The sequence below is a fragment of the Miscanthus floridulus genome, chromosome 11, assembly GCF_019320115.1.
Source record: "Miscanthus floridulus cultivar M001 chromosome 11, ASM1932011v1, whole genome shotgun sequence".
NCBI classification, from domain to species: domain Eukaryota; kingdom Viridiplantae; phylum Streptophyta; class Magnoliopsida; order Poales; family Poaceae; genus Miscanthus; species Miscanthus floridulus.
The window spans coordinates 53158996-53231084 of NC_089590.1; the positions used below are offsets into that span (position 1 = coordinate 53158996).

General features: G+C 47.0%; 1 protein-coding gene and 2 pseudogenes across 1 annotated transcript; 2 read left to right on the plus strand and 1 right to left on the minus strand.

Moving 5' to 3' along the window:
* The first annotated feature begins 11349 nt into the window (after nt 1-11349).
* On the plus strand, nt 11350-19648 carry LOC136490744 (agmatine deiminase-like; annotated as a pseudogene).
* A 2124-nt stretch (nt 19649-21772) lies between these two features.
* LOC136490743 (uncharacterized) lies at nt 21773-31640 on the minus strand (annotated as a pseudogene).
* Nucleotides 31641-67996: 36356 nt separating this feature from the next.
* On the plus strand, nt 67997-68893 carry LOC136490747 (MLP-like protein 423). Its single transcript, XM_066486940.1, has 2 exons — nt 67997-68262; nt 68384-68893. The coding sequence occupies exons 1-2, from the start codon at nt 68082-68084 to the stop codon at nt 68674-68676; spliced, it is 474 nt and encodes a 157-aa protein (XP_066343037.1). The 5' UTR covers nt 67997-68081; the 3' UTR covers nt 68677-68893.
* Nucleotides 68894-72089: the final 3196 nt, after the last annotated feature.

Below are 72089 nucleotides of genomic sequence, written 5' to 3' on the forward strand. Positions count from 1 at the left end.
CCCTGGCGAAGGCACCATAGTCGCCGACATGGTGCTCAATGTTGTAGGTGATGGCGCCCTCGAGGATCCCATGGAGCGGTAGGACGTCGTTGATGGAGAGCGTGGCACAGCGACTGTAGTAGTGCCCATAGTAGAACTGGTCAGAAACTGTAATCGAATAAGTTGTGGGGGAACCCCCAAGTGAACAGTCTTTTATACTTATGAATACATTAGTCCTTTTCATGATGAAATCACTTTGTAAGCAATGAATTTGTGTGAAAAATGAATAAGTTTTTGACTTTCATTACGGCAAACAACTTTTTAGCTCTTCTCTCTCTTTTTGTAAAAGAGGTTTGGTGCCTTCCGACCCTTCCCTTAGTTAAGGTCGCAAAAAACTCGGTGTGCGGGTGAATCAATTCTAATCATGTTGGTGAGCAAGGAGGTTGTAGCTGCTGGGCCATGGGTTTCCCGTAGTCCTACCAGTTATACTCAGATTTTGTTCCTGAAATTCTAGCCTTTAGGACTTACCATGAGAAAAGAAGGAAAACACAAAGAATGTTTGCAAGATAATATAGAGAGTGTTTGTGAGATAAACATACTTATATCAGCCCCCGAGTGAGGTTCAACCCTTCGCACTTTGCAGGGGTCGGATGTCACTAAAGATCGGGGATTTATTGAAGATAAAAACTGATAAGCAAAAGGTATGCGTTTATTTAAGGGTAAAAATGACATAGCTGCTCAATGTTCCAAGCGTTGGTGAAGACCTCAGCGTCGATGGTTTTCAACTTATATGCGCCTAGCCAGAGTACTTCCACAACGACATATGGCCCCTCCCAGGGTAAGGAGAGCTTGTGACGGTCCTTGTTGCTCTGCACGAGGCAGAGAACTAGGTCCTCGACATTGAAGGCTCGGTCCTACACCCGTTGGTTGTGGTACCATCATGGCGCCTGCTGGTACTTGGCCGAACGGAGGAGGGCGATGTCGTGGGCTTCGTCTAGCTGGTCCATGGCGTCTTCGTGGGATGCCTCGGCTTCCTATTTGTCGTATGCTCTGATTCTTAGCGCTCCATAGTTGAGCTCGGTTGGGAGGATGGCCTCGGAACTGTAGACCATGAAGAAAGGCATATAGCCGGTGGCTCGGCTGGGAGTTGTCCTTAGGCTCCAGGGCACCGCAAGGAGCTCGGTGACCCAACATACGCCAAACTTGTTCACTCAGTTGAAGATCCTAGGCTTGAGGCCCTATAGGAGCATGACGTTTGCGCCCTCAACCTGCCCATTCATTTGGGGGTGCGTGATGGTAGCCCAATCGACTCGGATGTGTTGTTAATTGCAGAATTGAAAGAATTTCTTGTCGGTGAACTGTGTGCCATTGCCCATGATGATGGAGTTTGGTACTCCAAAATAATGGATGATGTCAAGGAAGAACAGCACGGCTTGCTCGGACTTGATCATAGAGATCAGTCGAGCTTCGATCCATTTTGTGAACTTATCTATGGTGACAAGCAAGTGGGTGTAACCCCCGAGCGCCTTCTTGAGAGGCCCAACTAGATCAAGCCCCTAGACCACGAAGGGCCATGTGATGGGGATCATCTGGAGTGCCTAGGTCGGGAGGTGAGTTTATCGAGCATAGTACTAGCACCCTTCACAGGTGCGTATGATCTACTTAGCGTCGGCTACTATAGTGGGCTAGTAGAAGCCCTAGCAGAATGCGTTTCCAACCAGGGTTCTAGGCGAAGCGTGGTGGCCATAGATCCCACCGTGGATATCGCTTAGCAGAAGCTTCCCTTGTTCAATGGGGATACAGAGCTATAGGATTCCGGTGTGGCTATGTTTGTAGAGTTCACCCTCTATAAAAACGAAGGACTTGGCATGACGTACGAGCCATCGAGCTTCCGTCTTGTCCATTAGTAGTGTGTCATGGAGGAAGTAGTCGAGGTAGAGTGTTCTCCAGTCAATCAGAGGGTTGAGTTCTATCGCTAGATCCTCATCAAGTTCCATGACCTCGGGGCCATACGGAGCCGTCGATTAGGTAAGCCCTCGAGGCTAGACCAGATGGGCCATCATCAGCCCGCTCTAACCCTTTGTAGTGCACCTGAGGGTTTGTGTTGGTCGCTGGCGAAGATGCCCATTGGCATCGGCTCTCGACCGGATGTCGCTTTTGCAAGTGCATCGGCCGCCTCGTTGAGGCGCCTTGGGATGTGATAGAGTTCAAGGCCATCGAATTTGTCCTCTAGCCATCGGACTTCTTGGTAGTATGTAGCTATCTTGGTGTCATGGTAGCTCGACTCCTTCATGACTTGGTTGACGACCAGCTGGGAGTCGCCTCGGATGTCGATGCGTCGGATGCGCAACTTGATGGCAATTCGTAGGCTATTGTTGAGCGCTTCATACTCAGCCACATTATTTGATGAGGGGAAATGGAGCCAAACCATGTACCTCATGCAGACCTTGAGGGGTGATACAAAGACCAACCCTGCGCCGACACCCTTCTTCATCAGCAATCCGTCGAAGTACATCGTCTAGTACTCTTGATCGACGACCACCGATGGTGTCTAGACCTCGGTCCATTCCGCGATGAAGTCAGCCAATACATGGGACTTGATCACCATTCGAGAGGCATATGTGATGCCTTGATCCATCAACTCAAGTGCCCACTTTGTGGTTCTTCCTGTGGCATCCTGGCTCTGGACGACCTCGCCAAGGGGGAATGACGTTACAACCATCACAATATGTGACTCGAAGTAGTGGAGTAGCTTCCTCTTAGTGATGAGGACTGACATATAGGAGCTTCTAGATTTAGGAGTAGCAGGTCTTGGAGTAGATAGTACTTCGCTGGTGAAGTACACGGGGCGCTACACCCTGAGGGCATGCCCCTCTTCCTCCCGCTCTACTACTAGGGCGACGCTAACCACTTGCATGGTGGCCGCTATGTATGGCAGGAGGGATTCTCCAGTCGCTTGGAGGAACTAGGATCGAGGGCCTTGTCAGAAGCAGTTTGAACCATGTCAAGTGCCTCCTAGACCTCAGACGTCTACTCAAAGCGGTCGGCTTTCTTCAAGAGTAGATAAAGGGGGGAGACCTCATTCGTTGAGGCGCTGAGATGAATCGGCTGAGGGCGGCAAGGCACCCTGTGATTTGCTGAACCCCCTTTATGTTCTGAATTGGGCCCATCCTTGTGATGGCTGAGATCTTCTTTGGGTTGCCTTCGATGCCATGCTCGGAGACGATGAAGCCGAGCAGCATGCCCCTCAGGACCTCAAAAAGACATTTCTCAGGATTGAGATTGATGCTATTCGCTCGAAGTTTTGCAAAGGTTTGCTCAAGATCGGTAACAAGATGGTCATCCCTGCTTGGACTTAACCACAATGTCATCAACGTAGGCCTCGATAGTCCACCCGATGAGGTCCCCGAAGCATTTGAGCATACAGCGCTAGTACATAGCCCCAGCATTCTTTAGACCAAACAATATTGAGATGTAGCAGAACGATCCAAAGGGGATAATGAAAGATGTCACGAGCTGGTCAAACTCTTTCATCACAATTTGATGGTAGTCGGAGTACGCATCAAGGAAGCAGAGGGTTTCACACCCCAAGGTAGACTCGACTATTTGGTCTATGCATGGCAAAGGGAACAGATCCTTTGGGCACGCCTTGTTGAGGCCCATATAGTCAACACACATCCTTCTATTTCCCGCTCTTCTTTCGTACAAGAACAGGGATTAGCTAACCACTCTAGGTGGTGTACTTCTCTGATGAATCTGGCCGCCGAAAGTTTGGCTACTTCTTTGTCGATGGCCCTATGTTTCTCTTCATCGAAGTGATGCAAGCATTGCTTCACTGGCCTAGAGCCTGGATGGATTTTCAAGGTATGCTTGGTGACCTCCCTCGGAATGCCTGATATATTCAAGGGTTTCCACGCAAAGATGTCTTTATTGTCGTAGAGGAAGTCGATGAGCACGCTTTCCTATTTGGAGGAAAGTGTGGTACCAATGCGTACCGTTTTACCCTCAGAGCTGTTGGGATTTATGAGGACTTCCTTAGAGCCCTCTATTGATTAGAACGACCCGATCAACTTCTTGGCGTCGGGCACTTCTTCGGCTACCTCCTCCTTGAGGGTGGCGAGTTCCTCGGAGGTAACGATTGCTGTGGCGTGGCCGCAACACTCGACCTCGCACTCGTAGGCGTGCTGGAAGGAGGTGTCGACAGTGATGACCCCATGGCGGCTTGACATCTTCAGCTTAAGGTATGTGTAGTTGGGGACGGCCATGAACTTTGCGTAGCATGGTCGTCCCAGGATGGCGTGGAAGGTTCTAGGGAACCCAACCACCTCGAAGGTGAGGGTCTCAGTCCTATAATTAAACTGATCCCCAAAGGTAATGGGCAGATTGATCTGCTCGAGTGGCATGGCTTGCTTCCCTAGGCATAATGCCATGGAAAGGTGCTCGGGTTGGGCGGAGGCACGTCCGGTCGATGCCTATCTCATCGAGCGTCTTAGCGTACATGATGTTGAGGCCACTGCCCCCGACCATTAGCACTTTGGTGAGTCGCTTTGGGCCGACCATTAGGTCAACCACAAGTGGATTTCTCCTCGGCTAGGGGACGATATTCAGATGGTCGGTCTAATCGAAGGTTCTGGCGGACTTCGACCACCGGAGGAAGGGAGGTGTGGCCGGTTGGCCCATGTAGACTTCATAGCGTGCGACCTTCTGACGGCGTTTGGAGTCATAAGCCGCTAATCCTCCAAAGATCATAAGGTAGCCGTCCAGCATTAGAAAGTTATCGTCCTTCTCCTTGAGGTCATCCGTAGTAGGGGGGAGGGTCTTTCCCTTGCTCCCCTTTGTTGGAGCCTCTAGACAAGAACCGCTACATGAGGCTACAGTCCTTGAGCAGATGCTTAACAGGAAAGGCGTGGTTCGGGCATGGCCCCTTGAGTAATTTTTCGAAGTGGTTTAGAGTGCCATCCGTAGGCTTCCAGCCACCTTTACGGTCAGCACCGGCCATGAGAGAGTCCTCGCGTCGTTGCTTCTTATTCTTCCTTTTGGTGGAACGATTTGAGGTGCCTTCGCCGGCACCCTCATCTTGCCTTGCCTTGCCCTCGAGGCGATCGAAGATAGCTCTGACTACCTCTTCTCCTAAGGCATGGCTGGTGGCGATGTCTAGAAGTTCCTTGGTGGTTTGTGGGCCCTTACATCCTAAGCTTATGAACTAAAGACTTATAGGTCGTCCCGAAAAGGAAGGCTCCTATCATGTTGGCAGTCGACGATGTTAGGAAGCTCATTGCACTATCAGGAGAAGCACCAGATGTACCCTCAAAGGGTCTCACTGGCCTTCTGATGGTAGTTCTTAAGGTCCCATGGGTTCCTAGGGCGCTTGTATGTGCCCTGGAAGTTTCTCATAAAGATCTTCTTCAAATCCGCCCAACTCTAGATTGCGTTGGATGGCAGGTGCTCCAACCACGCTCATACTGAATCAACCAAGAATAGTGGAAGGTTGCAGATAATGAAGTCGTCATTATCCACACCACTGGCTTGACAGGCAAGCCGATAGTCTTCGAGCCAAAGTCCAAGGTTTATCTCCCCTAGAGTATTTAGGGATATTGGTAGGTGGTCGATACCTTAGCAGGAAAGTAGTGTTGAGGATGTGCTGGCTGAAAGGCCTGAGAGCCTAGCAGGCTAGGGCTCGGGCTCTGATCCTCGCCGCTATCGTAGCATCCACCACGACTGAGGATGATAGCCGCGGTGGGCTCCTTCTCTTGGGTCGCTGTAGGTACATCTGTGGGCATCGAGGGTGCTGTGTGCATCGTGGTTACAGCCAAGACATTGATGTATCTGGGCCATAGCGCGCTGCCTGTCACCTTGTGGTGCCTAGTGGACTGATGCATCCCATGTAGGACGCATCGAGGGCATGCGCTGGCTGGTGTCGAGCTCGTGTCGCTGAGACAATGAGCTCTTCACCTGCTGCACCGCCGCACGCTCAAGTAGCGTGCGAATTTTGTGGTGGGCCCGACGATCCTCGGGCATTGTGGCCTTTGGAAGGAATGGAGCAAGGCCGTTGCGCCAGCGATGTTCTGGCTTGCCCGAGCGAAGCGAGGAAGGGTTTCATCGTTGGTGATGATCCTTTGATTCACATCACGGGGCACGACTCATGTGCGCCCACCGTCTCCGTAGCGTTCGATCTCCCGATCGACCTCCGTGTATTCCCGCATAAGCACGAGTCCGGCTTCATCGATCTCCTGCTTTTGGGCTCTTAGCTGCTCCACCCCTACATGAGGTGGGGTCACTGTCCCCCCTTCGGTTCCATTGTTGGGGTTGCCTGCTGGGGTAGCCTCCTCTACAGAGATACTCTCGGCGTGTCCCTCGGGGGTACCCGCCATGAAACAGTCTCGGGAGGGATGATGGCTCCCCCTGCTGGAGTCAGAGCCAGAGTCTGACCCTGGCTCCTCTGTAAGGAGGCCGTGGAGGGATTCCGTGACACTTTCGATCATCCCCATGAACTCGTTGTTCGTGGGGTACGGGGTCATGCGCTAAGCCACAAGGTGGCTAATGGTCGCCGCGGTGTTGCGAAGACCGATCAGAAGCGTCGTTAGGGTGCTCCATGCGGAGTGTTTTAGAGAGAGGGTGAGGCAGCGCGGGTCCTCCCTAGATGGCTGAGGTCTAAGGGAGACATCAGGCTGGTGCTCAAGCCTCCCATAGTTGAAGCCGATGGAGGGGAGAGATTGCATGGCGGCGTGGGCCAACGCCAACTCTCCACCCACCATGACGATGAAGTCTAGGTCACCGAAACGCATGTGTGCGCCCGAAACCTAGCTGATTGCATGGTTAGCCATCCAAGGCTTGATTTGGAATGAGCAAAGGCCCCTACCCGACACACCAACTATCGATGTTTCAAACAAACACCAAGTAGTAAATTTATAATTGTTGCGCGTTAGGCTCGAATGGTGTACTAAAAGACACAAGGTTTATACTAGTTTGGGCAGAATGTCCCTACATCCAGTTTGCTGCTGCTCATATTATTAGTACCGAAAAAGATTCATAGTAGGGGGTACAAACGGTCGAGAGAGGGATAGGTCCTAAGTCTCTGATAGAAAGGTCAAAAGGACGCCAAGAGCTTGATTGCTGCTTGACTATGTGTTGTGTGTGGAATCGATCCATCCCTCTAGTGGGGCGTCCTACCCTTCCTTTTATAGACTAAGGGGGGGAGCAAGGGCTACAGATGGGAGAAAGAGAAAAAAACCAAAGGTAGAGAAGGTCCTTCGAGGGTGCTGGGTCTTCCTTTTCCCTTGAGCCTGCCCTGCTGACATGGCAGACCATGCTAGGGATAGCATGTTTCATTGATCCTAATAGGGTCAGACTCTGGCTTCATCTCAGCGAGTGGTCATGTCCTATCCTTCCTCGGTGGATGGTGCGGTGTGTCAGGACATCGAGCCATGACTCTACAGGAAGTAGACGGGGAAATGACTATACACCTATTACTGTAGATGATGTGAGTTCCTCCTTAGATTGTAGTGGTTGTCATATGCCTATGTTAGTATCCACGTCCGAGGGCTGATGGCGGCGCCTACAACACTGTAGGACAAAAGTCAACGCCTACAACACTGTTCGGGCTCTAGTTAGGTCGGAAAAGGCTTAAAGCGCCCGTTCCATCGTATCCTGATAGTACCTTCCTGCAGGCGTGCAGGGCATGGACCTCGGTACTAGTGGTTGACTTGAATATCCTATCGTACCCTATGCTCATCATCATGAAGGAGCAGGGTAAAGTCATCGGGCGAGGCGGAGCCTACCCTCAGCCGTCGGGGCGAGGCGGAGCTAGCCCTTGGACGTTGGGTGAGGTGGAGCCTACCCTCAGTCATCGGGCGAGGCAAAGCCCGCCCTCGGACATTCGAGCGAGGTGGAGCCAAGCCCTCAGCCATCGGGCGAGGCGGAGTCTAGCCCTCGGGGGTCGGGCGAGGCAGGAACCAAGCTTCTATCGTTCGGGCTAAGAAGCGTAGTAGCGTTCTTGTCTGACCTGAAAGCGTCAACGTTCGATGGTTATTAGTTTCATCCTCATTGGATACCTCGGTATTAGGTCCCCGACACCATGTATCTTTGAAGCAGTGCTCTCTGTAGTTGTGTGTCGTTCCTAGTGGCAACGTCGTACACATCTTCGATCACATTTTCCTCGTCGTCCTCGTCAATCGCCTCCTTAGTGTACGGGGGCTTGATATATGTCCTAGTAGACCTGTGAAGCCACCGTAGGTACTTCTCGAAGGTGTGCTAGTCGTGGGGGGAACTCGCATCGACCAGCTATCGGTCCTTGGTCTGCCACAACTGGATGTGCGCGTTGTGCCACGCGTCAATCCTTGGTCTTATACCTCTTCCTATGGTCATAACTGCAATACAACGATTGTTAGTTGTACCATACACGCCTCTGAATTGTAGCTTTGTTATTAATCGATAACATACCCATGTAATTCTTGGTTGGTGGAGTAAAACGGTGGTGGATAGCCTATCATTCTTCCAAACTACCTATAAACCCTGATGGGCAAGTGAATCTCGACCACGTGGAAGAAAATAAGAGGGACGTTGCAGCGATACTCATCTGACTCATCCCTAGTGACAGGACTCAGATAGTCCTAGAGCTCCGGAGCATCCCAAGGACACCAATGCGCCTGAACATTTCGTAATTGAGTTAGATTTTGATATAGTGTACATCGAACAAGACACATGTATCATAGTAAAGAGACAAGCTCAAGGAAGACGACACGTCGTAAGTAGTGCTGGGTCAAGAGACGAAAGACCATAGTTGACAACATGAACAAGCTCGAGGAAGCCGGCACTGCCGTATGTACGGCGCGTAACGCTTGCCCCCACTAGTGCGCTCTAGGTGTGCGTGCGGGGCCTCAAAGGAGGCAATGGCACCTCTGCGTCGGTGTCAGTCAAGAAGTGTGCTCGGTGCGGGTCGTCGTACTCCACCTCAAGAAGGGGGTACAACTGGTGCTGCGTGGGAGGGGCCATCCTGTTATAAATTGATAAACAAAGGGTTAGAGTATTCAGATTAACAATATTCAAATTAACATTATGTAGCATTGCAAATTTTGAACTATTTGTTATGCAATACGAACACAATATGAAAGCACATTATATAATCAAAGTAACATTAACAGATATATTAAACAACTTCACTAGAAAAATAAACATTTGACGAAACTTCATCAAGTCATCCAAATCACCGTGCCACGCACTACTAAATACCGACACTTAAAAACTAGTATCTATACTGACAACCTTTACTACTACAAACTATCTAAATAATAAATACCTAACCAATCCCTAAACCCTAAAGTCCTAACTAACAGTAACCTAAACCCTAACTACCTAACCAAACCTTAACTATACTACAACACACAACCTAAACCCTAAAAACTACCTACCTAAATAAACAAATTCACTAACCTAACTATTCTAAATCACTAACCCTAACTAAAATAACATTCATAATAACAAGAAATCGAGAGATGGAGCTACTTTGATATGGACCGAGCCGAAAGAGATGGCCGCTGGCGGCCTCGCCGACTGGCGACGCTGGCGCCACAACACTGGCGAGGCGGCGGCGCTTGGCGGTCGGCTAGCCGGGGGCGACGACGGCGGCCCCTGGCGGCGGCGGCGGAGTGCGCTGGGCTCGAGGGCGAGGGCAGGCGCAGTGGAGGCGTCGTGGGCTTTTACTAGGCCTTACCGCGCCACCAGCGCTGGCACGTCACAGCCGCGTCAAGATGAGTGGCGCGGCAGACCCTGCCACGACGACGCCATGTCGTCCCCCCGCCGCGCCACCATGCATGGCGGCAATAGGCGCGGCCAAAAATGTTAGTCTTGGAGAAAAAAACAGTGTTAAATTTAAAATTAGTTTAGAAAAAGTGTTAAAAAAAATTCACTCTCGATTGGGTTCTGCAGCGTGTGCTCGTGTGATGTCCGAATTCTGAGATTGCTCTGCTTGGCGATTGATCGACGGATACGGGCATATGGCCGAGGAGATTTTTTTTTTTTTTTTTTTTGTCGGGAAGAAGAAATTGGTCGCCGTGGGCTCTTCTTGGTTCGGCTGATCCATGGGCTGTGTGGTTACGGGTGAAGGTCCAGCTTGGGCCAGGCGACCAGCCCGGTATGGATGAGACGTGTTTGAATTTGGTCCAACTCCCGATCAGCCCAAAGTTTTTTGCATTTCGCACCGGATAATCTTTGATACATACATATTTGTAGGTGTTTCTAAAAAAAAAATTGGTGGTTCAAATCAGCCCGAATCATTTTCTGTTGAGTTTCCTGTGAAGGTCAATGCAACAAAAATTGTGAAGGCAAATGCCAAAAAGAATATGAAGACCAAAGCGAACAGCAAAGATGTTGCTAGAGGAGGTGCAAAGATTGATATTGTGCCATTTGACAGCCCAAGAACAGCCACAAGATGCAGAACATAGCCCTCGCCAGCCCTGCAATGGCACAAGAAGTAAAAGTAGGCTTAGCCTGTGATCTCAATATGAATATCCTAACACTATTTATGAAGTTGTGACATGAGTTTTAGACGCTGTGTATGTGTGAACTTTAAAACTTGTGTCCAACTTATTTATGTATGGAAAACCCATTTGTAGCGAACCTATGTATGCACTTGTTCTAATTCTAAGCTCGTGTGAATTGTTGATCTTAATTGCTATCTTAAAGCTCCTGTATATATTTGTTATGGTTGTCCATTGTATTTTGTGTATCAAAAAATATTGTCTGGTCCGTGCATATATATCTACTCAAACTTCATATATCCGACCATACATTCAGAGGAGCAATATGGTCTTTTTACCTTATGTTTAACACCGTTAGCCCTCAACAGTAACGCTGATGTCATTTTAGAAGCCGATTCAGACTCTAATTCGGCGACAAAGGATCGGAGATCGATTCTGCAGGGTAGAGGCTAATTCAACGGTGACACAGGCCGATTCGGTGGCAGTGGAGGCTGATTTGGGTGGCTGAGGACTTCGATTCAATGGCGGCCTTGCCCAGGCGACGAGCCGATTTGGCTTGCCTTCGTTGGCAAGTATTTCCTTGCCCAGGTGAGCAAGCTTGCTGGGCAAACAGGTTGAGGACTTGAGGTGAACAACCAATCAGCTTTCCTTGCCCTCTGTGTCGGCTTGTGCCTTGCAGTTGGCAAGTGTCGCGCAGACAGGCGGCCTGACCGGTGGGCCCTGGTTGGATTCATCCTCCTCTGCAGGCAGCACTGCAGTAGTCACAGCTCTACTCACAGGCGTATCTTCGCGGCATCGGTCCCACGGGCCAGTGTGAGATTCACTTGCCCATCTCTATCGCTGCCTCTCTTGAGTCCGTCGGATTCCCTGCACCGTTGGGGCTCGCGGCCTGACCAAGCGCCCGTCTCTCAGCTGCGGCCCCACCGGCCAGTGAGGCTGCGGCGCGGCGCAGCAGAAAACGCCCAGGCGCATCGGCATCGCCGGGGGCAACGCCGTCACGCGCCTCCCGATCCTCTCCTCCACCAAATCCTCCTCCTCCGTCTTCCTGTCAGGCCGCGCTATATAAAAGCGGCCCGCGGGAGCACGGAGCAGGCGAGCACCCGCCCAGCGGCAGATCAGTCGAGGCGGCCGATTCCAGGGTTTAGAGAGGAGCGGAGATGTCGAAGGTCCTCGAGGGGGCCTGGCCAAGATGGGCTTCCGGATGCCGGCGGAGTGGGAGCCGCATGAACAGTGCTGGATGGGATGGCCCGTACGTACTCTCCCCCCTCCCTCCCTCCCTGCTTCTCCCTCTCCGATTCGCCTCTCATGTTCATGTTGCTCCTTCCATGTTCTTCGTGCTTTCATTTTGGGGCTCCGTGCTACGGGGTTGCAGTTGCAGCCATCCGTGTGCTTGTGACGCAGGAATCTGATTCTGATCTCGACAGTGCGTCAGATGTTTGGTTGGGAAATGGCTGATTTTTGATCTCGACAGTGCGTCAAATGTTTGGTTGGGAAATGGTTTGCTTGCTTGTGGGGTCGTGGTTCAGGGTCATGAGACTGAGTGCTGCGCGTGCGATTTCTCGCAGCTTTTTGCGAGGAATTTCTCTCGCATTTTTCGGAACATGAGACGTGCTTTTAGGAAAAGAAATCAAAAGTAGGATGATTCTTTCCAACTGCTTTTGCGCCACCAAGACTTAAGCTATTTTCTTGTCTTGCCGTCTATCAGTTCAGAGCAGAGGTTCAGTCTGGATGAACTGGATAGTCTGGATCGATCATGTGCGGCCGCAGTGCTCTGCGAATTGTATGGTCCTAGGCTTCTCTTCCTTGAACTGCGAAACGAATCAGTCGATTTTTTTCTGTTGTAAATAGAATTGGCACCCGTATATTCCAACTCGCATGTTGCTGGGAGCAGTTAGCGTCTCAGGAGACGGATCCACTGGTCAATTGCCATTGCTGTGTGAAGTTGGAATCTGAATATTTTGTTCTTGGAACCTTGAGCCGTAAACCGGAGTAGCCAGATTTTACTATCCTGAATTCGAAGGACGTGATTGGTTTCTTCTTTCTTAAGCGCACACCAACTCTGATGTGCAATCTACTATATCCTAATCTATCGATGTTGGCCTATGGGAATACATAAATAACCTGATCCTGCAACTTTGCCAATAGTATTATATACTAAACTGAACATGATGTTCATCGTACCAAAGAGAACGTGCGAGTATAGTATAAGATGGTCCTAATAATTCATGCTCCCTTTTGTCTTCCACTACTAACTATGTATATGAATGTGCTCATAAGACTCCCGTGAACATTTCCAAGTGCATTATCATAATAAACATTTTCAAATTTCTTTTGAATGCCAGGAGCGTCCAGATAACTGGAGGGAGAATGCTGGTTCAGCTCAAGAGGTATTTGCTAGAACTGCAATTGCCATTTCAAAGTTTGAACACGTCACGTTATGTGCAAGTGCCAAGCAGGTATCAGATAGTCTCATCTCTGCCTCATTTCAGTTTCAACTGTATTGTGGACTACTTCATTGCCATACATGGTACAGTAACAGCGGTATTCACACATTTTTGTCTCTGGTAGTACCCCAAAGTCCACGAGCTGATGGAACATCAGACCAACATCAGGGTGGTTGAGATGAGCATGAATGATTCCTGGTTCCGCGACATGGGACCCACTGTGCGCCACTTAAATCTTGGTCTTCTTTTCTCATTTTCAGTCCGTTGTTTTTACTTGCTGACAGTGTTCCTGGTTTTTAGTTTATCTAATTCAGGAATCGCAAAACAAACTATAGCAGGAATTGATTGGCAATTTAATGCCTGGGGAGGCGTGTTTAATTGAAGTATGCATATTGTTTCTGCACTGTTTCATGCTGTTTATTTCAGTTATGATGTCTTTCTGATGACGGTTTCTTTTTCTCACAAAATATCTACTACTATTGTTCATGCAAAGGTTCCAAATTTCCAATTGTTAATCCATCTTAACAAAATAGCTATTTTTAGTGGAAACCACCAAGTGTTTCCAAAGGTAATAGAAGGCCGTTGCTCTAGGATAGCATGCATAGAAGCACTTCTTTTTTTTTTTGAACAAGAATTTCTTAACATTATAAACGAGTTTTGCTACTTCTGCACTACAGGAATCTATGACGATTGGAGTCTTGACAGCGATGTTGCCAAGAAAGTAAACAACTGAGCCCTTTTCAAGAACATTTTTTTAATTTTAACCCTTTTTTTAATATAATTTTAAATCTAACATTGGCGGGTTTTTTTTAAACTAACACTTTTGGCCGCGCCTATTGCCCTGGCGCGGCCAAATGCCTGTGCCGCGCCATGCATGGTGGCGTTGCACAAGGCTGACGTGGCGTGGGCCGGTCTGGGGGACCGATGATGTGGCAGGTCCTGCCGCGCCATCGACCCTGGCGCGGCAGTGCCGCGCCCTGTTGCGTGGCGCGGCTGGACCAAATATACCGCACGAGCAGCCACACCACCTGGCCGCTGCGCCTGCCGCCGGCCTGGGCTACCTGGATGGTAGAATCAAAACGCGTCGCGTCCGTATTTTATTGAGTTTTTTTCACAGCCGAATAGAGAATTTGATAAGCCAATGATTAGTTTTTCGTCTTTCATAATACAGTTATACACCATTTTAACTAATCAATTACGAAAAATTGCCACCGGCGTCCAGATACGCCGGGACTATCGGTTCCCGAACGCAGGGTACTTAATCTCGCCGACAGTGCTGCCGCAACTCAAAGAAACGAATAAGAAGCAAGTTGACAAGCTGCCACATAACATATTCATTGTTTTGACATAAGTTTGATATAACATAACCAAATAACCCCGCAAGTTTCGGATGCCAATATTCGTTTGACTTCACAAACTAAGACTCAGGAGTGTAAGGATCTCTCGGACGCCTCTGTCTCTTCGGATTTGTTGGCAACACATTGGAAGTGTAGCCAACGTCGGTATGGTCGCGTCGACGGTGCATACGGCTCGTACCCTGTAGGTATATGATACGCACGATTACTTATAATTCTTTATGATCGTTAGTTCATGGAGCCTACATATTGAAACAAACTATCTTTGTTAGTACCTGTGAGGCTCCTTGGGTGCCAAATAGGGCACCACCTAGCTGAGACATGCCGATCTCGTCCTGCGGCCATTCGTCCCACTGATCGTGCTGTCCGCGGAAGCCCGGGGGTTCGTCATCGTCGTCATCGTCCTCCTCCTCGTCCTCGATTGCAGGGTCCTTCCCAGCGCTATGATATGGTGGTTTACGCACCGTGGAAGTGGCACCCTACGTCATCGGCTGAGAAGAGCCGGCTGGTGTCCTCAAGAGGCTGAAGACGTGCCACCCGACCGCGCGGGGAGTGGCGGTTCCTCATAAGGAGTGTCCATGTAGCTCAACTTCTGAGCTAGCTTCCTGCAGCTCTTCTTCACCTTCTGCATAAATAGACGTTAAAGTTAGTTCATTACCCAAACGCATATTTTCGAAAAGGACAAGTTTATGTTTACCACCACAAAAGCCGCGAGAACGCCTGTCCCCTGCCCTCTAGACTTGTGAAGCCGGAACGCTGCTTCGTTGGACAGCCTTGACAATTGTGTCGCCTGGGTACAGAAACGCAGTTGGACAGTTTTAATACACATACTTAATACCAAAAGGGTAACAAATTGTACCATTTAAGTATCTTACCACGTATCTTTGAAGCGAGGCTCTCTGTAGCTGTGTGTCCTCACTAGTGGTAACGTCGTACACATCTTTGATGACATCTTCCTCCGAGTTCTCGTCAATCGCCATGTCAGTGTACGGGGGCTTGATATGTGTCCTCGTAGACCTGTGAAGCCACCGCAGGTACTCGTCGAAGGTGTGTTGGTCGTGTGGAGGACCCGCAAAGACCGCATGTGGTACCCTGGTCTGCCACAAATGGATGTACGAGCTGTGTGTCACGCGTCAATCCTTGGTCTTGTACCTCTTCTTGCGGTTAAACCTGCAACAAAACGATGTTAGTTGTACCAAACACACCGCTGAACTGTAGCATTGTTATTAATCGATAACGCACCCGTGCAATGCTTGATTGGTGGAGTAAAGTGGTGGTGGACAGTTTGTCATTCTTCCAAACTGTCTGCAGACCCAGATGGGCAAGTGAATCTCGACCACATGGAAGAAAATAAGAGGGACGTCGCAGCGATACTCGTGTGACTCGTCCCTAGTGCCAGGACTCAGATAGCTCTGGAGCTCCGGAGAATCCCAAGGACACCAAAACATCTGAAATTTCGTAATTGTGTTAGGTTGTGATATAGTGTACATCGAAGAAGACACTGCTACGATAGTATAGAGAGCGTAACCTGGTGCTGTGTCAGGACGTCGAGACCGTGCGTATACTCCCTATACTTGCGCCACGCATTCCCTCTAACTAACTGTGCTTCCGTCCAGATATACAGAGCTGTAGGGAGTGTATCATGCCCGTTCCATTGCTGCATTGAACACGATAATGAATTAACAACAAATAATCTCATCATATCTAACTGTCGGGAAGAATATAATGAATCGAAGTACTTACCGGTAAACCATTATTAAGGGGCCTCCCAACGGGCAATCATTCCCAATACCAAACCTGGAGTAGGTAGGAGCAACCATCAAGGTTCGCATGTTCTGAGGTGCGACGGCAGGCAACGCATAGCTGTCGATACGTCTATGCCAGGACTGCGCTGCCCCAGCTGTACCCCGCTATGTTCTCCCACGGCTAGCGAAGTATGTCAAGGAAGATCCAGCTGATGGTGTTGCCCGAGGCGTCTGGGAAGAGGAAAGCACCAAGAAAGTGCCAGAGCCACACTCGAGCGAACCTGTCGATCTGTGCCTTCTCAGCTTGTGGTCCAAGTACTCAAAGCGCTCTGTGATCCAGGATGACGAAACACCGAAACTTTTCCTATAATTGATCAAAGAAAATGAGATCCGATGCCAGCTGTAAAGCAATGCAAATATTAAATGGGCTTGAATTACTCACTTATTTTTCTTGGAAGCATCGTCATCCGGTGGAAGAAAACCAGTAAACTGAGCCACCAGCTCCCTCCAGTGATCGTTGTCAACTATCCCTGTCACTGGAAGTCCCCCCAACTGAAGGCCTAAAATAGTCTTCACGTCCTGCAACGTCAAGGTCATCTCGCCACAAGGTAGGTGGAACGTGTGGGTCTCAGGCCTCCACCTGTTATAAAAATAGAACGACTGTTAGTTGCCTCCAATTTGTTACAAGAAAGTTTATGTACAAAGAATGCACTCGCACCTGTCTACAGCTGCAGTAAATAGTGCTGGGTCAAGGGGTGGAAGACCGTAGTTGACAACACGGACAAGCTTGAGGAAGCCAGCACGCCGTATGTACGGTGTATAACGCTCGTCCCACTGATGCGCCCTAGTGTGAGTGCGGGGCCTCAAAGGAGGCAAGGACACCTCTGCGTCGTTGTCACTCAAGATGTGTGCTTGGTGCTGGTCGTCGTACTCCACCTCAAGAATGGGGTACAACGGGTGCTACGTTGGAGGGGCCATCCTGTTACAAATTGATAAACAAAGCGTTAGAGTATTCAAATTAACAAAATTTAAGTTAACATTAATAAGTTCACAAACAAATCACAAAACAAATTCACTAACCTAACTAGCCTAAATCCCTAAACCTAAAATGCTAACTATACTAGATAATAAATACATAATCAATCCATATAAAACTTTGGTTCTAAAATTACAAGTAATCTCTCCGTCTCAAAATAAATACACATCTTGCTTCTCGAGTAGTCAAATATGTTTAAGTTTGATCAAAACTAAAAAAAATGGTATCAATATTTGTATCTCCAAATAAGTTTATTACGAAAGTATACTCCATGCTTAATGTAATAGTACCTATTATGTATCATAAATATTAGTACGCTATTATATAAATTTTTTAGGAAGCGAGATGTGCATTTATTTAGGACGGAAGGGGTACTTCCTCCGTCACATAACAATAGTCGTTCTAAGATATCGCAAAGACACTAATACTCAATGAAAATAGCCTCGATGCCCCTACATGCTCCTAGAAATGCTAGCACTAGCAGATCATCATCAACTCTTTTGCTTCTGCGTCGGCCGCTCGAGGATTGCGAGGGCACGTGGGGGTACCGTAGGGATACAAACAATACTAACTATACTAGATAATAATAAAAAAATATGAAATCGGGAGGGAGGTACCTTAGGAGCGGGCGGCCTTGACGCGCCGGCGTTCGTGGCGTGGCCGGCTAGGGCGCTGCGCGGCGGGCGTGGCCGGGCGCGGCGTGGGCGAGCGGCCGAGGCCGGGCTGTGCGGGCGCGGGCAGCCGCAGGCAGGGGCGCTGGCGGCGGGGCGCGTGCGGCTGGCGGCGGCGTTCGGGCGGGCGGGCAGGGCAGGGTGCGTGCGGACGATCGGGCTCGCACGCGGTATATATCTGGTCCAGCCGCGCCACGGATCAGGGCGTGGCACTGCCGCGCCAAGGTTGGTGGCGCGGCAGGACCCGCCACGTCATCGGGCCCCCCAGGCCGGCCCACGCCACGTCAGCCCTGTGCCGTGCCACCATGCATGGCGCGGCACAGGCATTTGGCCGCGCCAGGGAAATAGGCGCGGCCAAAAGTGTTAGTTTAAAAAAAAACCACCGGTGTTAGATTTAAAATTATATTCAAAAAAGGGTTAAAATTAAAAAAAATCTCAAGAACAAACTGATGTTTGTGCCAGACTATTTTCCGTACTGATTGCTCTCTTTACTGTTTCGGTCGTGAATTCCAGATAGTCGAGATTGAGAGGATCCCTAGGTTTCCGCAAAAAAATATCCTTGAGGGTGGAAGCATTCACGTAGATGGAGAAGGTCCGGCAATATGTCATATCTGTCAATGTATAGAGAGTTTCTGTCTTGTCTGCTATTTCCTTCATGATTAATGGTCATGTTTCATCAGGTACATGCATTACAACGGAAGAATGCTTGTTGAATCCTAACAGAAATCCCAACATGACGAAACTAGAGAGAGAGAATGAGCTGAAGGATTTTCTTGGAGTCTCAAAGGTCATCTGGATATCTCGTGGACTTTATGGTAAACACCAAATTGGCTCTTTAAAGATGTACTATACTGTAAAACATTTCTGTTATCCTCATCTGGGAATTCGCCTTCTTACTGATAAATAAGCCTTTGACCATTCCCCAGGTGATGAGGATACAAATGGCCACGTTGACAATATGTGCTGTTTCATTAAACCTGGTGTGATCCTACTGTCATGGACCGACGATGAGAAGGACCCTCAGTATGAACGGTCAGTCGAGGCACTGTCTGTTCTCTCTCAGTCCGTTGACGCGAAAGGACGGCAGCTCGAAGTGGTGAAGATCCACGTCCCTGGACCTCTGTACATGATAAAAGAAGAGGCAGAGGGTGTTGTTTCGACGGTCAGTATCACACAGCTACACTGGTTATTAGTGCTAGTATATATCTGCCCTTTGCATGAAAGTATCGATCCCAGGCGTTGCTGCTAACAGCGAAGAATGTCTGGACGGGGTTTCAGGGGCATGCTGTGCCGAGGGAACCGGGCACGAGATTGGCCGCCTCGTATGTCAACTTCTACATCGCCAATGGCGGAATTATAGCGCCTTCTTTCGGCGACAACAAGTGGGACAAGGAGGCACATGCGGTTCTCCAGAAGGCGTTTCCTGATCACGAGGTGGTATATCTTGACTGTGCATTCTACCTCCAAACGTTTAAGGGCTTGAGGCGGCTCGCATTGTGTGCGGTGGAACTTAATTGAGGTTAGAAGCATGGTGTGAATTGTGATGAAGGGCTGTGGTTGGCACGCAGATGGTGATGGTTGAAGGCGCACGAGAGATCGTGCTGGGAGGCGGGAACGTTCACTGCATCACGCAGCAGCAGCCCGTGCGCCCGTCCCTAGGTGAACCAACCTCGACGCGAAGGCGATAAAGAGCATGCTGGTAGCATCATTTTGTATACTATTATATTATTATATTATTTAGTCGGTGAATTGATCTCCGGTCGTTATCACGCTGGCCAACATGCGCGAGAAGATAAATAAGACCCGTCAGCAGTTCGTTGACAAATAGTCAAATACTATACGAAAACAATTTCCCGTTTCTTCCAGGCCCTGGCTTAGCTCCGTTCGATGCAAAAGCGTGAGTGGGGTAACCGAACACCGTCGTTATTTGCAGAGTCAAAACATCTCAAGTTTGATCAAATTTATATAATAAAACAATAACATTTATGAAATACTTGTTATATTCTTTCATTAATTATATTTTATAGTATACTTATTTGATATCATAAATTTTTGTAATTCTCTATAATTTTGATCAAATTTGAGATACTTTAATTTTCCAAGAAATTAGAGGCAGTGGTAATCAAACTTCTATTGCGTGTATCAAGCCTGAATAGCGGGAGCCTACCTCACTGATACGAGCCAGCCTACACTGGGCCAGGAAACAACCAATCATGCCTCCCTAGTAGGCTAGTACTTCATCCGCGTGTGTCATGACGGCATTACCGCTGGTCCTCTGCTCCCCGCCCCCCAGGTGCAGCGGTCCAGGCCGCGGCTGCCGTCGACAGCACAAGAAGCCTCCTCATCGGAGGCGTGCGGACGTGGGTTGGTAAGTGACTTGAGGCCATTCGGTCGCTTCAGGATGTCTAATGCCGAGCCTATGCTGGGTTGTTGTGTTGCGCTTGGACGATATACAGGACAGGTCAAAACCTAACTAAGCTCATAGTCATGGAGTTACAGTAATAAGTCAAAAAAGATGGAACAATGTCGTTATCCAACCCACTTCGAGTACCTCTATGTTCATAACTTACAGGCAGTAGAAAAGTTGCCAAATTCCTTTATCACGACTTTAGAGCAATCCTAATGTGACACCATGGTTTGGTTGTATGCCCTAGTTTTCACATTCACATGCAACGCCCACATTAGGCTATCTCCAACAACTAACACCCAAAATACAAGACTCATTCGTCCTTTGGATAGCGCTACAGGCAAAATATTCAATACATATTCGGCATCTTCTCCAACAACAAAACTCAAAAGAGAATATTTTCTTCAAATGGGTTTCCAGGAGAGAGGATATCCATATTTGGGTTGTGCCTCTCAGACGACCTAAAATTAGGTCTCTCATATAGGTACTTTGTTGAAGGCTGATTTGGATCTCTTGTTTTGAGTTTGGGTGTCTATATAGGTTTGTTGTTGGAGACTGTCTTCGTCCAAGTAGTGGTTTCACAATGCGCCAGTGCTATTTGCAGAAGGTGTTGGTTTCACAGTACGTCGGTGCTACTTGCAAAAGGTAGGGTTGCTTCGCTTGACAAAGAGGGAGGAGCTACTACCGAAGCACGTGTTAGGAGCCAAAAGCTAGGCGTCTGTTACACATTTTGTTAGATCCACGAGCAATTGCACAACTCCCGTAGAGAGATGATGAAAGCAACATTTTATTGAGAGAATGAATGGTGAGACCAACATTTAATAGGCAGCAACAGCCTGCATTATCCATGTACCTCTCATATCTATGTGGCATTACCATGTACCTCTTATTGCTCTGTCCGTTTGGCTGATAAGCCATGACTAGAAGTACTGGCTGATTTGTTGGAAGAGAAAAATACTGTTCGTTGGCTGAAAAAGTACGGTTTATAAGCCAAGCGAACAGAGCGTATATCTACGTGACATGGACCCCTCGTATCTACGTGGCACATAACTTTAGGCTAAACCCACTACTTATGTTGGTTTGGCCCTACCGTTACACCTTATTTGGTTGCGCTTGTATCCATCTTATTTTACATATATTTGGGTGGACTAAAATGAATATGAATGTAGCTAAACAAGCCTTGAGAAAGGAGGGAGCATGGGTGCTTTGGTTGCGAGTAAGAGGAAGGAGATTGCTCCTCACTCAAAATGCAAATCAAAAGTCACCTACCTAGCTGACCCTCGGGTAGTCGGGTGCCTCCTAACCACCCACAACCGATGCCCACGCAACCAGCCGTGCATCTGTGATTCGGACTATTTTGAACGCAGCCGTTGAGTTCACATGGAACGCCAGTAGTGTATCCATAATTAGCTCACAAAAGTCGTATCTGGCGGCATCATCAGATTAGCAAACGTTCAGTTGGTTGCACTCCTTCAGATTCTAGCCACTTGGCATCAAATTAGCTAGGGTAACTCCTCAGGTAGGATAAGATGCATTCAGTGTAACATGTACGGGATTGATGTTGTATATTAATGTTGTGGCAAGCAATCGGGTCAAATTGGCCGATAGGTCGACAAAACTTCCACAAGAAAAGAAAATAAACTCGGACAACCAATGAGACTGGAGTCTGGAAATAAATATCATATCAAAATTTCACACGACTAACATTGGATTAACAGGTAGTACAAGTAAGCAACCACTAGATCTACTGGAAGGTTCATGCTTGAGAATTCAGAGCTACTGGTTAACTTTGTTGGGCGTTACAAATATATACGGGAAAATTGAGAAAACTAGTATAGATAGGTACATCGATAAACAAGAACCATTTCTTCCCGTTATACTGGTTAGACTATTGAAGTCTGGGAGGTCGATGAAAACCATGTCTCCAATTCGACCCCTACCCCTCACGCGACCCTGAGTCTTCTATAAGGTTATCATGTGTATCCGAAATTCTAAATACTGACCTTTGTACCCTATCCGTAACAGCTGGAACCTGGGGTGCACAGATGTATCAGTTGGAAAATGGCATGCACCCTGACTGTGACCGGAGACCCTGATCCTCTCTCGTGAAACTCTATCCATCTCTGAAAATCATGCGGAAGAAACAATAATATGGTGTTGCCCATATCCTGGAATACAATTGAATTGCTCATTTGCATTCAACAAAACCAGTAGCATCATAGTGACAAAACAAAACAAAAAAACACAAAAAAACTCACTTTACATCATGTAGCACTTGAAAGCCCCTCAAGCTCACTTCTAGCCCAGCAATTCAACTGCAACGCTTTGGTCTTGAGTTGCTCAAAAGCAGATTTTAACTTTTGTTTTTCTGCATGTGTTACATCAGGCACACTAGAATCCTAAAGCAGGAACCGACATAAAGTGAAACAATTAGAAGAACAAGTCTGCATGAACTTTGAACAGTAGTATATATATCTCAAACTCCCACAGCTACATTTGAGCATGATAAAATATAAATCAAGCAACTGATTGAGCTTAGGACAAGTCAACTAGTTCTTTTTTAAGCTAGGTAATCAGTAATTAATTGGGGCATAAACCAGCAAAACGATTTCTGTTGGGAGTTCCATTCCTTTTCTTTTCTTTTTTTTTTGGGATACGCTCATCCACAAACTGACATTAGATAAAAAAAAAACAAATTTATGACTAGGAAATTTAAATTTATTAATCAATATGACAATAAAACAAAACCATTTCTGTTATTGCTAACCATCACTTACCAGCTGATGCCTTATATATTCCAGGATGCCTTTAATAACCGATTTGCCATGAGAAAGATTCCTATGGAGTTTCTGGTCATTGCATAAGAAAATGAGTATGGTTGTGACAACACAAACTCTACATGACAGCTCTCCTGGGTAGTTTAAGTTGGAGAGAGATGAAAGTAGATGATCATCTCCTGTTACAAAAGATTTGAGTATCTCCAATGTGCTGCAAAGAACCTTGTCATTCTTGTCAAACATGATGGTGCATGGCTTGATAAAGTACTGAAATAGTCTTGTCTTATCGGGTTGAAAACCAAATTCAATGGTTTTAGACAGATCCTGCAGATAAAACATATTCAGTGGGCGTGAGATATATTCCTATTCAGAACCAGACATGTACAGTAAGAAAACAATCGCAGGGAACTGGGAACATCTGCAGCCAGTTCAGCTAAATAAAAGAGTGGTGCTTCGTATCCAATGTGCCATATCCTTGGACTTGCTAGATAATGCAAGTATTGGCCATTATACGATTCAATGTGATTTTTTCAATCTTACTACAAAGTATGCACTATCATTGAAACTGTGATTTATATTTGGGAGGCACCAACCTAATCACCCTTTTGGAGTTTGAGTAAAATACTATTCCTCCCGTGGCAAGTTAACCACCCTTTTCTTTCGCAAAAAAAAGAAGAAGAAGAAGAAGAAGAATAAAATACTATACGTCCCTGTTCTCTTGAAGATTAGTTAGAGCAAAATAATGGGGAAAATGTATCAAATCCTTTCCGAATTTTGAGTAAAATAATATTGCTCCCATGCCAACTTAACCACCCTTTTGAATTTTCAATAAAATACTATGCCTCGCTGTTCTCCTGAAGATTAGTTAGAGCAAAATAATGGAAAAAATGTATCAAATCGCCCAAGTATGAGTGTCAGAGTTCTAAAATTGGAAAAAAGTACGCACCAAAGATGCATCAACCAAGTAACCAGCTATAAGCTTTACAACATCTCCATTCATGAGCTTACTAGTTCCGGCATCAAGTGTAACAATAATTCTAAACAAACCATTCATGTTATGCAACGATGGTTTTTGAGCCTGCAATAAAGCAAATGACAGGTGAGTTTAATGGTTGTTGCGATAAAACATGAAATGGAAGCAAAGTTTAGAAAACTCACAATTGCATTAGATAAGTTATTCCATATCAATTCAAGGACCAGAGAGCCATCGCCCATTTCAGATAGGGAAGTCAAAATTAGGTGATTCAACGACTTGAAAGTATCCCAATTTGAGACCTTGCTAGAACCCTCCAGAGTAACTAAGTCCCCTAGATTAATTTAACAAAGTAAAATATATTTGTCAGAGAAAAAACAAAAAGGCCCTGGTAATGAAACACCAGAATTATTGAAGACACATATTCAGATAAAATAATCAATCCATTAAGAGCAACATCTGAATTTTACTAGCAGACGGCAGTAAATGGAAAGAATGTTCAGTAATCACCAGGATGAACTCTGAATCTTGCCATTAGCAGCAACAAGAAACTGAGTTGCTCTGTTATATGTAAACTACCAGCCTTGTATGTTGACTGTAGGACCTCAATGACCCTGAACAGTATGGTGGGTTCCAGCACATCACCTGGATTTCATAGGTTATATGGAGTACCCAGAATTTATAACATGAAAATCAACTATAGTGCTACAAAATCAAGTGGCGACAACTTAAGCAAAATAGCTTACTTAAGCAAGCTGAGGCCAATGGCCCAACGATGTCAGGGAGCAGACTGGGGAAATAATAAAGGCATGAAATGGCAAATTCTTGGCAATCGCAAGGAAGTTTAACAAAAGGACCAAGATCCATAGTTCCTGGTAATGCTGTCAGTAAAAGACATCAGTTCAAAACAAAAAAGAATGATAAATATAAATAAAACGGATAATATGATCACTGAGTAGTAATTACATTCAACACCAAATAACTTTATGAAGGGGCGCAGGCTTCCACAGTCCACTGTGGGGAAGTATTGCCCAATTCTTAGAAGAAGCTCCAAAGCAACCTAAAATAATCCAGACAGCCATGAAGTAGACAAGCGACAAAGCTTTAGTATGCTCAAAGTATACAAACTCCAGATCACATATCAAGCATAACGATTCTTAGTGGATAAATAAAACCTATAGCAGACCTTTGTAACTAAGGGGGCTTTATCAATTGATTGTAGCAAAATTCCAGGTAGCTCCTGTATCCATGCGTCATGATAGCCCAACACACCTGAATCATTTTCAGCAAGCCATATGCCTGTTTTCTCCTAACCATAGACAAGGGGAAGATGTTATGCATCATATGTCAGGATCCACAAACATCTCTTTTTTGTGTAACTGTTACCAAGTTCTAGGTGTAATTATCTTTTAGCTAATTTTTTTTTTTTTTTTTTTTGCGTATCATCAATGATTTGGTGGTTTTCATTGGGCACGCCACATGCTCTCCATCAAACCCTACTTACAGTTGTATGTATAAAAATGTGAGGCATTTTAGACCTCCAATGGTTTCAAAGAGCCAACTTTGCTTTAATTGCAATGTGCTAGTGAAACCTACAAAAACATAGTGTGATGAATCATCACACTATGTTTTTGTAGGTTTCACTAGCACATTGCAATTAAAGCAAAGTTGGCTCTTCATCACTGATGAAGGCATATTTTACAAAAAACATATCTTTACTTCCAGTCAAGCAACAAGTCAATCTACAATCTGGATATATTTTCTCATAATTTTAGTAGTCAATTTTTAAAGGTTCGATTGAATCTTGTTCAAGATGCCATACATTTACATACAGAATAATTAATACTTAAGCATGTAAATGGTATGTTTAGCATAGTGTCAGATAAAGAACCTACAGGAAGCAGCATTTCTCCAACTGCATCCAAATATGGCAACATTAGCTTGCAATCCACCTTGCAATCTCTAAATGAGTCCGTAAATGCCTGCATTTGAACAAAGTGTTTTATTTTGGCAAATGCAATAATATAAAAATGTTACAGACTAGAAAGCAAATCAATCAATACCTCCAACAAATAGCCTTTTGAGTCATCTGGGGCATTGGATATAAGACCTGGAATGCAAGTTATAAGTGGGCTCAAATACATCTCGATGAGATCCTTATTGCGAAGTGTTTTTGCCTAATAAAAACAAAAGGATGTTAAATAGATAATGCAAATCCATAACATAATGACAAAACAGTATCCATGCAGTTAAAATTGACGAGCAAGGAACAACCTTTGCGAACAGAGAAGACACAAAAAGGCAGAATTCTTCAGCTGAAAACACAGTGTTATCTATCCATACATTCGAGCGCAGAAATATTTCAGCAATCCTTAAATTGAAAATGAAAAATTTGTCGTCTCCCTGCCATGAGAAAGAAGTTTGCAATAAGTAAGGTGCAAAAGATACAACCATAATTTTATTCTAAAGCATACACAGATATCTAAATCAGAAAATTAGCTCTAGATAGGAACACATCATCAGCGACAAAGTCCAGCGGAATGGTTGTTTAGTCATGATCCAAGTGTTGTCCCAGAACTATCATTTTTACAATTAACAAGTCTAGAAACAAAGCAAATGTCAGTGCATGAAGTCGGTTTATTCATAGGGCAGCAAAAAATGCTCAAACATGAAGTGAGCCCTCAAAACATGTGATGCATGTAGCGCTGCCAAAAATGCTCAAGCTCAACAAGCTATTTGAGCCCGTGCCTTGGACTCAGCTGCGCTGAGCTAACTCAAGCATAGCTTGATTAGGCTTAAGCATATGCAATTATACATAAATACAACACAACAGTAGCATGGTATATTGTAGTTCCTGAGTTCCATCAAAAGGTACTCAGTTCCTATAACTCTACCTAAGTCTAGCAAATCAAAACCATGCATGCATGTTTCTTCTTTTTCTTTGCAAGGAAAAGAATACTTATGTTACTCTCCTTTGGGTTGATCAAGAAGTTATTCTAAAACCAGTTAGTGGTGGTAACATCAAAGGAACAACTTCCGTACCTTTCGATGAAACAAACGCTTCACTCCCCATAAATTCTTTAGATGTACCAGTAAGGAACTTCTCAACCAGTCAGGCCCACACTGAGTTTTGGATATGGGGAATTTCAACTGAGGTTTCTTCACCTCATGAACAAATATCCTACATATTAGATCCAGACAATGAAGGGCTGATAGCAACGCTTCACTTGACTGAGCATCAAGAGCTGACTTTGCACAGAGATCTGAAGCTGAAACCTCTACAGAATTAATGAGGATTTGGACAAGGTTCTGAAGCTTCACTAATAAATTGGACATTGAAAATGCCCCTGTAGTACAGAAGAAGTATAAGATAACAATAACAAAGTTGAATGAACGGGACATAAACAAATAACATCAAATCAGGTAGTAAGTACGGTGATTCAAAAAGGAAAAAAGATCTGGAAGGGTTGAAACAGCTGTTTATATTATGATGAATTAATGATCCTTAAGAGATTCATTTCTTTAAAAATATTGTCTGCACTCTTGGTATATGAATTAAAAGGGCGTACCCAGTGCAGAGAGCTCCCGCTCTGTGCGGGGTCTGGGGAAGGGTGTTAGTGGCAAGCCTTACCCTCGCCTGTGCGATGCGAGGAGACCGCGACTCGAACCCAGGACCTTCCAGTCACAGGCGGTAAGACTCTACCACTTGCACCAGGCCCGCCCTTCTTGGTATATGAATTAAAAGTACCAAAATTTCCATAAACTCTCCATTAAGTAACCCGAATGCTGATTGAACAAATGAACACTTACCAATCCAATGATAAGAAAGAAAACATAAGTGCTACTCTGACTAGGCCTGTAAATGGTTTGGTTTAAGCGGTTTCTGATTAAAACCAACTCAGACCATAAAATATTTTGGTTCTACAGTTTGCAACCCACGGCTTAGACGGGTTCCATGGGTTAGCAAGTCACCCGAGAGACACGAGGGCGGCAGACCGGCAGTGGCAAGGATGCGTACGCGGCAACGAGTCTGGTTCGCCGGAGCGTAGGAACACGGCGACCGCGCGCCTGACACTCTGCTACTCCGCGCACGCCGTGAGCACCGTGGCCGGCCACCGGGCGCCGACAAGCCATTTTAGATGGAATCGCGTCCAAATCTAAAGAAGAGAATTTAATCCAGGAGATGCAACTGAAAATCCGTCGAATTTAATCCAAGCTACCATCTAAAGAAGAGAATTTTGCAGCTTCGTTTGATAATCGCTAAAGCACTGCTCGTATAGTCCGTACAATGAAGGAGATTCCAAACTGAGGCTGAAGATCGGAGTGAGACACGCAAGATCCCGCAATGTATAGGCTCATCTGAGAACACGGCGCCTGGATCTGCTGCCGCAACTCCTATCGAAGGCGACAGCAGGAAGAGCACGGAGAGAGCCACTGCGGCGCCGAGCAGCAGCGCATAGCAGACGCACGCAGCCATTGCCGTCCTCCACCAGCACCTTGGACGTGGACGATAGGGGCACACACACCAGTGCCGGGGCGGTGGCGCAGGTAGGCTCACGGAGGGGACGGCCGGAGTGGAGGCTCCTCGCCTTCTTCGTTGCCGCCGCCCGCAATGGAGACGGGCGAGTTGGAGGAGCGAATGAAGATGAGTTGAACGGGTGAGGTCTGGAACCCGCAGCAAACCAACCCGTATCTAATCCGTAGACGCGGTTTTCAGCAGGCTGGTTTGATGGTTTGGTCCGGTTATCTAATATTATGCAAGATTTACGACTTTTAACTTTCTGTCATTCATTTCGGGAAGGCCAGCAAACTAGAAGTACCAAGAGAACAAGAATGAATGTAGCAAACTGTGAGTGATTTGTGTAGTTCATCTTGAGCAATCTCTGAGGATATTGGCAGGCAACATTCAATTCACATTCAAGTGCTAATTTGTCCCATTAAAAGATGGCGCAACAACATAAATTGCATAGCAGATTCTATAAACTAAAAGACGAGGAGAGAGTTGGGAAGACTTAACTACCTCCTGCGCTGTCTTCATCAGTGGTAAATTTCCAAAGTTCCCTTGCAGAGAGGTTATGAGCCTGTAGGCGATGAGCAAAGGCTTTCATCAATGGAGTATAGCTATAATGTTTTTCACGCATACACATTTCAGAACACATAGATTTTCTATTTCATCAAGTTCCTCACTGTAGCTACAAACGTGCGAGGAATGTACATTTTATTTTATCAAAAATACAAAAGATTATTTACTGAGTTCAGGGTAGAAACCTGTCGATTTGATGTATCATCATTTTCTATCGCTTTAGCAACCAAGGAAATGCAGTGCCCAAGCCCACTAAGGACACTGTTAAGTTTATTCCTATCATGTAGGTTGATTCTGTCATTGCTCAGTACGGCAACAAAGTTGTTGAAGGTCTGTCAGAAAAAAGATAATACAAATGAAACTATAAGTTGGTAATGGATATGGTCAGCAAATATACAATTTCTAGGAGTGAGAAGCAATTCGAATAAAACATATATTCCTTAGTAGGTATAGTTACTTGATAAAACCTGGACTATGAAACAAGTTGTGGTAGTTAACAGATGCAAGTTTTAGAAAAAAGTACTCTCTCCATAAATTAACATTTGACACTGGTTAGTTTAAGAACTAACCAATGGCAGATATTAATGGATGGAGATAGTACAACTAATTAAGCAATAGAAGCAAGGAATATACATCTCCAAGCAAAATAATTTTCTCAGAACAATAGAAGTGTCTCATCATTCAATACAACAACTGTGAAACAGCTCACTTACCTGTTCAGCATAACTAGAAAAGGATGACGGGAAATTAAGAACCATAAGCTCCAAAAATCTGAAAGCCATTAACTGGATATCAACAGAGAGATGGGTCGTTCCATTCAGAATATTAGCCATCAGCAAAAACAGTGTACTCCGCATAGATATAGCATTATCCTGTAAGCAGAAATCTAGTCTCACATCTGAAGCCAAAAAGCTAGAAAATTTAACTCGGCAAGGCATAACAAAGCTACGCAAATAAAGAACGATGTGCTTGAAATAGCCAAAAATAAAAAGATAAACTTCTATGATATATTTGTGAATGCAACAAATAAGCAGGCGTCATACTGTGGTTAGTAGAGAGCATGATACCCGCCGAAAAAAAAAGATACCAAACGAAACAATATTAATTGTTAGTTTGTTACTGGTGTATTTACAGAAAACTGGAATGTCAAGATGCAATGCAACATGTAAGAACATCATGAGTAACCATTTCAATTAAAAGATCTATCTAATCAAGCAAAAGTAGAGAAAAGGGGGAGAAAGAGATATACCTCTTTCAAAGATGGGAAGATCAGAGACTGCAGTATATTGTATAGTGATTCACGGACCACCTTGTCGGTATCGCATATCCTTTCCTGAAGCTTCTCAATTATAGCAACCTTGTGCAGTTTAAGCTCTGTTGGGTGCTTGACAATAATGTCCTTTATTCCATTCAGTGCAGCTTCAACATAAAGACAAACATATACACAGTAAGATGCTAAGGACGCATTGAGCATCATGTTATTTTATCCAATGTGTCATCGTACAGACTAGAGAAAAAACTCACCTCGACGCACATTGGCACTTGTAGTGCCCCGTCTGCTGCAGGAGCTCCCGCAGCGTGAGCCCGCGCTTGTTCACTGCCATGCCCATCCTCTCCGAGGCCATGCTCTGCTCCGGCAGCACAATAGCTGGACGCACACACAACACGAGTTCACAACATAAAACCTAAAATTGCAGGGAAAAAAGAATAGAAAAAAGGTTTCCTTGGCTGGCGTACCTTTGGACTTGATCTCCGTGTTGGTGGCATTCTTCGGCGGCGGAAGCTTGCGCCCGACCTTGTGCTTGTACTTCTGCAACCGCCAGAAAAAGGCTTAACACGGCGACCTAGAGTCAGGTCTTGGAGAGAGTGCAGAATCGGTGGGCTGGTGGTACCTTGAAGTCGACACCGCCTCGCTGTTTCTGCTTCGGCTTCGACTTCTTCGAGGAGGAGGAAGCGGCGCCACCCTTTGGGCGGCCCATGGCGCTGGTATGGGAGAGCGGTGCTCGCGGCGCTGGCGCTTCGAGGGCAGTGGCAGGCCCAGGATTTTGGGGCTGGATATTTGAAATGTACAGCGATATAAAAAAATCACAACCAAAAACTAATATTTGACATGTATAAATGCCGCATAGCTGAAATTGCATAATATTTATAGAAAATATATAACACATAATTGAGCAAGAACTGAAAATTTTTAACACATATTTGACTAAGTAATTTGGGAACAAACTCTAACTCAGGCTATGATTCACAGATTGCTATTCCTAACAAACTGAATGTCTCAATTTGAACTTACAGAATGAGTGAAATTCAGACTCGCGCCTCCCTAGTCGTTGCCGCGCTGGTGCTGGTGCTGCCGCCCTCTGCCGTCCGCCCGACGCGCGGCCCTAAGTGCCCCTGCCGCTGCCGGTGAGCCCCCGTCGACGCCGACGCGCTCCCGACTGCAGTGTCGGCTCGCGGCTGCCCTGCCCGCCACCGGCCGCCGCAACCTGCTCGCTAGGGTTCAGCCGTTCGGGGAGAAAACGAGAAGCAGGACGAGTGCAGCTGGGCCTGTGCGGGAGGGGCTGAGAACAGGCGGAAGGCGGCGGCGGAGGCGGGGAGGCCTTTGCCGGGATGGGCAGGCAGACCAAGAGGGAGGGTTGAGATATGTAACGGCCCACAGGATGACAGGCCCATAGCATGCGGCCTGGAATAGAAAAGGAAACAATTCGAACCGGGACGAGATTGAGAAGAGTTCAGCAATTTTTTCAGCACGCCGCCCGAGTCGCCCAAAGATCCTGCCCGCACCGGCGCACCGCCTCCGTCTGCATATGGCTTGTAGCCTCTCGTACACTGGTTCCTAACCACAGCCACTATCTCCTTTCTTCGAAAAAAATCACCGCTGCAACTGCTACGACGTCCTCTTCTTCCCCCATGGATTCAGCGGCACCCCTCCTCCACGTGCGTCTTCCTTCGAGCCCAGCGGCCTCCATAGCGTCCCCTCCCCCAACTTCATGGTGGCTGCGACCCTCCCCCACGTCCCATCAAATCTAGCCGGTTGGCTCGAGCACGCCGCTGACCCTCCCCTGCCCCGAGCGGCGGTGCCCTTTTCAGATCCGGCAGCGTCTCCTCTCCCTCGGTCGACGACGGGCATGACGGGGGCGTGTGGGAGCGCACCATCCATCGCTGCAGCGATCCACCTCACCCGTCGCGGAAGGGGAAGCAGGGGAGGCCTTCGCCTGTGCCTCCATCCACCTCGCATCGTCACCAGGAAGGGGAGGCCTGCTCCACTGCAGTCCCCCACCAAGTAGGTTATGGCCGCGCGGGTGATGCTGTGTTTAAGTGTTTCTGGACGGTTTTCAGACATGTTGCAGGAGTATGTTTCAAGTGATTCAGATGTTTCATCTGGCTGTTGCAAGTGTCGTATGTTGCAAGTATCTATCCCTAATGTTTCATCTATTTTTTGTACATATATCTTTGCAAGCATTTCAAACGCATGTCTCAAGTGTTTCGCCTGTCTTCTTTCGCATGTTGCAAGTGTTGCATCTAGATGTTTGAAAAAATAGATCAGGATGTTGCACATGTTGCAATGGTGTTTCAACTATATGTCACAAATGTTTCATCTATTTTAGACATATATATTGTAAAGGTATCATCTGGATATTCCAAAAGTAGCTCTGGTGTTTGAATGTTGCAGTGAAACCCATAGCCACCTGCTTTGGAGCTACTGGGCCCGCGTGCATGCGTGTGAGAACGAAGGGGCGTGAGCGGTAGGCGTGGGAAACAAAAGCGAGCATAGATCGAGGCATGTGCGCGGTATGGAGCGACGTGGGCCCCCACATAAGGCACGCAAGCACGGGCGGGCGCGTGGGACAGGCCTAGCTGGCTTGAGCGCCCGGACGCTAGCGTCCGAATCGGACGTCTAGGCGCTAGCAATTTCAAAAAAATCACATATAATTTAGCAAAATTCATTTAGCAATTTAAAAAACTACCAATGTTTATGGCCAAAGTTTTGGTAAATTTCTAGAAACTTCTTAAGCTGCATAAAAAAGAAAATTAGCAAGCCTTTAATTTTGGCAATCAACCAAATACACACCTATGTTTTTTGCCATAACTTTGATAAGTCTTGATTTTGGCCAGCCTAAATTTTAGCTTGCCATAATTTTAGTTGAGCAAAAATTGGTAGCCAACTAATCAGGTCCAGAATCACCCGAGCTGTTGAGGCAGGAGACCGTGCCGAGAGATCAAAGGGGAACACCTGCCCACTTGGACTTGAATCTGACACCAAGAGTTCAGGGGAAACACCTGTCCCCTTTTTTTCAAACTACTAGATATATATTGCATGGGGTCTCGAATTTTTGTCCACGTCTACTACGAAGAATTTGATCATTTTAGAAAATAATAAAAAAACTATTACATAGATTTGCATCGGTAATCTAAACTATTTTCAAATGCATTTAGATTTTTTTATCGTATTCAAAATAATTCACGCGTATTTGATAGGAGCTTTTTGTTTTGGCACTCAAGACATCATGGTGGTAGAGGCCATGGTGATGGTCAAGTGCTCAAAGCTTAGAAAAGAAGAAAAACAAAAACAAAAAAGCTCAAGGCAAATGTATAATTGATAGGAGTTTTTTTGTTTTGGCACTCAAGACACCTAGTGGGTATGAGTGTGTTTAGGATAGATAGTCATACTATTAAGATGGGTGAAACTTGTCGCAAAATGCGGTTATCAAAGTGCCACTAGATGTTCTAATTCATTGCATATGCATTTAGATTCTAGTGAGTGCTAACACCCTTGAAAATGCTTTTGTAAAAATGCTAACACACATGTACAATGGTGATAAACTTTGTGGTTAACACTTGGGATCAAGGGTGCAGAAGTTGGAGAAGAGGAAGTGTTGTTTTAAGCGACCGGAGTCTAGCCTCGGTAGGACTGGACCATACCGGGCACGTCCGGTCAGTCGGCGCAGAGAAAGGCATAGCCTTGGGTCTTGACCGGACCCTGCTGGACGTGAGCGACCAAACACACAGGAGTTATTGTTCCTGTGTCCGGTCATGGCGACGTGGTGCGCAGGTTAAAGGCCAGAGAGGATCGGACGCTGAGCGAGTCCAGTCACCTTTGACCGGACGCGTTAGGTCGCGAAATTTCCTCTCTGGATGCTTACTGGACTCGACCAGACTCGAAGTGATGGTGCGTCTGGTTGTAGGGAGGCGAGTCTGGTCTTGGCATAGCTGGCGCGAGGGCGCGCGCGAGCGGACGTGGTGTTGGCGCGTCCGGTCACAAATTAAACGTTCGCGCGTTGGTTGGTGACCGTTAAGATCGTGCAGTGGATTTTAAAAAAAGGGGACGCGTGGCAGTCGATGCTTGACTAGACTCTGGCTCGAGTGCGTCCGGTCACCCCGACTAGCGAGTCCGGTCAGCGCGCAGCTAGCCCAATGGTGAGCCTAACGGCTTTATCTCTATGGGAGCTCTATTAATACGTGGTAGATGGCTTGGGCTCGCTCTCTTGGCCATTTCTATTGAGAATACACCCTAGTGAGCCAAGCCATTCCTCTCTAACTCATCTTGCTTGATTGATTCATCATTTGGTGAGATTGGAGAGCATCCAAGTGCATTGCTTTGAGTAATTGCATCTAGAGGCACTTGGTGATTGTGTTTCGCTGTGGGATTTGCTTGTTATTCTTGGTGGTTGCCGCCACCTAGATGGCTTGGTGCATCGAGGATCGTCGAGCGGAGGAAGGTGCTTGTCTCTAGCTCCGATCGTGATGATTGTGATGGGTTCTTGAGCCTTCCTCGTGGAAGATCATGACAGGCATCTTTAGTGGATTGCTCGTGGCTTGTGGATTCTCATCTTGTGTTGGTTGTGCGGCACCCGATTATGGGTTAGGCGTGTGATGTCTATTAGCGCTGTGAACCTCTAAGTGAGTGAATCGCCACAATAGGGACTAGCTTGCCGGCAAGCAAGTGAACCTCGGTGAAAATCATTGTGCCATCTTGTCTCTGAGGATTTCATTGTGTCAGATATCTATACCCGGGTATCCGAGCCAAAGGATTAATGAGCATCACGTCGGCTCATCTGATGGTTAAGGACGTAACTAGTGACCTCATCCGACTCTAAGGATGAGGTTTTCGCCTCGTCCAACCCCCAGGTGCCGGGCCACACCTTGTCCAACTCCAAGTACGAGGTTTCCACCTCGTCCGACCCCCTAGGGACCAGGCCATGCCTCGTTCGACCCTGAGGGGCCGGGCCACGCCTTGTCCAACTTCGAGTACGAGGTTTCCTGCCTCGTCCGACCCTAGGGGCCGGGTCACGCCTCGTCCTAGGACAAGGTTTCCACCTTGTTCGACCCCAAGGCGTGGGCTCCGACTCGTCCAATCCCACTGAGAAGGGCTCTGCCTCGTCCGACCCCTAGGGGTCGGGCCACTCCTCGTTCAACTCTAAGGATGAGGTTTTCGCCTTGTCCGACCCTAAGGCGTGGGCTCTGACTCGTCCGATCCCACGGGGAGGGCTCCGCCTCACCTGACCCCCGAGGGTCGGATTCTAGTCTCGCCTAGCCCCTAGGGCGAGATTTCTGCCTCGTCCATTCCCTAGGGGTCGGATTTGCTATCGGATAAAAGCAGTGGCCCTAAGGTGGGACTCGAACCGCTTCAATCACTACAGCATGGAGGCGCACGCTCGGGAGCATGCCTCGGATGCATCCTGATGCGACTAGCGGTCGCATCAAGCCATGCTAGGAGACTCACGTCACCCACCGTGTCAACAGGCCGGCACTATGCTACCAATTCCCTGCCTGACCACCGTTCAACGTTAGTCAATCGGCGTCAGTTGGCTAGCACTGTACCGCCAGCCCCTCGTATGGCCTCTGTTAGGGGACCCTTTGACCATTCCATTCGCTCGGATGGGACAGAAGACAAGAACGGCGCACAACTCCCTGCACGTATGCTACAGCGGCCAATAGGACCTTGGTGCGACGTCGCTGCCACCATGATCTACAGGGTCGGTGGGACCCATGCGAAGAGGAGGATGGCACACCCCCGAGAGCTTTATTTCTCTTTCTTTTTTCCTCTTCCCTTCGGCTGTAACCCCTGTTGTCCCTTGAGCTATAAAAGGGAAAGCAGGGCGTCCTACTAAGGGGGACCGATACATCGAACAAGTGCATCACATAACATTGGTTCACCGCTGTCTCATCACGAACAACACATCACCAGAGACTTGGGACCGATCCCTCTCTCGCCCGTTTGTAACCCCTACTACGAACTTTTCCGTGCTAGTAACACGAGCAGCAGCAATGAACTGGACGTAGGGAAATTCAGTCCGAACCAGTATAACCCTTGTGTCCTCTTAGCATACCATCCGAGCCAGACACGCAATATACAAATTTACTCGTTGGTGTTTACTCAAAACACCGACACATTGGTATTCTTGTGATTGATCTCTTGCCCGGCATTGGTATACATCCCCTTTACCTACTTTATATTTATATTTGTAGAGATATCTTGTGTAGAAGTAGCCTAGCTATTCAGAGTATCTCTCTAGTGTAGCATAGAAATAATTAGTTGAATTACTTGTTTAGGTTGCTCACTAGTGTAGATAAATAGTGACAGCCATTGAGTGTTACATAGAGATAATAGAATCCTAGAATTATGGTTAGGTGGCTTGCAACACAAGTAAAGCTAGCGCAACATTTGCTTCGCCATTTAGTTGTCTAACCACTTTACTTAAGTGTTGTTGTGTAAATTTTTATAGACTATTCACCTCTGTAGGATCTTTCAGCGGGGTGATACGATGATAAGGCCTCTCTTCCACCGTGACGCAAACTCTTAGATGCGGGGGTGACGTGGGAGGTTGCAAATTAAGCTGGGTAGAGCGATTAATTTGGCATCCGACGATAACATTAGGAATTTATTAGGTGTAGAAGATATAGGCTCTCGGGCCGAAACACCTGTCCACTTGGACAGTTTGGACTTGAGTCCGATGGTGATACCACAGTGCCCCATACTTAAGGAAATTTGGAAATCAAAATAAAATCTAGATTTGTTTTTGTCTTAGGTCTGATTTTTTTTCGGTTGCTTGTTTATATATATACTAGCAAACATGTCCGTGCGTTGCAACGGAACCCGATACGTCTTGGAATCGTACTTTGTACTATTGATGGACACGAGTTGTTCTAACTTTTATGAGTAGAGATCATGAGTCAGGATCACACATAGAACACATAGGACATAAGTGCAGGATAGTGTTGTCATATAGGATTTGGATTAGGACTGGATAGGTTGTCATATCGGATTTGGATTAGGTTTATTGACATGTGGAGGATGGACTCAAGCCTCGAGGTGAGTTTATAAAGCGGCGAAAAAAGAAATCTTTTCTTTTTAATACTAAATCCGTTTCAAATTATAGTTTGTTTGACTTTTTTGACCCCAAGTATGACCACTCGTCTTATTCAAAAATTTGTGCTAAATATCACTTCTTTTGTTGTGGCTTTGTTAACAAAAGTTCTTTAAGAATGACTTAAATTTGACTATATTTGCATAAATCTTTTTGAATAAGACGAGTGGTTAAATTTGAGGTCAAAAAAGTCAAATGAATTATAATTTGAAACGGACGGAGTATTAGGCAAGTATATGTATATAGCTATAGATTAGATTGGATGACAAACTTCTTAAGATTTCAATCACTGATTTGTTTATTCGTGAATAATAAAGTGTTCAAAGATCCATAATACTATATTTATTATTTATTATTTCTGTTTATAAGAAAAACACAGGAGACAAAAAAGGAGAAAACAAAAAATCACATGTATATATATATATATTAGATTGGTTGATAAACATTTTTTCTATTTACGAGAGGGAGAAAATAAAAAAAAGTCACGGAACCATAGGTATAGATAAGATTAGATTGAATGTGAATTATGTAAGATTTTAATCATGAATTATTTAAAAGGACAGTCCTAGTACCGGAGGACTCAGTGAGAGCTCTCACCACTGCACCAGGCCTGCCCTTCTACTCATGAATTATTTATATAGATTATATTAGAGAAGAATAAAGAGTTCAAACACCCATAGTATTCTATCTGTTATTTATTATTTTGTTTTCTCTACCTTAATACTAAAGAGGCAAAATTTCTGCCCTCAAATTTCGTCTAGACTAATTTCCGTCTACACCATCCCAATCCGAAATCAAATAGGTTTTCTCGGGATATTTAACTTTTTACCATTCTTACCAATGGCGATTTCTGAGATAGCATCTTTAGGTTTGGCGATACGTTTTTAGCATCAGAGAGAGAAAAACGATACACATTTGCCACTTTTGCTCGCGTGGCAGGCCAGGTCCACTGTCCAGCTCGGATCCGAGTCAGTAGACTGATATAAAATGACCGCCCTGCCCCAGGCGTCTGTATTACCCCGTGGCCCACTCCAGTCTCTCCCATCCGCTCCCCTTTCTCCTTTCTCTGGTCCACACGCGACGCCCGCCAGCCACTGTCGCCGCCACGCACAACGCCGCCCCCACCACGAGACATGTCCCTGTCCTATTATGCCAAGTCATCTGCAAGGGCGAGGAGTTGGGTCCAAGGTGCCCAGAGCTCCCGCATCGCCTCCGTCTATGTGGATCCAATAGGTGAGTTGAGTGGCTTCCCATTGATCCCTTGCCTGGACTACGAGCGTGCTCGGGTGGTGGAGGGGTGAACCAAGAAGGATGGTGATGACCACGGGCGTCTGTACTTCAAGTGTGCGAGGAACGGGGTGAGTTCTGTGTACTGCCCATCCCCCATTGTCATAGTTAGGGTTCTAACTTTGGCTTTTTTGAAGTTTCCCAAGTTGTGTGGGTACTATAGATTTGAGAAGCAGTACTTCAAGTAGCTAAAGGAGAAGGGCATCATCCAGGTTCGCCCCTCCAACTGGCCAGAGTTGGTGGATCATGAAGATATTTCAGTTGATAGTCCAAATGGTCCCGACAACAATAGGAAAGACCTAGAGCACAAGATGGAGACATTGATTTGGAAGATGAACATGTTCATTGTGTGTGTTATATCTAGTTGTTTTTGGATCTATTGTGATGTATGTTTCAATGAAGTGACAATGTATGGAAAATGAAAGTTGTGTTTCAATGTGACAATGTATGGAAATGAAAATTGTGTTTCAATGTGACAATGTGTAAATTGTATTTCAATATCCTAAGAGTAGTTTTGCCAGTATGAAATACATGAGAAAAGCATTAATTATACCCATGGAGATGTTAGACATAGATGAGTACATTTAATTATCAACTAAAGTCAAAGCATCTGTTGGAAGGAAGGATTATTCTCAGAAGATACAACTGACAACTATTTCTTGGGTAATAAGCAAACAAATCAAGGGCACAATGTTTGTGGGACTGATTGTCTATCATAAATTATCAACCAGCAAGTGATATGATTCATCAATGTAAAGATCAACTAAGAGTATAATTACATTGCAAAACAAGAGTTGAAGCCCACAACCTAGGTGACACATAGATGGTAAAATAAACCTAAAGCAACTGAAGTGGATCACAGGCCTAACTCGGTAACAAACACAAGATAGATCAACTAAAACATGACTAGATTCAACATAATAGATCACACATAACAGATGGAACACATTAACCATAAATCAACCAGCAGTGCTACATTCAGGCCACATCAAACAAAGTTGTTGTTTAGAGGAGTTGCCACAATTTTTGGCCACATACAATAGTTCAGGCCACTTACATAGTTCTAGGCCACTTACATAAGCATGTTTGGCCAAGGCAAGGCCTCAATTACACAAAAGAAGTCATTTTGAGGGCCTTTTACAACCAAAATGAATGCCCTCCCTACTGTTTTTTCCACTTCATTCACTCACTTCTTCCCCTTCTTGGCTAGACTCTTCTTGGTCTTGGTTGCTAGCTGCTTCTTCCTTGGAGTGAACTTCTTAGGAGGTGGGTCAACAGTTACTGCTACAGTTCATCTAGCTCAATCATAGCTTGGAGTTCACGACAGAGGTTCCTATTTGTGAAGAAATTACATCAAAATGGCCTCAATTACACAAGTTGTAATGTTTTTTAAGTATGGCATACCTCCTAGTGCTTGTAGAGGGTGGTGATGGCAGGTGGAGGTTCAACCTCAAGTGGTGGCACATCTAGGACATCCCTCTCAGCAGCAGCTGTAGCTTCTGCTACTGCAGATGCCTTGGCTGTAGCTTCTTGGGCCTCCTTTGGCTGCCCTAGCTACTGCTTCTCTAGCCACTATTGCCCTTGTCTTAGGTGTGTTTGCTCCACTTGGTGTATGGTCTATCTTATTCTTCTTCCTCCTAGGTCTAGGTGCTGACTTCTTGGTTCTTTTCCTATAATGCTATTGTTAGGTATCATGGTTTGAAGGCAACAATAATAGAAATCAGTTAGTGTGCAAATTACCTTTTCTTTGTGCCAGTCAGATGACACCTCCAGCTTCAACACCTATGGCCATACTCACCATAGTTAGGGCATTTCACTTGTCTTGTTGCTTTGCCACTTCTCTCACCTAGAGCAAGATGCATTTTCTTCTTCTGCCTTCCTAGTGGTCTAGTCTTCTTTGTAACTGGTGGGAACAACTTGAAGCCCTTGTCCACCTCTGGCCATTGTCCTCTATCTGTTATGCTAGGAATGATCCCACGATGTGCAGCCTGGAACTTCTCAACTGAGTAGTACTTGTCTACATACTGATCCATATTGGGTTGCCTCATGGTTGTGATGATAGCCAATGCATGTGAGCAAGGCTTTCTAGTCAGCTGTCACTCTCTACATGTGCAGACATGTTGTGGTAGGTAGACAACATGCCTTCTAACCTCTTCATCCTTGTAAATCTTAGGCACTTCTACTTTCTCTGGGTGCCCTTTAGTCACCTTGAGATGGCCTAAACCCCTAGAGCCTGCATTGAGCTGATGTATAACTAGCAGGCAGTATCCCAAGAGACAGTGCATTTGCTATCTTCCTCCTCTTACCAAAAAGAGTGAGGGTCTTCTCTCTAATAGCATCAGCCAAACAGTGAACAGGCAGGTTCCTTGTGCTCCTTGATCTAGGCATTCCAACTTTTAGCCAGATTATTATTGATGTAGTCACACTTGATCTATGTGGTAAACTTGCTCCTTGCCCACAGTAGGTTGTGATGTTCTTTGAGCCAATTAAGCATATCTAGACTAGCATCTACTACCTTGTCAAAGAAGTAATTAAAATTGTGGGGTGTATATGCCCTTGCTACAGGCCACATGCTCTTGGCATAAACATCTCCTGAGTAGTACTTCTTCATGTTGTCCATCAAATGCTTGAAGCACTCCCTCTGTTCACTGTTAGGAAAAACCTTGGCCACTATAGCTTCAAGGCCCTTGCAAGCATCAGTACAGACAGCTAGGTTCTCCATAGGGCCTATGGACTTGCTAAGTTGCTCCATGAACTAGGTCCAATTCTCCTTGGTCTCTGAAGTCAAAAAAAAACCAAATGCCTAAGGGGTACATCTAGTTATGGCCATCCAAAGCTTGAGCTACAGGCAAGTGGCCATTCCAAAGCCCATTCAAGGCTGTAGAGTCTATACTGATGTATGGCCTGCAACCATTCCTGAAACCATCAATAGCAGCTTTAAAACAGCAAAAAAATCTCTTGAAGTGAACCTTATCATCCACAGTCTCTAGTGTCTATCTCCAATATACTACCTGGTGATCTCATCTCTACCTCTACCTTGAATCTATACAACCAATCAAATGAATCATCCCATTTTCCAAACAACTTGTTGGCTGCCCTTTGTCTACCATAAACAATAGTCTGATATGGGATCTCTATTTTGTACTTGTCTTGAAGCTCTTCCTGCACTGCGTTTGGACCCATACTTGGCTTCTTCTTCAGTAAGGGTATGGCCCTCTCTGCCACCCAAGCCTGTGATGACATTTTCCTAATAACTCTAGCTCTAGAAGCACAATTGTGTATTCCTTTATTTATTTGAACCTACAAATTCACACCACATAGCATCATAAGTAATCCATTGATAAAATAGTGAACAATTAGAGAATCAAACAATGAATAACATAGCAAAAAAAATATACCCTGGCACTCCTATCATGTTGTGTCCTAGCTCTAATAATCCAGGGGCAGCCAAGAGACCCCACAGTGACCCCTAAACCTCTGAGTGTCTGAATGAGCAGTAGCAAGTTCAAATTCCTTTACTATGGCATGCTACCTCACTGCTAGCCTAAAATCATCCATACTAGGGTAACAAACACCAATAGACATGTCAAGATTGTCCATGTCCCACTGAAACATTGGCTCCTCAGGCACATTGTCATCAACTGGAACAACGGATTCACCCATATCCTTTTGCATCTTAGCTGACATGGTAGGGATAGGCACTGCTTCCTCTGCCCTCTCATCTGTAGCCTTAAATCCCATTGCCTCATACACTTTGTCCTCATCAGCAGCTGTATTGGCACAACCATCATCATTGTCATCTGGCAGTATGGTCAAATTGGCCCAATCAACTAGCTCAGCTACATCAGTAGCCATAGAGGGAGGAGGAGTACTGCAGGTATCACCAGTGCCCTCTACATTCTCAGGGGCAGCATTAGAAGCTCTGCCACATCCATTACCATGAATTCCACTGCCTTCACCAATTGTCACACCAGTGCCCTCTACATTCTCAGGGGCAGCATTAGAAGCTCTGCCACCTCCATTACCATGAATTCCACTGCATTCACTAGTTGTCACACCAGAAACACATCTTCTACCAGAACTAGCATTGACAGACTCTCCATGTTTGTTGACCACATCAACTACAAGAAAAGCAACCCTGTCAGCCCATCTGTCCTTTATCAGCTGCTGAAAATGCTCATCCATTCTGACTTTCCATTCAGAACCACTGTCAGTGTCAAGAACCTAGACTGCTAGAGTTTGTGATGGACCCCAAATGATCTTTGTGGCCATCTCCTCATGAAATTTCTCCAGACTATACTGCAAGTTTCTATCCAGCCACAGTTCATGCTCTTGATCAGCCATTTCTATTAGCCCATACTCCCCATCGGCGACAAACTTAGGAACCTTAACAACTAATCTAAACGCGTTGCTAGGATCAATCCTGACAAAATGCTGCCACAAAAAATAAATCAACGAGTTAGACAACATCCTACACGCCACGGTTCGTACACAACATCTACCATTTCGAATGCAATGAGATGGAGTGATTGATCTTACCAAACGGGATATCTGGTCCTATCCATCGTTTGAGGAACTGGGGAATAGATCACCGGCCTAAGCAGAGAAGGACAAAAACCGAATCAAATCGACGAACCCTAACTCTAATCTCCAAATCAAGGCAACAATGTAGACCACGGATAGGGTTCCAAGCAGGCACATACCTTTACACCATCACCAAAGTGCTCGGGGAGGACATGTCTCGCGGTGGGGGACGGCATTGTGCGCGGCGGCAGCGGCTAGCGGGCGTCGTGCGTGGACCAAAGAAAGGAGAAAGGGGAGCGATTGGATGCGATGGGAAGCGATGCCAACCATTGTAAAAGATCTCAACTTTTAACATAGAGACCATCTTAAATTTAAGTTATTATCAACTACAAAGTTTTATATCTTTGTTACTTTTTGTATAAAGTTTGTCTTGAGTCGACTTTGTATGAAAAATGTTATAATCTTTTTGTGCAAACCGAGTGATACATACTCACTCTGTCCCTAAATATTTGTTGTTTTCGTTTCTCGAGAAACAACTTTGACTAAATATATATTAAAAATATTAATATTTATGGTACATGATTAGTATCATTGGAAAGACCTTGAATCTAGTTTTTTAACAAATTTATTTCGAGATTCAAATGTTGCACATATTTTCTACAAATCGAGTCAAACTTGTGGCGCTCACACCAACGACGACAATTATTTAGGGACGGAGGGAGTAGCTAAGAACCGGCAATGATAGGTAGGTTTTTACTACCGGTCATAGCTATGAACTGATAACGATATAGCACTGCCAGGTGTAACCCAAGTTCAAGGACTGGTCGTGAAGTTTACTCTATACCTAAGTACCTAACATGTGGGCATCACATGTCAGGTCAATGCTAATACACAGTCAGCGTGCCACTCAGTGTATGGAGTGGGTTAACCCCGTTTGAACCTAAGTAAGAACTGAAACCAAATTTAGGGATGCATAAATTGTATTATCAGAGTACAAGGACCATGACATTCCTTGCCAAGTTAAAAGGACCGGCCATGAACTTTTTTTTTGTTAATACTCTTAACTAGAAAGAAAAGAAGACAATAATAATCCACCTTTTTTTTACAAAGTTCTTTTCAAATAATATCATTCACTCGCATGCTAGATGTGCCAAAATATTAACCATGCTACCTCCCAATGGCATGAATGGCCATCCCACCAAAACCTTCATTCTCTATTTGGAGCTGAGTTTCAAGCCAAAAGAGTGTAACGGCTTCATGGTGGTAGGCCAGCTCTACTTTAGAGTGAATCTACTCTATGATAAACTTGGTGCTCTAGAGCTGTTTTTTACAGAGTTGGACCTTTCAGAAATAAGCCCTTAATGTTTATATGCTAGTTCAATATCGAGAGTTACTACAACATAATCATACATTACTGCTAATAGGGGGGGGGCACTGTTGTTTCAAGATTGTCTTTTGACATCTCCTTTGTAGCCTCCTTTTTCTTCTTCTTAATGTAATGAACTCTCTTGCGTCGTTCGAGAAAAAATTGGGTTGGCCCACTAGGCCCATGAGGTATCTCCACACCTTCCGCCCTGGCGCTCTCATGCCCTGCTCTCAACCCCTGACTCCCTGACTGTGTGAGTCACGAGTGCGAAGCAAGACCGACACATACAATTCCACATTCCCAAATCTCTAACTCTAGGGCCGACCTGACGTGGCGTGGTGGCGGCGTGCCGGTGTCTCGAGATCCCGGCGCGGCGACGCGAGTTGCATAGCCTGGGCACGCAGGCGTGGACTCGGGCCTCCATGCCTAGGCTGCGCAACTGACCAGGAGGCAGCGGCGGCCCACCAGGCACTAAGCAAGTGGTAGCGAATAGAGCATAGGGCATAGACTATCAAAGCAATTAGAGTTAGGCCTTGTTTAGATTGTAAATTTTTGCAATCTGGACACTGTAGCACAGTTTCGTTTGTATTTGACAAACTTTGTCCGATCATGGACTAACTAGGCTCAAAAGATTCAGTCTTGTGATTTACAACCAAACTGTGCAATTAGTTATTTTTTTTACCTACATTTAATGCTCTATGCATGCGTCCAAAAATTGATGTGATGGAGAGAGTGAAAAAACTTTGGAATTTTGAGGGAATCTAAACAAGGCCTTATTGCATTGTATGTACTAATATGCAGTTGCAATTTGCAACTAGAAAGCAAAGATTGGTTGAGGATTTACTGATTGAGTCATGTACATTCATAGATATTTCATTTACTACAAATCAAAGATTAGTCGAGTCATGTATTTTGAACCAGCCACGCTCCAGCATGTAGGTTCTGGTGCTCTGCTCCGACCTTTTAGGAAAGGGATGCAAAGTTTGATGCACAGGCCCAGGGTGACAGTGAGATAAAGGGGAGGAGGAGCTCCCACCGTTGAGCATGGCTGGCTGGTTGTTGGGCAGGCCCAGATCAAGGACCCGTTTGGCTGGCTGCGGGCAGGCTCCGGCTCCTGCGTCGAAATCACTGTTCATCTATATGTATTTCACTGTTCATCGAATCCCTTTTTCTCTCTCCTCTCCTCCCCACTCACAGACGTGGTCGCAGCAGCCGGAGCCAGAAATTCGAGCTCCGCTGGCTCCGGCTCCCGCAAGCCTCCTGTCGGCCGCCCAGTGGCCGACACCCTGCAACAGTGCCGGAGCCAGGAGCCGGCAGGAGCCCGGCCAAACGGTATTCCAAATTTACAGTGGAGCTCTCCCACATAGTTTTGTGAGAGTATAGCTTCACGGTGGAAGTGCTACGTAGTGAATTTAGACAGAGCTGATTTCTGGATCTGATTTTTCAGAGTTGGAGCTCTCTAAGGGCAGTCCTAATAAGATATTAATTATAGTTTCCATCTATCTTATAATTACATTGACAACTCATTTTTTTACTGATGTAGCAAAAGAATTAATAATGAAGAAAGAAAGCACCAAATAGAAAAACGGTTTCTACTTCACAAAGCGGAGTCGTCGCAGGGATCGAGGCTCTAGGAAACTGGCCCGACTGCGGTGGGGAGACGCTAGTAGTTTCCAGTGCGGCTTCCCTCCAGATCCATTGCTCCGTCGCCGCAAAGCCTCATCTTCGCGTGCGAAGCGCTGCAGCTGCCGCACAGCAGTCTCCTGATGGCTCTAGTCGCCGCCGTGCCGCATCTCGCGCGCTGAAGCGCAGCTCCCGCCTGCTCGCACCTGCCTCCACGAATCTTCTGTGCATGCTCGCCGCTCTCCCGCGCGCTCGATTCACTAGTGCTCCCGCCACCCTTGCACTAGAAAATGGTGTGCTAGTTACTGTACTAGTCTGGCAGTAATTGGTTCTAAAAATTTATCTGTAGGTTCATAAATCTGGGGTACCCAATAGACCCGCTTCCCTATAAAGCTCGGCCTAGCAGGTGGCGCAGCGACAGCACAGTGCCTGGGTCGGCTCATATACACAATGATAGGCCAAAACCACGATCCGGTCCTCGACCGGCGTCTCCAGCTAGGAGATCTGATCGGAGGTGCGACCAGAAGGCCTGGCCGTGGTGGGACCTGTAGTCCGACTCCGACCCTCTTTTTCTGATCGAGAATACGTCAGGACTTCTGCTCGCTGCTCTTTCCTGACCGACACGATCGAGGCCGACTGGGAACGATCGACCAGAGACGCCCGCTTGGTGTGCGCCCAGGGGAGCAGCGGAGCAGATAAGGTAAGACACTCAAGTCAACCGCAATACTGAGGACCGTAGCCTGCCATAGCCCTGTGCATATGCAGGACTGGTGTCCGTCGGGACATGTCAGGCGAACATGGTAGAACCTGCCAGACGCGTCAGAGCATAAACAATATTGTGGGCGCCGTCGTTTGCCGTACCAAATGAACACGGTAGAGCCTGCCAGACACGTATGAGCATAAACAATATTGTGAGCGCCGTCGTTTGTCGTACCAGACGAACACGGTGCAGCCTGCCAGATACAACAGAGCATGAATAGTAAGGTAGGCAATGGTGACCATCCCATACCCGATGGCGTGGCCAACAAGACTAGACAGCGCCCATATGCACTTTCTCTTTCTCTCTGACTTGTAAGGCCAGTCCCCTTCAACTATAAAACGGGATGCGCTCTCTCCTACCAGAAGGATCGAAGACCCGAAGACTCGAAGACTCGAGGACAATAGCACAACAGCTCTAGAGCGCGATAGCTACATAGTCTACATGCTCTCAACAGTTGATAAGCTTAGACACATAGAGCATACGCTCCAATACTTAGCACACGTTTAAGCATATGTCACTCTCTTTCACTCGGTTCAGAGTTCGATCGGGACTCTAACACCCCATTCTCATTCCTTACTCGATTGTAACCCTACAACAAACTTCGAGCACCTGAGCTCAGAATAAAGTCACCGACCAACCTCAACTAGGACGTAGGGCATGTTGCCTGAACCAGTATAAATCATGTGTAATTGAGTGTTAGGCCAGATCCAATCACAATGCACGACAAAACTACTAAATATTTACTTGTTGGCCACATTTTCGCACCGACAGTTGGCGTCGTCCATGGGGAGGACGTTGTGCGTTTTCACGCTTTTGGTCACCAGATGGCCCACCTTTCCACCATCTCTAGCATGGCGGGCTCGAGCGATACGATTCGTTTCAGCTCGTTGGGATGTGGGTACCTCCCATCTTCATGCCACTCTAGACCTTTCTCTTCGAGAGTCTGGACTTCGTCATCGACTAGCTCGGCGTACTCCGCCTCCGCGGGAAGGCGCTTGCCCCGATGCCCACTAGAGGAGGAGCGTCCTCTACCGGTCCTAGGACCACTCGACGACCTCAACTGCCGGGACACTCACGCTTTGCCTCGAGCCCATGTTGTGCTCAAACCCCATGGTGAGTGATGTACATATTGTTCTTTACTCACTATTTAACACCTTCCACCGACTCTTCGGAGGGACCCCGTTGTCCCCACCATGACCGCCGTGTGACCCCTGTGGACACGTGCGCGCGGGGTCTCCCAAGGATGCAGATGTTGCCCCTCTCACTGTCTGAGTTCATGGGGATGGCGGGCTATGCTCCCGCCTCCTTCCATGACCTTGTCGCTGATGAGGTCGAAAGCTGACGGCTCTAGCATCGGCGACGTCATGGCACCTAGCCACCCTCTGTCTAGGGAGTGCGCTATGGTGGATGCTCTGGGACATCCATCGGTGGTAGTGGAGTCTCTGCAGACTCACACCCCACCGGACCTCCGTGCATAGGAGCACGGTGAGGAGTTACGACAAAGGAGGCAGAGCTAACCGCCGCCTGTGCTGGTGCACCCGGCGCATCATGCTCATAAACCGGCGCATCAGATCTAGCGTAACATACTAGACGGAGGAGACAACCCCCTTTAGTTTGCTCGAGCTGGCCAGAACATCGCTGCTACAGCGATGCTTCTACGCGGCCTCCCTGAGGTTGTCGACCCCCAGGAGCAGGCAATCCACTAGAACCTCCAGGCGCTAGTGGAGACCACCGCCATTCAGTAGGCGGAGAGCTCCGCATCGCGACACCAGCTCACGGCTTCTTGCCCAACCGGGGGACTAGCGCCGCACCAGTCAAATCGCTCCGTCCACTCACTGTAGCAGTTGTCGGGCGTGGAGCAGGAAGCCATGGCTACACCACAGCCCAACCCGGTGTCCGCTCCACACCAACCTCTTATGCATGAATGGCTCGAGCCAAACCATGATGCTCGTAGCATCATCAACAATCGACAGTCATGCTCGGCACGATGATGACGTCCATCGAATGGCGGTGAGACCAGGTGGCGTGGGCCCTAGCCTAACCATCGAGGAGTGCGAGGACACGCACCCTAGGCATGGTCCTTTGGTCGCTGCATCCAGAAAGCATCATTCCCATAGCGCTAGCCTTGATAGCCTGAGGCCATGGGCCTTTGGTCGCTGCATCTAGAAAGCATCGTTCCCACAGCGCTTCCAACCACCCACCAACATCGCCTAGGTACACTGGGAAGACGAACCCTAGTATATGGCTTGAAGACTTTCTACTTGCCTGCTGAAAGATCTAGTTTGATTTTGGTTAATTGATGAAACCCTAAGTGCTAACCTAGTTTATCAAAGCGGTCATGAGATAGGTAGCACTATTCCAAGTGTTGAAGCAATGACGAAGATCATGACAATGGTGATGGCATGGCTATGATCAAAGGCTTGAACTTGGAAAAGAAGAAAGAGAAAAATAAAAGGCTCAAGGCAAAGGTATAAAATGTAGGAGTCATTTTATTTTAGTGATCAAGACACTTAGTGAGTGTGATCACATTTAGGATAGATAGCCGTACTATTAAGAGGAGTGAAACTCAGTATCGAAATGCGGTTATCAAAGTGCCACTAGATGCTCTAATTCAGTTGCATATGCATTTAGGATCTAGTGGAGTACTAACACCCTTGAAAATGTTTGTGAAAATATGCTAACATATGTGCACAAGGTGATACACTTGGTGGTTGGCACATTTGAGCAAGGGTAAAGAAGTTAGAGGTGAAATAGGAGTTGGTCGCAAAGATGCTGGCATCAGTCAATTGACCGGACACTGGGTCGCTAAGCGACTAGACGCTAAAGGGCCTGTGTCCGGTCATGTTGTCGATCAGCACAGTAAGTAGTCACAGTGTGACCCGACGCTAGCAGGGTCTGGTCGAGCATGACCGGACACTGTCCGGTCGGCAAAAGTTGGCATTGGAACCTTACTATAAACTACCGGACACTGGTGTTCAACGTCTAGTCAACTCAAGCACAAGTGTCTGGTCAAGACTGATGACCGTTGAAGTTAGGACACATGGTTGACTGCGAGCGACCTGGACGCTGGGGGCTCAACGTCCAGTCAACCCGCATTGTGCCCAGTGAAGGGGTACAACGGCTCTATTTCATGGGGGCGTCTATTTAAGCCACATGGCTGGTTGAAGCTCATACTCTTGCACATTTTCATTGACATAGCAATCTTGTGAGCTTAGCCAAAGCACTCCCACTCATCTCCTTTATTGATCCATCATCTTTGTGAGATTGGGAGAGAATCTAAGTGCATTGCTTGAGTGATTGCATCTAGATGCACTTGGTATTCAGTGTTGCGCTTAGCGGATTTCGCTTGTTACTCTTGGTGGTTGCCACCACCTAGATGGCTTGGTGCAGCGGTGGAGGATCGGCATGAGTTGGTGATTGTTCGTGGCCGCCTTCGGTGATTGTGAGGAGAGTTGTACCTTCTCCCGATGGAGTGCTTGAAAGGTAACTCTAGTAAATTGCTCGTGTTATTGAGTTACCTCACTTGTGGGGAGGTTCTTGCGATGTCCAATCGTGTGGACGAGGTTTGTGAAACACCTCTTAGCCGCCGAACCACCAAGTGTTGGTCGACACAACGGGGACGTAGCGTGTTGGCAAGCACAGTGAACCTTGGGAGAAAATTAGGTTGTCTCTTGTCATTTGCATTCTCCCGGTGATTGGCTTAATCTTCATCTTGTGATTAGTTCATTCCTCTACACGGCGGTATAATCATCCTACTCACTCATTTATATTTTTGCAAACTAGTTGTGGCAAGCTCTTTAGTGTAATTAGAATTGAGAGCATGCTTTGTTGTTTTAAGTTCATCTTGTGGAGCTCTTTAGAGTAGCAAGTTTGAGAGCTCTTAGTGAGTAGTAATATTGCAAGTTGTGTGCCTAGTAATCATTACAACTAGAATTGTTGGATAGGTGGCTTGTAACCCTTGTAGAGCTAGAGCAAGTTTGTATTTCGTCTCTTGTCATACTAATCAAATTGCTCTAGTTGATTTGTAGACTTTTAAATAGGCTATTCACCCCCCCCTCTAGCCATACTAGGACCTTTCAAGTGGTAATAGAGCCATGGTCACCGTTTGATTGAAGGCTTAACAACCTTGGTGTCAAATTATGGCTCAAGTTGTGTTCAACCATGTGGGGGGCAAACCACCATTCTTTGATGGCACATGCTATGATTATTGGAAGAGAAAGATGAGGATGTATCTTGGTTCAATCAATGATCAAGTATGGGAAGTGACCGAGAATGACTATGCTATCATTGATCCCGATGATCCCACCAACCAAGATAAGATCAACAAGCAATGCAATACAATGGCTCTCAACACCATATACAATGCCATTGATTCCAAGGTGTTTGAGCAAATCAAGGATTGTGAAAGAGCAAATGAGGTGTGGAAGAGATTGGAGAAAACATATGAGGGCACACCGGCGGTGAAGAGTGCCAAGTTGTATATCCTCAAGGACAAGTTGACAAGCTTTAAGATGAAGGATGATGAGAGTATTCTGGAGATGTTTCATCGATTGCAAGTCATTGTCAATGACTTGAAGGTATTGGAAGAGAAGATCAAGGATGATGATGTCTCTCATCAATTCTTGATGTGCTTACCTTCAAGATTTGAGATGTTGAGATTGCTCATCGTAAGAGGAGGATTGAAGGACATTACCCCCAACCAAGTACTAGGTGATATCATGACACAAGAGACATACCGTGTGGAAAGAGAGGGGGATGACAAGGATTACAAGAAGGAAGAAGAGGACAAGAAGAAGAAGAGTATAACATTCAAGGCTAGCTCATCATCATCCAAGAACAAGGGCAAGTCCAAGAAAGAATCAAGTGATGATGATGATCTTAGTGACATTGATGATGAAGCCATGGCTCTATTTGTGCGCAAGATGGGCAAATTCATGAAGAAGAAGGGCTATGGTGCAAGAAAGAGAAGAGATCACACCAAGAGCAAAGAGTATGTGAGAAGATGCTACAATTGCAAGAGCTCCGATCATGTTGTAGCAAATTGTCCCTATAATAGTGATAATGATAAATATGAGAAGAAGAAGCATAAGAAAGATAAGAATGAAAAGAAGGAGAAGGAGAAGATAATGACCTTCCAAAAGAAGAAGAAGGGTGGAGGCTATGTAGTCACTTGGGATAGTGATGGTTCCTCGGATGGTGATAGCTCTAGTGATGATGACAAGAAATCTATCAAGAGAGCACCAGCAAGCATCGCCATCAACAAGAAGCTCTCCATCTTCGACACTCCATCGACATGTCTCATGGCAAAGCCTACCAAGGTAAAATATGATGAGAGTGATGATGATGAATGTGAAAGTGACTCTTGTAGGAATGATAATGATGATGAGGATGAGGATGAGGAGTACACCAAGGAGGAGCTCTTGGACATGTGTGAGCAAGTGCATGCTTGCAATGAGATGAAGAGAAAGGAGTGCAAAGAATTGCACAAGAAAGTAAAATTTCTTGAGCAATCATTTGATGAGCTCAATGCTACTCATGAGAGGCTAATGGAAGCCCATGAGAAGCTTGGCAAAGCTCACTCTAAGCTTGAAAAGGCTCACTCCTCTCTCATTGAGCAAGTCAAAGTGGAGGAAGCCAAGAAGGAGCAAGTGATCATATCATGTGATGTGGGACTAACATGTGATCTTATTGATGAATCTATTTTTGTTGCTCCCACTAACACTTCTTGTAGCACTACCACTTCCACTTCACCCTTGAGTGATGGTCTCACTTGTGAAAACTCACTAAAAGTGGAAAATGAGACCCTCAAGAAGGAGGTGAGTGAGCTCACTCGTGCCTTAGGCAATGCCTATGGTGGAGATGCCCGCTTGCTAAAGTGCTTGGGTAGCCAAAGGTTTTCTCTCAACAAAGAGGGATTAGGCTATACCCCCAAGAAAGGCAAGGCGGCATTTGTCACTCCCAAAGCTAGTTTTGTGAAGGGCAATGGTCGGTTTTGCAATAGATGCAAGTAAGTTGGGCATATAGAGCAAAATTGCAAGAATAACAAGAATAAGCTACCTAATGTATTCTCAATCAAATTTGATTCTTGTTACATGCTTTATAAGGGTGTCAGTGGTGTGAAGGCTAAGTTCATTGGTATACCAATTGTGGGCCCAAAGAAGAAGGCCATTTGGGTACCAAAGACCTTGGTGACTAACCTACAAGGACCCAAGCAAGTTTGGGTACCTAAAAGAAATTGATCTTCTTTTGTAGGTGAATTATAAAGCTGGAGGAAGGCATTGGGTGCACACAACACATGACCAGTGATTTAAGAATGTTCAATTCAATCAATAAAAACAAGAGCAATGGGTTTGATAGTATCACATTTGGTGACAATGAAACAGGCAAGGTTAAAGGGCTTGGTAAGATTGCAATATCCAATGACTTGAGCATTTCAAATGTGCTACTAGTAGAGAGCTTAAACTTCAACCTTTTGTCGATAGCTCAATTATATGATCATTGGTTTCAAGTGCATATTTGGTGTGGATGATGTAGAGATCATAAGTGTAGATGGCTCTAACTTGATTTTCAAAGGATTTAGATATGAGAATCTATACTTGGTTGATTTCAATGCTAGAGAAGCTTAATTGCCAACATGTTTGATCACTAAGTCTGGCATAGGTTGGTTATGGCATAGAAGGCTTGGTCATGTTGGAATGAAAACAATTGAATAAGTTGATTAAGCATGACTTAGTTAGAGGCTTGAAAGATGTCACATTTGAGAAGGATAAGTTATGTAGTGCATGTCAAGCCGGAAAGCAAGTTGGTAACACACATCCTAAGAAGAGCATGATGAGCACATCCAAGGCATTTGAGTTGATGCATATGGACTTGTTTGGACCAACCACATACACTAGCATTGGAGGAAACAAATATGGATTTGTGATTGTGGATTATTTTACTAGATATACATGGGTCTTCTTTCTAGGTGACAAGAGTGATGTGTTTGCAACATTCAAATCTTTTGTCGAGGGTATTCATAATGAGTTTGAAACAACAATCAAGAAAGTTAGAAGTGACAATGGAAGTGAGTTCAAGAACACTAGAATTGATGAGTTATGTGATGAATTTGGAATTAGACATCAATTCTCGGCCAAATACACTCCTCAATCAAATGGCTTAGTTGAAAGAAAGAATAGAACTTTGATTGACATGGCAAGATCAATGTTGAGTGAGTACAATGTGGGTCATTCATTTTGGGCCAAAGCAATCAACACAGCTTGCTATTATAGCAACCAACTCTATTGTCACCCCATGATGGAGAAGACACCTTATGAGCTTTTGAATGGAAGAAAGCCCAACATAGCATACTTTTGGGTTTTTGGTTGTAAATGCTACATATTGAAGAAAGGCACTAGATTAAGCAAGTTTGAAAAGAAATGTGATGAATGTTTTTTGCTTGGTTACTCCACTACTAGCAAGGCTTATAGAGTTTGGAATTTGGCTAGTGGTACTCTTGAGGAGGTTCATGATGTGGAGTTTGATGAAACAAATGGTTCCCAAGAGGAGGATGAGAATCTAGATAATGTGAAAGGCAGTCAATTGATCAAGGCAATGAGAAACAAGGACATTGGTGAGTTAAGGCCTAGAGAGGTGATTGATATTGAAGATGACAAGAATCAAGTGCTCTCTAACTCAAATGTGCAAGCTAGTGGTTCTTATGATCAAATCCAAGCAAACACTAGTGATGGCAATGGGCAAGATCAACAAGTGGCTAGTTCATCATCTTAACCAAGTGATCAACCAAATGCTAGTAATCAAGTGCAAGTGCTTCAACCAATCAATGTTGCAAGAGATCATCCATTGGACACTATCATTGGTGATATTTTAAGAGGTGTACAAACTAGATCAAGATTGGCTTCATTTTGTGAACATTTCTCATTTGTGTCATCCATTGAACCTAAAAAGATAGATGAAGCTTTGAAGGATGTTGATTGGGTCAATGCTATACATGAAGAGCTAAACAACTTCACAAGAAACCAAGTATGGGATTTAGTAGAGAGGCCTAAGAATCATAATGTGATTGGAACCAAGTGGGTCTTTCGGAACAAGCAAGATCAAGATGGGATAGTAATAAGGAACAAAGCAAGATTGGTAGCTTAAGGTTACACTCAAGTTGAAGGTCTTGACTTTGAAGAAATATATGCCCCTGGTTGCAAGATTGGAAGCAATTAGAATCTTGCTAGCCTATGCTTATGCTCACAACATCAAGTTGTACCAAATGGATGTGAAGAGTGCATTTATAAATGGGTACATCAATGAGCTTGTGTATGTTGAGCAACCTCTCGGTTTTGAAGATGAAAAGAAACCCAACCATGTTTATAAGTTGATAAAGGCTTTGTATGGATTGAAACAAGCACCAAGAGCATGGTATGAGAGATTGAGGGATTTCCTACTCTCTAAGAGATTCAAGATGGGAAAGGTTGACACCACTCTCTTCACCAAGAAGCTTGGAAATGACTTGTTTGTAATGCAAATCTATGTTGATGATATCATTTTTGGGTCAACAAATCAAGATTTTTGTGAGGAGTTTAGCAAGATGATGGCAAGTGAGTTTGAGATGTCCATGATTGGAGAACTTAGTTACTTCCTTGGACTTCAAATCAAGCAAATGAAGAATGGCACATTTGTGAGTCAAGGCAAGTATATCAAGGACATGCTCAAGAAGTTTGGAATAGATGATAGTAAAGCTATTAGTACACCAATGGGGATAAGTGGAAGCTTGGATAGTTATGTAAGTGGCAACATGGTGGATCAAAAGATGTATCGGTCTATGATTGGAAGCCTACTCTATGTGACCGCATCAAGACTGGATGTGATGTTTAGTGTATGCATGTGTGCTAGATTTCAAGCCTCGCCAAGAGAAAGTCATTTGAAGACAACTAAAAGGATATTGAGGTACTTGAAGCATACACAAAATATTGAGTTGTGGTATCCCAAAGGAGTAAGGTTTGAGTTGATTGGATATTTGGACTCCGATTATATGGGATGCAAAGTTGAGAGAAAGAGCAATCAGGCACATGTCAACTATTGGGAAGATCACTTGTATCTTGGTCATCAAAGAAGCAAAATAGTGTAGCACTTTCAACCGCTGAAGCGGAGTACATTTTGGCCGGTAGTTGTTGTGCTCAATTACTTTGGATGAAGGCTACTTTGAGTGATTTTGGAATTAGGATCAAGCAAGTGCTATTGCTATGTGACAATGAGAGTGCCATCAAACTCACAAACAACCTGCACTCAAGAACAAAGCATATAGATGTCCGTCATCACTTCATAAGAGATCACCAACAAAAAGGGGACATTTGCATAGAGAGTGTTGGCACCGAAGATCAACTTGCCAACATATTCACCAAGCCACTTGATGAGAAGAGGTTTTGCAAGCTAAGGAATGAATTGAACATACTTGACTTCACCAATATGTGTTGATGCAACCCCATTATATGACATGCCTCTCCTTCGAGTAATACAAGGTATAAATTGATTGGCATGACATACATCCTTGCTAAGGATATGATTAGTGCATCTATACATATTTCACATTTGAATAGGATAATTCATAAAAATCAAATGAATTTGATGCTTGTATGTTACCACTATTGCTTATATGTTTGAAATGATCTAGTTGTAGCATATAACATGTTTGTGGGCTTGTAAACCTAGTGTTTGATCTATAAAATAAGCTATAAGTGTTTAACTCAACATGGTACAAGATAACCCTTATTTGGAGGTGTGAAGAAGCTTGTCCTTGGATCAAACCGAGTTAAATATCTTTTGCAAGTAAACTAGATTGAACCAAATTGAAAAATGATCCTCATTTCACATGGTTTCACCCCAATCAGCGGCGGATCCACAGGGGGGGCTAGGGGGCTCCAGCTCCCCCCTAATTTCTTGATTTCAAGCCTAATCACTGTAGCAAAAGTTTGATTTTATCATTAAATCTTCATGCAAATCAACATCTCCATTGTTTTAGCCCCCCCTTATCCCGCATCGTGCATCCACCACTGACCCCAATCTATCTATAATTTGAACCTATCTCTACTTTAAGCCTCTATGGTCATTGATGACAAAGGGGGAGAGAAACAAAGATAAGTGATAGGGGGAGAAATAGTGTAGAGAGATAAGATATGACAAAGGAAGGGGATAAATTAAAATTTTAAGCACATAAGTAGGGGGAGCAAGCTCATGAACTTGTATGGTGCATTTGAATGTGAATTTCATATATTTGCTTGCATGGCACAAGTTCTAAAATTCAACATCCATGCTTGTGTGGTGTATGCTAATTGTAAATTTGCACGATGAAATGAAAATCTAGTATGCATAGGATATCTAATGATTTCATTCCCATGTATTTACAAGTGGTATCTAGCTATCAAATGGTATTTAGCTAAAGTAATTAGACTTATGTTCATCATATGGAAACTAGACCCTTACTTGTAATATTGATCTCATGAGGTATTCTAGTTTTATGTATGTCTAGTTACTAATGGTGCTAAGGATGGTATAATGGTGCACTCCGATTGGTATCACGCTTCAAAGGTCCATCTCTTATACCTTAGCATCATTTGGTAGAAATTGTCTGCTACATATCCTATCTAAGCATATATGCAAAGCTACAATCCAAACTCTTAGCACATATGTAGGGGGAGCAATTGCTACCATAGGGAGTTCATGAAACTTGTCCATATCCTTTACACATGATAAATATGCTTGGGCAAGCAACATGAATTCAATTGAATCTTATTTCATATCTTTGTGAAAGGGTTGTCATCAATTACCAAAAAGGGAGAGATTGAAAGCTCTAGTTTGGTTTTGGTTAATTGATGAAACCCTAAGTGCTAACCTAGTTTATCAAAGCGGATCATGAGATAGGTAGCACTATTCCAAGTGTTGAAGCAATGATGAAGATCATGACAATGGTGATGGCATGGCTATGATCAAATGCTTGAACTTGGAAAAGAAGAAAGAGAAAAACAAAGGCTCAAGGCAAAGGTATAAAATGTAGGAGCCATTTTATTTTAGTGATCAAGACACTTAGTGAGTGTGATCACATTTAGGATAGATAGCTATACTATTAAGAGGAGTGAAACTCGTATCGAAATACGGTTATCAAAGTGCCACTAGATGCTCTAATTCATTGCATATGCATTTAGGATCTAGTGGAGTACTAACACCCTTGAAAATGTTTGTGAAAATATACTAACACATGTGCACAAGGTGATACATCTGGTGGTTGCCACATTTGAGCAAGGGTAAAGAAGTTAGAGGTGAAATGGAGTTGGTCGCAAAGATGCTGGCGCTGGTCAACTAACCAGGACAGTTGGGTCACTAAGCGACCGAACGCTAAAGGGCTACACCCAGTCGTGTTGTCGGTCAGCACAATAAGTAGTCACAGTGTGACCGGACGCTGGTAGGGTCCGGTCGAGCATGACCAGGATGTGTCCGGTCGGCAAAAGTCAGTTTTGGAACCTTACTGTAAACGACCGAACGCTGGTGTTTAGCGTCCGTTCAACTCAAGCACAGTGTCCGGTCAAGACTGATGACCGTTGAAGTTAGGACACGTGGCTATCTACGAGCGACCAGATGTTGGGGGCTCAGCGTCCGGTCAACTGATCGGAGCATCCAGTCAACTGACCGGAGCGTCCGGTCAACCCACGTTGTGCCCAGTGAAGGGGTACAATAGCTCTATTTCGTGGGGGTGTCTATTTAAGCCCCATGGCCGGTTGAAGCTCATACTCTTGCACATTTTCATTGGCATGGCAATCTTGTGAGCTTAGCCAAAGCACTCCCACTCATCTCCTTCATTGATCCATCATCTTTGTGAGATTGGGAGAGAATCCAAGTGCATTGCTTGAGTGATTGCATATAGAGGCACTTGGTATTCGTGTTGCGCTGTGGATTTTGCTTGTTACTCTTGGTGGTTGCCACCACCTAGATGGCTTGGTGCAGCGGTGGAGGATCAGCACGAGTTGGTGATTGTTCAGTGGCCGCCTTTGGTGATTGTGAGGGGAGTTGTACCTTCCTCGGCGGAGTGCCGAAAGGTAACTCTAGTAAATTGCTCGTGTCATTGAGTTATCTCACTTGTGGGGAGGTTCTTGCGGTGTCCAATCAGTGTGGACGAGGTTTGTGAAACACCTCTTAGCCGCCGAACCACCAAGTGTTGGTCGACACAATGGGGACATAGCGTGTTGGCAAGCACGTGAACCTCGGGAGAAAATCGGTTGTCTCTTGTCATTTGTATTCTCTCGGTGATTGGCTTAATCTTCATCTTGTGATTGATTCATTCCTCTACACGGCGGTATAATCATCCTACTCACTCATTTATATTTTTGCAAACTAGTTGTGACAAGCTCTTTAGTGTAATTAGAATTGAGAGCTTGCTTTGTTGTTTTAAGTTCATCTAGTGGAGCTCTTTAGAGTAGAAAGTTTGAGAGCTTCTTAGTGAGTAGTAATATTGCAAGTTGTGTGCCTAGTAATCATTACAACTAGAATTATTGGATAGGTGGCTTGCAACCCTTGTAGAGCTAGAGCAAGTTTGCATTTCGTCTCTTGTCATACTAATCAAATTGCTCTAGTTGATTTGTAGACTTTTAAATAGGCTATTCACCCCCCTCTAGCCATACTAGGACCTTTCACCTGCCGAGCCGGAGGAGTGGATGATGACTACTTCATCATTCAGTACCTCCCCATCTATGTGGGGGAGCATGTTCGAGCATGGCTCGAATTCCTTTTGCCCAACAGCATCCATGACTAGGAGGATCTCAAGAGGGTCTTCATTGGAAAATTTCAGGGGACATATGTTTGTCCTAAGAATTCCTGGGACCTTAAGAGTTGTCAGTAGGAGCCCAATGAGTCCCTATGGAATTACATCCATAGGTCCTCAAAACAGTGCAACTCCCTTCCTGATGTCGTAGACACGGACATTGTCAGTGTGTTCCTCTCTGGGACAACCTGCAAGCTTGGCTGTGTGAAGCCCCGTACCACCCATGGCCTGCTCGACATCGCCACGAACCATGCCTCTGGCGAGGAGGCGGTCTTCAGCGGTGGTCGGGATAGGGGCAAGGCCAAGCGTGAGGACCAAGGCAAGGGCCCCTCCACACAAAAGAGCAAGAAGAACAAGAGGGATCGGAGCCAACCAGCCAACCTAGCTTTGGTCGCCGTGGCCAACCGTGCGGGCAAGCAGCCCTAGCAGGGCCAGCCTGACCACTTTGATAAGCTCATCGAGAGTCCATGCACCAACCACACCATCCTATCAAACACCTCTACAAGGACTACGAGCTCCTCAAGTGCTTCCTACGGCAAGCTGCCAAGCCAGAGGAAGGGATAGGCAAGGAGGAGGTGGCCAAGAAAGGAGGCATGCCGGACAAGGATGAAGATGGCTTCCCTGACCCCCGAGGAATGCCTCATGATCTTTGGGGGATCCAATGCCATCCACTCTAAGCGCTAGCACAAGGTATGCTACAGAGAGGCACGCACCACCGAGTCGGCCATCCCCTCTTTTCTTAGTTGGTCGAACTCTCCGATCACTTTTGATTAGATATACCATCCTTCTCACGTCGCCTGACCGGGTCGCTACCCGCTCATCGTCGACCCCATCATCCGCAAGAAGTGCCTCACCAAGGTGCTGATGGACAGAGGCAGTGGCCTCAACATTCTCTTCGTCGACACCCTCGATGCCATGTGCATCCCTAGTCAGAGCTCTGCCCAGTGAGCTCTTCCTTCTACAGCATGATCCTGGGGACATAGGCGTACCCACTCGGGCAGATCGACCTGCCCGTCACATTTGGTGACCTTGCCAACTTTTGCTCGGAGGTCCTAACCTTTGAGGTAGTGGACTTTCCGATGTCCTACCATGCCATATTAGGGCAGCCATGCTATGCCAAGTTCATGGCGATCCCCAACTACACCTACCTCAAACTAAAGATGCCGAGGCCAAACGGCGTCATCGCCATAGGTAGCACCTTCTCGTAGGCCTACACAGTGCGACCATGAGCATTATGAGCTCGCCACTGCCATCATCAACTCCACCTAGCTCCCAGAGCTCGGGAATTCGGTGACTCTAGCAGTTCCCAACCACAATGGGTAGACCTCCTCAAGCACCTTCCATCCGACTGAGGAAACCAAGGCGGTGGGAATCGACCCCACCAACCCAACCAAGATGGTGCAAATCGGGATGAAGCTCCCGACCAAATAGGAAAGCAAGCTCGCCAACTTCCTACATGCAAATCGTGATGTCTTCACGTGGAAGCCTTCTAACATGTCGGGCATACCGAGGGAGGTCACCGAGCATGCACTATGCATCATCCTAGGCTCAAAGCCCACCAAGCAACACCTGCGTCACTTTGACGACAAGAGGCACAAGGCCATAGGCGAGGAGATCGCTAAACTTCTGACAGCCGAATTCATCAAAGAGGTATACCACTCTAACTGGCTAGCTAATCATGTTCTTATGAAAAAGAAGAATAGAAAATGGGGAATGTGTGTTGACTATACTGGCCTCAACAAGGCATGCCCAAAGGACCACTTCCCGTTGCCACGCATAGATTAGAAAGTCGACTCTACCTCAAAGTGCAAAATCATCTCCTTCCTGGATGCCTACTTAGGCTACCACCAGATCACGATTAAAGAGTCTGACCAGGTCTCGACTTCATTCATCACCCTGTATGGTTCATACTATTGCGTAACCATACATTTTGGTCTAAAGAACGCTAGCGCCACCTATCTATGGGGCATGCAATGATGCTTCACTGACCAAATCGACCCACCCGACCAACCTGATCAAGTCGAGCCGCCAAAACCAACAATCATCATCTATATATATGACATAGTGGTGAAAATGGCTCAAGCTAGCGACCTGATCGTAAACCTAGCCGCCACATTCACGAACCTCCGAAGGTTCAGCATCAAATTGAATCTCGAAAAATATGCTTTTGGGGTTCTAAAGGGGAAGCTGCTCAGATACATCGAGTCTAAGCGCGGCATCGAAGCCAACCACAAAAAAATCACGGCCATCTCCAACATGGGCCCTATACGCAACGTCAAGGGCATATAGAGGCTCACCAGCTGTTTGGCTACCCTGAGCCGGTTCATCTCTCGACTAAGCGAGTGGGGATGCCTCTCTATAAACTTCTCAAGAAGACAGACGCATTCGTCTAGATAAAGGAGGCACAACAGGCTTTGGAAAGCCTCAAAACATCACTGATGTTGGCCCCAATCCTCATAGCTCCCGAATGAGGAGAATCCCTCCTCCTCTATATCGTGGCAAGCAACCACATTGTGAGTGCCACCCTCGTCATCGAGAGGGAGGAGCCAAGACACCCCCTGAAGGTCCAGTGACTGGTGTACTTCATCGACGAGGTACTCACCGTTGCCAAAATTCACTACCCTAGGTTCAGAAGCTTCTGTACGCTGTGCTGATGGCAACCTGGATGCTCCTATACTACTTCACCAACCACGAGGTCATGGTCATCACCTCGTACCCACTTAGGGAGGTCATCCATAACTGCGTTGCCACCGGCCGAATCTCCAAGTGAGCTTTCAAGCTCATGGGCCATGACATCAGGTATGTCCCATGCACCGCTATTAAGTCTCAGGCTCTTGCCGACTTCATCGCCAAATGGACGGAAGTCCAGCTCCCGACCCCGAATATCACCCACGAGTACTGGATGATGTACTTCGATAGGTCGGTCATGGCGCTCGGCTTAGGGGCTGGAGTGGTTCTGATCTCCCTAGAAGGGAGCAGGCTCCGCTACGTGATCCGTCTCCATTTTCAGCTTCGAACAACACTGTGGAGTACGAGGCCCTCATCAATGGACTACGCATCACCATTGAGCTCAGCGCCACATGGCTGCATGTCTGCGGTGACTTAGAGTTGGTCATCGAGCAAGTCATGAAGGAGTCCTCCTACAAGAGCCCTCTCATGGTGGTGTACTGCCAGGAGGTGCGCGACAAGTTTTGTGGGATTGAACTGCACCATGTCCCTCAAAAGGACAATGATGCCGCTGATTTCCTCACAAAATTAGCAGCCAGATGGGAACCACCCGCCGACGTGGTCATTGTAAATGACCTCCACTGAGCCGCCTGCCTGCATACGAGAGGATCTAACCCAGACGAGCTCCAACACCAATCTAGCACTCGAGGGCTTCGACCCCCAAACGTGCCCTGACCCCAACCGAGCGCTCAGGGGCTCTGACCTTGGTGCCTCCATGGCAACATCGCCCAACGACATCGCCATGATGGCACTTGATTCCGGTCGACTAGAGAGCACCATAGCTCACCTACCTCCTCGAGGAGGTTCTCTCACCGTAAAGGACTAAAGGGTGACGAATTGCTCAACGCGCCGAAGACATTCGTCGCCATTAGTAACGAGCTTTACAAGCAAAGTCCGTCGAGAGTGCTTATGAAGTGCATCCCGACCAACCAGGGGAAACAACTTCTCCTCAAAATCCATGTTGGAATCTATGGGACATCACGTGGCCCTAAGGTCACTGGTCGGGAAAGCCTTTTCCCATGGTTTTTACTGGCCCATTGTGCTGTGAGATACAGAGGAGGTGGTCCGCAGGTGTGAAGGATGCCAGTTCTACGCTCGATAAACTCACCTGCTGGCGTAGGAGCTTCATACCATCCCCATCACCTAGGCATTCGTGGTCTGGGGCCTCGACATGGTCGGACCCCTCAAAAAGGCCTTGGGTGGCTTCACTCACCTACTTGTGGCGGCGAACAAGTTCACCAAGTGGATAGAGGCGAAGCCCATCACCAATATCCGCTCGGAAGAGGCGGTCAAGTTCTTCCTCAACATCATCTATCAGTTTGGTGTTCCTAACTGTATCATCACCGACCATGGAACAAACTTCACTAGGGAAGAAGTTCTTGAACTTTTGTGATGGCTACGTCATCAGTATCGATTGGGCCTCGGTCAGACACCCACGTACTAACGGTTGGGTCAAACGGGCCAATGGCATGGTCCTCCAAGGACTCAAGCCCCGCATCTTTGACCGACTCAAAAAGTATGCCGAAGCATTGGGTTGTAGAGGTCCCATCCATCCTCTAGAGCCTAAGAACGACCCAAACCGATCCATGGGGTTCACCCCTTTCTTCCTAGCATACGGAGCTAAAGCAGTGTTGCCATCCGACCTCGATCACGGTGCCCCAAGAGTAAAGGCCTTCGACTGAGACCGAGCCATGGAGGCTTAGTAGGACGCAGTCAACCTGCTTGATGAGGCTCATGAGATGACCATCATCTGCTCTGCTTGTTACCAGCAAACTCTCCGCAGGTACCATGAAAGAAAATTCAAGGGGAGGATCCTTGAGGTCGGTGATCTCGTACTCAGGAGGACCTAGTCAACCAAGGACAAACATAAGCTCTCTTCACTATGGGAAGGACCGTACGCGGTGGCCGAGGTGATCCAACCGGGCGCCTACCGGCTGAAGGACGACAATAGCAACGTTCTTACCAACATATGGAACATCAAATAGTTACGTCGTTTCTTTCCCTAAAACTCGGTCTTACCATTTATTTCCATTCAATGCTTGCTCCCATAGCACCCTAGCCTGAGCACTCTTGGCCTAGGTCGCTCGGGGGCTCCATAGGGGGTGCGATACCACCCTTCCTTTTTTTTACTATCATGTAGTAACACTTTTCGCCCAAACAAAAGGGCATCGCTTAAACAAAAGGTCATTCCATTCCTTTGATTACCCTACGTAACTTGCGCTTTAACCTCCCAACCGATCACACCCCACCACGACCTACGGTTGCGAGCAGCTGAACCTCACGAGCCACGCCTAGGTTCTTAAGGTTGTAGCCTATGGGTCAACGAGTAGGTGCAAAAAACAATGGACAAAAAACAAAGCTATGTAAGGATAAAAACAAGGGCGGACGGGACAAGCTTCCCCTCATGAGTGATTTCATCACAAAACGAACTTAAAATATTCACGAATGTAAAACTATTCACATGGGGTTCCCCCACGAATTCATATTTTACATAAACTGAACTATTTCTACTCTAACTCCATTATGCCCCCCGGCTGCGTCGGTTGTCGGTGCGATTGACGAGGATGAAGGTAGCTCGGTTGTGGTCAGGACGACGGCGCTTGGCTCGGCTACTGGTCAGGACAACGTTTGGCTCGGTTGGGGGTAGGATGATGCTCACCTCAGACCCAACCTCCACTGCCTTCGTAGGCTAGACGATGTCTTCTTGACACACATCTGTGGCCACGGTTGAATAGCGAGCCTCCATCACCCATTGCATGGTGACCTGCTCAGCGACCACCTACGTGTGAGGCACCAAACTTTCCCCCAGCGCATGGATCTCGTTTGCGCTCCACCCGTCGGCAAATCCTCTGTGGATGGCCATGAAGTCCAGATCATGGTAGTGGGTTACCACCGGGGTCAGCACCCTCGACATCCCAGTAGAACATGCCATCAGAGATGAGCACCCGAACTTCATTCGTGACCTCCGCTAGCTGGACGGTGGGATGTATTGGTGCTCGGTCCTAACCCGAACACCTCGGAGACCACCACCTGCACAATGTTTCGAAGCTGGTCGAGCTCTCCCTCGAGAGCGCATCACTCCTCAAGGGACTGGGCTAGCGCCGCTTTGATCGTCTCCAGCTCTTGCTCTAGAGAGCCAATCTTTCCACCCAGTTCTAGAAACAGACAACAAATTTAGGAGCAAGGAAAAGAAAAATTCAAGGACATCAACCGAGGGCAGAACATGTATGTATCGAGGCAGGTGCTTTCAAGAATGGAGAGCCCTTCCTCTTACTGGGTCACCCGCTCGAGCAGTCGAGTGTTCGACTCCTCTGCCCCTAAGCATCTGCCCTCGGAGCTGCGATGACCTCCCACTCAGCATCCGACCGGGCCTTTCGCTCCGCTTCCAGAGCCTCTAGGGACTTCCTGAGCGCTGCCTCAGTCTTCGCCAAGTGGGCCTTCGCCACATCGAGTTTCTGCTTGGCTACAGTCGCCCGTTCAACCACACATAGCTCCACCACCCATGCTCCCTGTCGCCTCGGCCGCCTAGTCTTGGGACTCACGATGGGCAGACTCTAGGTCAGTGCTTGACCTCGTCGATCCGCCGCAACACCACCGCTTCTTGCTCCATCCGACCATGCTCCTCTCAAAGAAACTAGGACTTATGGATCAACATCATCTCTAGGTCCTGCGAGACAAGAAGCAGGCAGTGCTGATGAAAGGTCCTAATGGCTAGAGGGCGGGTGAATAGCCTACTAAAAATTTCTACAACAACACTTAACAAACCAGTTAGACAATTATGAGGCAAAGCAAGTGTTGCGCTAGCCTACTAAAAATGCAAGCCACCTACCATAATTCTAGTTTATATAGTTTCTATCCACACAATAGCTATGACACTACACTAAGTTAGTGTGCTCTCAAAAGCTAACTAAAGAGTCACACTAACCAAACTAACAAGCTCTCACAACTAGCTACACTAAAGAGCTTGACAACTAGTTTGTGGTAATGTAAAGAGAGTGAGCAATTTGTTTATATCGCCGTGTCGAAGAAGGAGCCAATCAATCACAAGAATGAATACCGACGCTGCGCTTCTTCTACTGCTACTGACCGGACGCACCGGTCCTTCAGAGACCAACGTCTGGTCACTTACAGTGACCACATTCACCTGAGTTTAGGGCGCCGGTGAAGTTCCTAACCATTGCTCAAATGTGCCAACCACCAAGTGTATTACCCTTGTGTACATGCGTTAGCATATTTTCATAAATATTTTCAAGGGTGTTAGCACTCCACTAGATCCTAAATGCATATGCAATGAGTTAGAGCATCTAGCGGTACTTTGACAACCGCATTTCGATACGAGTTTCATCCCTCTTAATAGTACGGCTATCAAACCTATATGTGATCACACTCTCTAAGTGTCTTGATCACCAAAACAAAATAGCTCCTACAATTTATACCTTTGCCTTGAGCTTTTTGTTTTTCTCTTTCTTCTTTCTAAGTCGAAGCACTTGATCATCACCATGGCATCATCATCATGTTATGATCTTCATTTGCTTCACTACTTGGAGTGTGCTACCTATCTCATGATCACTTGATAAACTAGGTTAGCACTTAGGGTTTCATCAATTCACCAAAATCAAACTAGAGCTTTCATGGGTGCTGGATCCCGAGTCCCGCCCACGTGGAGAGAGAATGGGTTAGGGGAAGGAGCGGGGTGCAGCGCTGGGGCAGGGTGCGCGTGCGAGGCGGGCGGGGCGGGCTGCACGGGCGTCTGGATGCAAGGAGCGGCGGGCGCAACGTCAAGGGCAGGGTGCGCGTGCGACTCAGAGCGAGGCGTCGGGACGTGCACGTCCGTTCAGACGTCCAGTATGCTACCCACGTCCATTTTTAGAGATCGTTTGGTGTCTCGTTGTCCATCGATTTTTACCAGTCTTTATTTTTTTTCTTTTAGATATATCAGATGTGACGCTCCTCTTTATTAAAAAAAAAAAGATGATGAGTCCGCATCAACAACCTTTTGCGGCGGCACAAGCACGAGTAAACTCAGGCCCAGAACCGCTCGCTATTGCAGTTGGGTGGTGGCACCCACGGTCCCATACTCCCCATCCAAACGGACCAAACCTCTCTTCAACTCTCCATTCGGCATTCGGTTCAGACTTCAGAGTAGTATACACTAGTACTAGTAGACTTCTTGTAGTACATTTTGCCATTGTCGCCTGCACCTCGACGGACGCTCATTACTGTTTCGGCCGGAACCGGGCCTCCCTCCTGCTGCCAACTGCCAACCAGACCGCAGTAGTATTTCGGTCCGGCCTGGCCTCATCTAATTTCTCAGGTGTCAGATCAAAGAATCCCATCCCATTACTCTACCCTGTGCGGCGACCGGCGACGGCGGCGAGCCCTCAAATTCCACGGGCACACGGTGCAGGCACGCTGCCGTCATCAATCGGACGGATCTGCACCGACGGACGCAATTGAATTCGAGCCTGATCAAGGTGGTTGGATCGTGCAGGAGAACCTTGAATGGCCGGCATCAGTAGCAGCGCGGCTGCTCTCCTCTGAAGAAGAGCAGTCACGATCTGGAGCTGGTCCCTGGTTCTGTGTATATATGTGAGGTCTGGGCCTTTGTCTCACCATCGCCAGACCACCGGCACATCACCACCTACACTACACAGCTTGTGGCACGAAGGTTGGTAGAGGCAATGGCGTCCAAGGTTGAGCTGGTGGTGGAGGTCAAGTCCCCGGCGGACAAGCTGTGGGCGGCGCTGCGCGACTCCACGGAGCTGTTCCCCAAGATCTTCCCCGAGCAGTACAAGAGCATCGAGACCGTCGAGGGCGACGGCAAGTCCGCCGGCACCGTCCGCCTCCTCAAGTACACCGGGGGTACGTAACCATCGCCTTGTGTGCTGCAGCGGTGCCGATGCTGACGTTGGGGATGTGTGCCGCCGGACTGGGACCGCTAACGACGACCACGGATATATCGGATGTTTGCTGTGTCTTGCAGCGGTGCCGATGCTGACGTTCGCCAAGGAGAAGCTGGAGGTGGCGGACGACGAGAACAAGGTGGTGTCGTACAGCGTGGTGGACGGCGAGCTGGTGGACTTCTACAAGAACTTCAAGATCACGCTGAAGGTGGCCCCGGCCAAGGCGGCGGAGGGCGAGGCCGGCGCCGGCGCCGCCGTCAACTGGGCCATGGAGTTCGACAAGGCCAACGACCAGGTGCCCGACCCGGACGTCATCAAGGAGACCGCCACCAAGACGTTCCACGACCTCGACGACTACCTCCTCAAGAACTAGATGGAGATGGTGCAGTCCAGTTTACTCCTAATAGTGCTCTAGTGCACGTCGCTGGTGTGGAGTGGTGTGGTGTCCATGCTGGTCTATTTGGTACCTAGCTACCGCGGTCCGTGTCCTTGTCTCAGGTTAATGTTGCTGCGGCCGCGTCGTGCATCCGACGACGTGTCGTTGCACACTGGTCCTCCGAGTCAATAAAGCTCTCCGTGTTCATTGCGCACTCGATACTGCGCCGGCCACTTCAGAGTTCGGACCTACTGACATTAGAGAGTTGGGACGCGAGACCATATCTCTAGGTGCTCTGGATTGCTGTAAGAACTGATTGCTATACTCTATGGGAGGAAGAGGACACCGCCGAACGCAGAACGCAGAGCTCACCGGGGCAAGGCCACACCAGCTCGCGGGTGGCCTCCGACCCGTCGGAAGATCCAATCATCGTAGTATCAAGCGACGATCAGATCATCACCAACTCCCAGATGGTGGGATGGCTGGCAGCCCCACCCCAGTGTCCTCCTCGCCATCCAAGGGGATGTCCGCCACCAGGACTCCATGACTCGCCGACGGCTGCTCTACCTCTGGCTTGTCCATGGCTCCTCCGGACCCCTCCAGCACTGACGAGGCGGACGAACCATGCGCTCCTCCGCCAGGCGAGACAGGGAGCCCAATTTCCCTCGTCTCCTCCTCTACGACTGGCGGGGGAGGGACTGCAAGAGTCACCGCCAACCCGGCCTCCGCCGTCACCACGGGGATCGCCGCCATCACGACCGCCGCCGTGCTCACGACCGGTTGGGAAGACGCAGCCCCCATTAAGGACGATCGCGCCGCCACCAGCTTGCTTCCCCCTTCGCTCATCGCAACCCGCCGTAGGCTATGTATCCACTCTTCTCGCACGGGAGGTGGGGACATCCCCAGTCCTACCGGCTCTTGGCCGCTGCAAAAAAAAGGGCGCAAGCGCAGGTTGGTCACACTCAAAAACTCAACTATGAGAACAAAGGGAAGCATGAATACATACCCAGACAAAAGCGGCAGAACCCTGAAGCCCTGACTGGCTAACGACGAGACGACCATACGAGGATCGCTTGGGGGCACGACCCACGCCCCCTCGCATCAACTGAGGGAGGGGGTGACCCGGCCGGTCCCCGATTGGCCCGTGAACGGCCACGACCGCCAGCTCATGGTGAAACCACCGGAGCAACTATTGGGGTATCTCCTCGTTGGGGGTCGCACACGTGTGTCGACCCTGAAGACGTAGGGGAACGATCATGTCCCCCGACCGACCGGCGTGCTTTGCCACACTCAGAGCAGGGGGCCACAAAGTCAACGATGCCTCCGGAGGGCGCGGTGACCGTGCCTACTTTGCCTCTCGTTCGACTGGCGTCATCTTCACTCGCGGCGCGCTTCCTCGACTCAGGAACATCGCCGCGCACCTCTGTACCACGCTCGCCGCCAATGGGTGCAGCCACAGGCTTACGGCGCTCCACCAAGGTCACGGCAGTGCCCTTGTCTCCCTCGTCCTTCGAGGAACTCGCGTCATCACCCGTCTCCATGGGCTCCTCTGACTCGAGCTTCGCCTCCACGTCGCTCCGATTCTCGCCACCATGGACCCGCCGGTTGATCTCTTTCTCCTTATCAAACCTCCTCTAGACCTTCTCAGTTTTCTTCTTCTTCTTGGCAAGCGTGACCTCCCTCTAGGCGGCTTGCCGAACCGCGCCTTTCGGCCCTCTTGGAAGATGCGACCGAGATTTATAGCCCATGAGTCCCTTCGAAATGGGCAACTCGAAATCAATAAAAACATCAAAATAAGAAGGAAAAGGTCATGGGAAAAAAGCATACCAAATTGGACAGCTTCGCGGCATGAAGGGGTCCGTGCGTCCCTTCGAGGGAGTCTTCATCCCTCAATTGCAGTGCCCGACCAAGATAACTCTGGACTTCATCTTTCGACAACTCCTTCAGTGATGTGCGGTCGAGATCCATTGGGCCAGAGTATTCCCACATCGGTCGCGTCCTATCCCCCAGCGGGGCAACCCGACGACGAAAAAAAGGTGTGGAAGACCCGCAACCCATCGAGGCCATTCCACACGAGCTTCTGAAGCTCCGGCTTGATGATCCCCAACTTTTTCTATTGACGGGAAGGACCCCACGTCCAACTTTCCCTCTTCTCCGGCCTCCCCCCGATAAACATCGGGAACGGCGCCTTCACCGGGTTCCTGATATAGAACCACTCACCATGCCACCACCGGTTGGAGTCACTAGGGGAGTACGTGGGGTAGGGGACTGACGGCTTCGACCTCTCCTGCAGGGCAAACCCCTCGACCGGTGCGGTTCTGGGCGGTTTCCCCACGGGCAGGGCTCGCCCGATGAAGACTCACCAGAATAGATCCACATGTGGCTCCATCCCAAGGAAGGCCTCACAGACGATGACGAAGCCAGTGATTTGTAGCACCCCAGTTGGGCTGAGGTGCTGCAACTCCTGGCCCCACTCGTTGAGGAGCCCGCGCAGGAACCAGTGCGCGGGGTACCCGAGCCCACGCTCGTGGAAGGCAAGGAAGGAGATGACCTCGTCAGCCCGGGGTTACGGAACAACCTCCCCGGCACGGGAGCCCTTCAGTGCGCCACATCCTTCGACGAAAGTAGCCCCTTCATGGTGAAGTCGGCCAGCACGGCCTCATCCACGTTGGAAGGCCTCCAATTCGACATCGCACCTCGGATTTATGAATGAATCTGTGAGTTTTTCCTCTCCCTCGCTCTACCCTACTCTCTCCTAGAAACCGCCGCGGCACACGAATAGGCTTGGCAAAAAGAAGGAAAGAGGAACAACAACGGTTGAAGAAAGGCAAAAGAATGGGAGGAAAACCTTCTCCCTTCCCCCTATTTAATGTGGAAAGCCGTGCGATGGGACGTGGCCTGGCTAACGGGATGTGGCCTAGGCAGGCCCCCCAGTACCGTAATCTAGGCAATGGAAACAAGGCACAACTGCACGCAAACGACCCTCCGCCTTCCCAGGCAAGGTTTGGAGGGGCCCATCGATGGAATCTCCATTGAGGAGAGGCCAGCGGGTCACCCGAGTCGATCGAACGACTGCCGAGAGATAGGTAAGGAGCAATGTGATGCCCCATGTGGGTTATGCCGACTCCATCATGAATGACATGTCCGAATTCCACTCGGACATATCCGATAGGAGCTCTCTGAACCCGTCACTCGAGCCATCGAGGTAACTTTATCAACCCCCATTTTACTTTTCCAGTACATAAGCATTCATTCTCATGCATGCATTTATACATCCAAATCATTGCATATGCAATCGTTGTATCGAAACGCTTTTCATCTGAAGGGACCGTGACGCCTAAAAGGGGGGGGTGAATTAGGCGACTTATAAATTCTAACTCTAAACTATGGCCTCTTTTTCTAACCTTAGT

Excerpts from the sequence above, each read along its gene's own strand:
- LOC136490747 (XM_066486940.1), top strand. The coding sequence starts at position 68,082 with ATGGCGTCCAAGGTTGAGCTGGTGGTGGAGGTCAAGTCCCCGGCGGAC. Across the intron at positions 68,263-68,383 it reads CCTCCTCAAGTACACCGGGG|CGGTGCCGATGCTGACGTTC; the intron begins GTACGTAACCAT and ends TGTGTCTTGCAG.